This window comes from Nicotiana tomentosiformis, chromosome 9 (genome assembly GCF_000390325.3).
Source record: "Nicotiana tomentosiformis chromosome 9, ASM39032v3, whole genome shotgun sequence".
Taxonomy (NCBI): Eukaryota; Viridiplantae; Streptophyta; class Magnoliopsida; order Solanales; family Solanaceae; genus Nicotiana; species Nicotiana tomentosiformis.
In genome coordinates, this window is record NC_090820.1 from 36,922,907 (window position 1) to 36,994,995 (window position 72,089).

Genomic DNA, 72,089 nt, shown 5'->3' on the forward strand with positions numbered 1-72,089 from the left:
CATGTCCTCTCTTCCAAGTTACCTGCCACAAGAATGGCACATGCATGTGAAATTTATTATACACAATAGTTGCTCTCGCGATCTCTTGGAATTAGCTTACCCCTTGCTTTATGATATCATCTGCAGGAAAAACGACAGAAAAGGGCTGCAGAACTGAAAAATAAAAGATAGGAAAAATAACTGCAGAACATTATCAAAAAAATCAGTTAAAACTTCAGCACAATTTGGCTTAAGTTATATTTTAAAGTCATCTAACTTCAAAGAAAGGCAGAACACAACTTCAGCTCTAAGACTGCTGAGTTTTAGCAAATATAAAACCAAAAGTTCAGCTCCTAGAATGCTGAAGTTCAGCAAATACAAAATAAAACTCCAGGTCCTAGAATGCTGAAGTTCAGCAATTACAAAATAAAATTTCAGCTCCTAGAATGCTGAAGTTCAGCAATTACAAAACAAAACTTCAACTCCTAGAATTCTGAAGTTCAGCAATTACAAAACAAAAACCTCAGCCAAAACATGTTGTAATTTCATTGAACTGAAGTTTGCTATTGCACTATGAACTGAAGTTTGCGTGATTGCCTTTGCAAGTCAGGCCAAACTTCAGGCAAAAATATCTGAAGTTTTGCTTGGATAAGGCTACACTTCAGGCAAAACATTCTGAAGTTCAGACTTCAGCCATAAGTTTTTGCTACTTCATGCCCTTATGTCTGAAGTTACCCGAAAAGTGGGTACGCTTGCAATTTTTTTTTGCAAAGCGGGTATAAGTTAAAATGTGACCCAAAAACTGGGTATAGATGCAAATCTCCGGTTTTCCTGGAGGCCTGAATTTGGATTAGTCCGAATAAAGAATGCATAAAGAAAAAGAAAATATAAGGCTTTAGAATATTAAGAAATTTCGTTAAGGGACGTTAATTAGATTGGCCTTTAAGATTTCAAGGGGATTGGTATGCTCTCGAGCTTAAGAGAAAATAGCAAAGAAGTATATTGAGGCAGGAATAACATCTTTAGAAAGTTAAGAGCTTGCGTTTGAGATCATGCAATAGGGTAAGGAATCTTTGTTAGCAAAAAAATAAATGTGAACTTCTAAATTTTGACAGAATGTAAGGCCAACTTTTTTGTAGTTTTAATCCAGTGACTAGAAGATTACTTTTGTTAAGCATGTATGGCTCAGGTTCTCGTGTACTAAATTGAGATATGGGACTAATATAGTGCAAGGAAATTCTCTGCTGAACTTTCTTTTATCACCTCCTATTTGATTGAAGCATTTAACTTATATTGACAGTGTAAAAAACAAAAATTACATTATATAAAAGACGCCGATAAGCTTGTGTTTATTTGGAAGGATCATAATACATGATTAAAGTGTGTCGTTCACGATATGTTAACAACAAGCGATACTGAAATATAGCAAGGAATCCGACCTTTCTGCTACCACAATAGTCTTCCTGTGGAGTAGTTACTACCTGGGCCATAGAAATATTTTTTTCTCGATAGTTGCATAAACATATGGAGTACTACATTTTGGCCTTATTGATTAAAAATTCTATCAGTAGCTACTGCTGTTTTACTAGTCTGTCTGTGCCCCCTTAATGAATTCTCATTGACCACGTCTTATGGAAGATCAATCAATAGCACTAACCCCAGTTTGAAGAAGCTCATATACGTACGGCGAAAAATAATACAAGAGCGAAAGGTTTAACTAATTATAATTCAAAAGCTGAAAATTCACCTCCAGTGACTCTCCAATATAATTTAACATATTGTAACAAGTAATCTACCTTACGTTTCAGATTAATAATCTCATTTTTTTATAGTGAACGTAGAGTTGTAGTTTGGCATTCTACTGTAAAAGTAGATGCATCAGGCCTGGCTTTTATATGCAAAGCAAGTTTATGCAGATGGAATGATGAAAAATGAGCAATTGCATTATTAATACTATCCTTCGTAGCTTAATTAACGTCGAAATTGTAAGCTAAATAGAACTTCAACAAAAATCAGATATTTCTGTTATTCATGAGGCAAAAGGAAGCAAAACATTTATCATTGTCCACTCTGGTTCTCGTTCTTTTTTCAGGTACCAAAAAATTCCCGACATTGCTAGTATACAGACAACACTTCAATAGTGCCTTTACACAAGAAATAGGCCAACGCCCAACTGAATCATGTTTGCAGTTTATAACAGTCTATACAACACTTCAAAAATCTCGTCTTCCATAGGCTTTCTCATAACAAGTTCTCACGCAGACGCTCATAATTCTACAACTCGCAAGTGTTCGTGGTGAGAGCTACGATGGACCTGATGATTTTCTTCCTCAAAAGGACTAATTCTTTTTGTAAGTTTGTGATCACCAGTTAGCTTCTCTTCAATGGAACTAGTTTAAATTCACATCTCTGTTTCCCTAATAAAGAGAAAATTTGTATCTTCGCATAGATAATTAGATTCCAGGGGCAGTAACTTTTTTTTCCAAAAAATGTAGGTGTCGACACCCTTTCTACCATAGACAACCAGGTCCAAACACTTCTATTGGGGGGTTCTTTTGCTGCTGCTATGGAAGTAACAACTTCAATGCTAATCACAGATAAGGGGGGAGGAGAGCAACCCTTCAATCAATAAAGAAAACTGAGTGGAGCGGTTTTCACTTCATGGACATCAGCTAGAAAAAGAATCCAACTTTTTTCTAGAAAAGGAGTAAAAATGTGAAGGAAGGAGAGGAGAGAGAAGTTGAGTACAAGGTGAAGACAAGGAAACATTTGCGGTTTAGGAGGTTAAGATACTTCAAGATTACAAGGTCGAGCGATGGATCTCTTTTCAGATGATTTTAATATCATGTTTCATTGCATAAGGAACTTGGGCAAAGTGACAAAGGCTATCAGACCAAAAAGGCATGATATGGAAATATAATTGGCAACTCCATTAGATGAGTCTGCCGATAAGAATATTTTGTGAGTGGTGCTGTCCCCTCGAAAACCTCTAACAATCATTGCCTACAAGAAACAGAAAGATTTAGAGTAGTGCATAATAGTAAAACTCAGTGCAACCAGCAGACAATCAGATTTATCCCGTTCTCAGGAATGAAGCCCAAAAATAAAACCACAAGTTGCTACAATTAAATTACTAATATGATCCAGTAAACTAATGTTCTACATCCATCAGCATTGCCTCTACTCAGTTAAGTATGAACTCCATGTATTACCGGTTTTTATCCTACAATTAGATCTACACATATCCCTGCCCCCGTGTTAATTCCTATGCTTTAGACATCTAAGACAACTTGGCACCCCCTAAACATTTTGAACCCACTCGACCGCCTCGACAAAGAGCACGTTTTGCTTTAGACATCTGAGTAATCTTCTTTTTCAGGGCTTGTTAAGTATAATAATTGGGATCACATCCTTTCCATCCTCTTAATAATAGCGCAATAGATTCAATCATGTTCTACGTCTTTAAATACTTTAAGTGCTTATAATTCTATCCAACAAATAGTTGCTGGTTCTGACAGTCGGATCATCATAAAATATCCTTATTTCTAGTCATGATGTTGTGCCACATTTCATCTGAAGTTTGTTCCATTCCACCTACTGTTATTTGTGTAATTATTTTCATGATTATACTTTCATCTTTCGATAGTCAAGAATGAAACATATTAACTAAAATACTCTTGTAGAGTACAAAGAGAAAGAGACGAAAAATATCACCCACTTAAAGAAAATTAGCAATACCCAAAAAATGGAGGAGCAACTATTCTTGCAAATGGTAGATAAATGCTAAAATATGACATCATATTGAAAAGTTCATACCTGAGATATTTGCTCCGCGTGAACAAAAATATTTCTGAATATCCGACGAATATATGTGAAGAAAACTGCAAGAGATCGAATTCTGTGTTTTAGAGAGCAGAAAGATAGCTTTTAGGATAAAATCACAGATAAGAAAAGATGAGGGTTTCACAAATTTGAGAATTAACAGCACTTGGTTAGTGTGAAAATGATTTGCATTTAATTGGCATAGAAGCCAGGCAAACATTTGTGTATAGTTGAGAAAAAGCAACAATACTGGAATAGCATCATACGCACTCCATCATTTTTTTTAATCGGTAAAAGGTAACTTTACATATAATAACTTATGTACTCCCATAATTTGAACTATTCTGAGATCCTATTATTCTGTGTGTATAGTATATGGTATTAACATAGTAACTAACTAACTTCAACGAGAATGAACTAGAGAACTATGTTTGCTCGGACTCTAAAAAACGTTGCCACATCCATGTCGGATCCTCTAAAAATGCACTACTTTTGGAGGATTCGACATGCACCTAACAACAGTTTTGAAGAGTCCGAGCAACTAAAGAAAAGAACTGCAAAGAGAAGTGTTATTGGTGAATCACACAGTGCATAATTGCGATGGAGTCGGTTATCTTCAATTATACACTAACCATCTATCGTCTCCAAAATTGTCAACTGCTGCCAATTAATCCTACGAGATACAATACCAAGAGCAACGTTTCTGACCTGCCAAAATTATTACCAAAAAGAATCAGAATTTTCTTACTGTTTCCTGACAATAATCAGTGCATTTCTACCTAGCAATAACTCCATCCCAATTGAATGTAAAAATAAATGTATACATCTTACTCGCCTCATCAAACACAAGATTGATAAATCTCAAGGAGAGCAGAAGAGTAAGGATAACTTCAGCAACAGGGACACCAAAGCTTGCCAAAGGGGATATAAACCACCGCAATGCAAAAGCTATCTGCTCAGGTGTTGTTGTTGATAGGAAAACACTTGCACTTTGGAAGATCTTTAATCAAAAGAGAGTTAATTTGTTAGCAACATTTTCTTTTAGAATTAGAAGGTTACTGGGAGTTAAATTCAGACAAAACTGGAGTCACTGCACATTGATTGTTTTCTTCGGAATTTAGGACGGAACAAAAAATGAAGTCTGTAGGGAAAAATTTAGATTTTGACAAGCGAATATCTTTAATTATCAATCCCTGTACTGCTAGTCAAATCCAGAAAATTTATTAATAAAAAATTTGGTCCATAAGATTTTACGAATTGGATCACTTTAAGATTTCCAAAGACTTCAGCCAAGATGTTCAAAAACTCAACAGATTTTGAATTTTGTACAAGTCGACTTAAGAAGAGCGGCCAGGCCGGACTGTCATTTTCTTGTTAAAGGTGAATGCAGAAATGTTAATATTAAGTGGAAGATCTTCAAGTTTGAACTTAAACGTTAACAAACTGAAACAGGTTTACATTAACCAGATGAGAAAGCAGACATTTGTTTTCATTTGAAAAGTGTACCTTGATGCTACTAGTAGGACTACAGAATTAGTTTGCTATGTTGACTCCACAACAAGTGGCAAGTTGCTACTCACAGTGAAGGTTAAGCATGCTGATGTTGTGGCGGTTGATAAGCCCTTTCTAGTGAGTTGTAATGGCCCCAACTTCAAGATTACATATTTATAACCGTCCAATGACGCAGGAAAAGGTGGTAATCCCATTATTGAAGGTGGGGGAGCTCTTGAAGAGATAAGGGAAGGTGTACTGTCTGTACTTAGGCCCAACATTATAAATAAGATCCCGGACAGCAGTGTGACTCTCCCGAGTTGATCCTGTAACCATATTAGACAATCAACAAGGAAATTCTCTAACATTATCAAATTTGTAGTAGAACAAACAAGGCAGATTCTCCATTAGAATTTCAAGAAAACTTTTTGAAGCATAAAGCTCATTAAGATTCAAGGCCAAGCTTACCTTCCACACTTGTTCAGGTTGGACCAAAATAGATAGTATAGCTAAGTACAGAACCAGTGACAAACGCATGATTATATTTGATTTTGCCGGTAAAATAACCAGAGTAAAGAGCCATGCCTGCATAACCAAGAAACAGATATCCAAAGCAAAATTAGTCTTCGACAACCACAAAACGTGGATGAAAGGAATAGAATATATGAATTTTTCTTTCGTCACCGAAAAATAACCTCTTGGTGCCGTTGAAAGCAATCAATGCCAAATATAAAAAGTCTTTTAGGACTTAACAATAAATGCTTGAAGAACTCACGAAAAACAGGTACCACAAACTGTAGCAGTTCTGAATAAAAATATTCTACTATGCTATGGGCAAAACATGAAGCTTTAGCAGGGATATACTCCATCTACTTCCAGCAGCAAAATATTACCACTGTTTTTCTCCAACAAATGGGTTAAGTCTTTGACGACCAACCTAGCCCCACCATATTTCTTATTTTAATTTCCTTTGAAAAATGTATAGGATCTTCTCTATTACGCCTGCTCAATTCTGGAGTTGTGTTAAATAACTAACAATATAAATCTGAAATTAGGATTCCCATGATCAGGGTTCATCAGTTCTACAATTATCCCACTAAAGAACGGGCCAAAATTGAATAATCTAATATAAATAAAAAATCAATGCAGACAATTCACAAATTAAGCTCTGTGAAGCTACTTGGCATAGTGAACTGCATGTAAATCATTATTCACAAACTGCTTCCTATGAGCCAAAGTATACACTTTTTTTGGTGATTCTTTAGCATAGCTAAACACGAAAACTCAATAACTGGACCATAAAATACAATTCAGAAACAACCCACGAACACAGCAAAAACAAGAAAAGCCAATGACGAACCATATTATTCAGTTCAAGAACAACCCAAAAAAAAGAAGGAAAACTACACAAATGAAACAGAAAACTCCCAGTAACTAAATTCAACAAGTTCAACCCTTTTCACACACAAATCCCAAAAGACTTACTCCTAATGTCTCAATTTATGCGACACGCTTCCCTTCTTAGTCATCCAAAAAGAATGCCACCTTTCTATAGAAAGGATTTAACTTGAAAATTATAGTTTTACTCTCAATGAGATGATTTATAACAACACAAATATCTCAGGCTTACTTTAGAGTACAAATTTCAAAAGTCATCATTTCTTTCTTAAGCTTTGCCCAGTCAAACGGTGGCACATAAATTGGGATAGAGGGAGTAAAATTTATATCAATTTGATTCTGGGATCAACATAGTGCAAGAAAGTGAAAACTACATATATGAAACACAAAACTCCCAATACTTAAATTTAATAAAGTTGAACACTTTTCACACTAAAAACCTAAAAAGACATAAAAATTATACCAATTTGATTCTGGGGTCAACAGAGTGCAAGAAAGTGAAAGGGGAAGGTATGTACTGAGCAATGGGGCTTGAAGTTGCACCAGATATGGCTCTAAATAGTTTATCAGCTCCAAGAAAGTTTTTTGGGGACCATTTTTCTAAGAACTCAGCCCAGTTCACTGAACCCTTAACACTATCACTATTTGCTGCACAGCTGATAAAGGTTCTTGATTTTTTGGGTTGAAGATGGAGATAAAGGGGCTTTGTTGTTAGGTTTGGAGTGAAGTGGTGGTTGAATATTGGGAAGGATATGGGTCTGAAGGCATGGATTGAAGAAAGTGGGGGTGTTAGTGTTGGGTTGTTGTGGAGGAGCTTAGTATACATGGATGAGGAGGAGGAGATCACAGTTTACACTTTACAGGGGTGTGAAATGAAAGGATTTTTTTTATTTTTTTTATTTGAGTTCCAATTGGGATGTTTTAGGGGGTTTATTTTGGGGGTGTAAATTGCAATTTTGGTCCTCAAGCTTAGACATGGATTGTATTTCGATCCCTGGAGTTAATTTATTTTTTTCCTCATAAAAGTTCAAATATCATCACGAGGTATTTAATTTGTCTTACATTTGTCCTTTGTATTCTTTATATTTCATGAAAGTTAGCCTCATTAATTTCATCACATTTTAACGACTTATAAAATAAAGACTTTTTATAAGTCTGTAAAGTAAAGACAAGTATAGAGAGAAACTAATATATTATTCAAACTTCAAACTTATGTACATAATGAACTGAAATATCCTCTATTTATAGAAGAAAGCAAGTTGTTGTGTAAGCTGCTTCTGCAAGCTGCTGTGTAAGCTGCTACTGTACCAGATATAGATAATTTTCTATCGAGAGTAATATTTATCCATAACGGAGTACCGAAAGGATAAGCTCATTGTACCAGATATAGATAATCTTCTACCGGGGGTGATATTTATCCATAACGGGGTACCGAAAGGATAAGCTTCTTCAGGAGGCTTATTTTCAATAGAGTACTAAATAGATAAACATATTTACGGTGGAGTCTCATATAAATAAGCTTCTTCTGGAAGCTTATTTACAACGGAGTACTAAATGAACATCCATAATATAATATATTTATAACGCTCTCTCTTAGATGTTCATTAAAAGATAATGTGCCTCATTAAAACCTTACTAGGAAAAACTCCGTGGGAAAAAAATCCTAGTGAAGGAAAAAGAGTACACATATTTAGTAATACGCATAACTAGTTGTCTCATTAAAAACTTTATAAGGAAAACCCTGTGGGAAAAACCTTAGTAAGGGAAAAAAGAGTATAGCGCATATTTTACTCCCCCTGATAAAAAATCATGTTTTAAATATTTGAGTCTTCGCATTCCAATCTTGTATACTATCTTCTCAAAAGTTGAAGTTGCCAAATATTTAGTGAATAAATCTGTCGGATTGTCACTTGAACGAATTTGTTGCACATCAATGTCACCATTTTTCTGAAGATCATGTGTGTAGAATAATTTTGGTAAAATGTGTTTCGTATTATCTCCTTTTATAAATCCTCCCTTTAATTTGGCTATGCATGCAACATTGTCTTCGTATAAAATTGTGGATCTTTTATCACATTCCAAACCACACTTTCCTTGAATAAAATGAATCACTAATCTCAATCATACGCATTCCTTACCTGCTTCATGCATAGCTATTATCTCAGCATGATTTGAAGAAGTAGCAACAATAGATTATTTTGTGGAGCGCCATGATATGACAGTACCTCCACATGTAAACACGTACCCGGTTTGAGATCGAGCTTTATGTGGATCAGATAAATAACCTGCATCTGCATAACCAACAAGATCTGCACTATCTTTGTTAGAATAAAATAAACCCATATCAAGTGTTCCCTTTAAATATCATAATATATGCTTAATCTCGTTCTAATGTCTCAGTGTAGGAGAAGAGCTATATCTTGCTAGTAAATTAACAGAAAATGCTATGTCAGGCCTTGTAGCATTAGCAAGATACATAAGTGCACCAATTGTACTAAGATAAGGTATTTCGGGACCAAATAGTTCCTCATCCTCTTTTAGAGGTCGGAACAAATCCTTATTCACTTCAAGTGATCGAACAACCATTGGTGTACTCAATGGGTGTGCTTTGTCCATGTAAAAACGTGTGCTTTGTCCATGTAAAAACGTTTTAAGACCCTTTCTGTATAGGCAGATTGATGGATAAAGATTCTGTCAGCTAAATATTCAATTTGCAGACTAAGACAAAGTTTTATCTTTCCAAGATCTTTCATTTCAAACTCTTTCTTAAGATATTCAATTGCCTTTTGGAGCTCTTCTGAAGTTCCAACAAGATTTATGTCATCAACATAAACAACAAATATAACAAATTCTGATGCCATTTTTTTTAAATATAAAAATAGATGGACAAATAACATCATTTATGTAACCCTCTTTCAGCAAATATTCACTAAGGTGATTATACCACATACACCCAGATTGCTTTAAACCATATAAAGATCTTTGTAATCTGATTGAATACATTTCCCGAGATTTTGGATTTGCTTTAGGTATTTTAAGTCCTTAGGGGATTTTCATATAAATTTTATTATCAAGTGAACCGTACAGATAAGCTGTAACTACATCCATTAGATGTATTTCAAGCTTTTCATGTAGTGCTAAACTGATGAGATATCAAAATCTTATGGCATCCATAACAGGTGAATATGTTTCATCAAAATTGACTCCAGGTCATTGTGAGAATCCTTGTGCGACAAGGCGAGCTTTGTATCTTTCAATTTCATTTTTATCATTCTTTTTTCGCACAAAAACCCATGTATGACCAATTGGTTTTATACCGGCAGGTGTTTGGACTACTGGTCCAAATACCTCTCTTTTACCAAGTGCGTTCAATTCTGATTGAATTGCCTCTTGTTGTTTTGGCCAATCAGATCTTTATCGACATTCTTCGACAGATCGGAGTGTTAGATCCTCACTATCTTGCATAATGTTAAGTGCAACATTATATGCAAAAATATTATCCACCACTATTTCAGATCAATTTAAATTAATCCCTTCACGAGTAGAACTTATAAAAAGCTTCTCACTCACTTGAGTCTCGGGTTCATTGATTTCTTCAGGAATCTCAGAACTAATCAGATCTTGGGTCTCTTAGGGGATCCATTCGTAGTATCGTTATCATTTGTCGATTTTCTTTTTCTAGGATTTCGATCCTTAGAACCCAAAGGCCTACCACGCTTCAGGCGTGCTTTAGGTTCACTAGCTCTCAGGCTAGTAGATGGTCCTGCTGAAACATCAATTCGGATAGGCACATTCTCTGCAGGAATATGTGACTTAGTTATCCTTTTCAAATCAGTAAACGCGTCTGGCATTTGATTTGCTATATTTTGTAAATGGATGATCTTCTGGACCTCCTAATTACATATAGGGGTACGTGGATCAAAATGGGATAATGATGAAACTTTTCACACAATTTCTCTTTGGATTTCTTTTTTCTCTCCCTGAGTAAGTAAATCTCCCTTCAATGGTTCAAGATAGCGAATAATAGAGGGTGATTCAAACCCAACATATATTCCTAACCTTCTATGCGGGCCTATCTTACTGCACTGTGGTGGTGCTACTGGCATATATACAGCACATCCAAAAATTCGAAGATGGGTAATATTTGGTTCATGACCAAAAACTAATTGTGACAAAGAATATTTATTATAATGTGTCAGTCTGAGACGGATAAGTGATGATGCATGCAAGATAGCATGGCCCCAAACACTAGTGGGCAATTTTGTTTTCATAAGTAGTGGTCTTGCTATCAATTGCAGGCGTTTAATAAATGACTCTGCAAGGCCATTTTGAGTATGAACATAAGCTACAGGATGTTCAACTTTTATCCCAACTGATAGACAGTAATCATCAAAAGATTGAGATGAGAATTCTCCAGTATTATCAAGGCGAATAGCCTTTATAGTATAATCTGGGAATTATGCCCTTAATCGAATTATTTGGGCTAATAGCTTTGCAAACGCCAGGTTGCGAGATGATAGTATGCACACATGAGACAATCTTGAAGATGCATCTATTAGGATCATAAAATATCTAAACAACCCACTTGGTGGGTGAATAGGTCCACATATATCCCCATGTATACGTTCTAAAGAGGCGGGGGATTCAATGCCAACCTTCATTGGTGATGGTCTAGTGATTATTTTGCCTTGATAACAAACATCACAAGAAAATTCATTATTTGTAAGAATCTCCAGGTTCTTTAATGGATGGCCACTCGAATTTTCAGTAATTCGGTTCTTTAATGGATGACCACTCGAATTTTCAGTAATTCGTCTCATCATTATTGATCCAGGATAACCCAAACGACCATGTCAAAGCACAAAAATATTTGAATCAATAAACTTTTGGTTTACGATAGAGTGTGCTTCAACTGTACTAATCTTTGAATAGTATAAGCCAGAAGATATAGTTGGTAACTTTTCTACAATGCACTTCTGGCCAGAAATATTCTTTGTAATACAAAGATATTCCATATTCATTTCATCTATCGTCTCACCATGATACCCATTTCAGTGGATACCTATAAAACTCAACAAGTTTCTTCGGGACTTGGAGGAGAATAATGCATTGTCTATTATAAGTTTTGTTCCCTTAGACAGAAATATAGTGGCTCTTCCGGAGCCTTCAATCAAACTTATATTACCAGAAATTGTTGAAACATTTTCTTTTTCCTTATGCAAATAAGAAAATTATTTCTGATCTTTTAATATGGCATGAGTTGTTCCACTATCAATTACACAAATATCTTCATGATTGGTCTTTGATCCAAACATAATTTGAGGATTATCCATATTCTTCAAAATGACATAAACAAAATAAATATGATAGTAAACATCATTATCAAAGCATAATTTTTATTTATGAAGTTTAATTACATAACCATACTATCTACTACAATCAACAAAAATTAAAGTATTTATATTTCTATAGGTTAATCACTGATCACATGACATGTTTCTCCTTCGGGGAGTGCAAAGTAATCAGCTACATCCAAATGCATGAAGTCAAAATTATCTTCACAAATAAAATTTGCTTCAGCATTTTTCTCTGTCTTCTTTAGGGAGGCTTGATAAAGCTCAACCAGGTGTTTTGGCATACAACAAGTACGTGACCAGTGCCCTTTTCCTCCACATCTATAACAAGCATTTTCTGCATTTGTTGCTTGCACCGCTTCATGCTTTTGTTTCATCCTTTTTCACTGCTGATGGTGAAGAGGGTTCTTTGGTGCATTATTATTACCACGATTATAATTTCTTCCCCGACCACGGCCATGACCACGACTGGGGCCACGACCTCTTCCACGCTTAGCTTGGTGGAAGTTCGTCTCATTCACTTCATGATAGCATCAAGGACAAGGATAGAGTTTTGGAAGCTCCAAGGCCATTTACAAGATCTCAAGCTAAAGAGTTGCACTCTAAGGTTGCTGGACTTCAATGGCAAATAAAGAAGCTTTTAATTGTAGAGGAAGAGCTCAAGCCCAAAGTCGATGAATTATCCAAGTTTTATAATTATTTGGTGATCCAAATTGAAGTCCAAGAGGAGGAAGATTGGGCCACCAAATCAGCCCTTGAAGTCCACCAAAGGGGCTCAAAATGAGCTTAAAAGAGGTCCAAAAGGGGGTGTTTCAAAGGGAGCCCAATTGGAGTCCAAATCAATGGCCCAAACTAGTAGCTTTAAGGTCTAAATCTGCCCCAAAGGGATTTGTCCCCCCCCCCCCCACCTAATTGTAATGACTTTTCTTACTCCTTAGCAATCACCCTACCTAATTGTAATGACTTTGTATGCCTTAGCAACCACCCTACCTAATTTTAAGGACTTTTTCTGCCTTAGTACTCCTATAAATAAGGAGTTCTTCTCATTCATTGAGACACTTCATTATTGATTAAGTATATCATACTTTGAGAGTTCTTTGAACCTTTGTTACTTGTGCTTTGAGATTTATCTTTCAACCTTTACTAGTTCATAGTTCAAGGTAGTAAGATTACTTCTCTATTGTGATATCTTTGATTTCTTTGTGGTATTCTTAAAAGACGATTAATACTAGTTATTAATTGTTGTCTCAAGTTACTCGTAAAGCGATCAAGATCCGAATCTATTATTTTGATTTGGTTTTTAAGTAAAGGCATTTGATTTCTTCAATAAATCAAGACGTTGTTACTTTGATCTTGTCAAGGCTATAGAACTTGCGTTCTTGGAAGTTCTTGGAATTCTTTTCTTGAATTTTTCCATATCCTTTATTTTCTGCCCTTTAGTTCTAGTTGTTTAATTCCTTATTGTTATTGCTTTCACATTTACTTTTCAAATTCTTACTCTAGTTTGGATTCCCGACCTTGTCGTTATCAAGTGGTATCAGAGCGGTTCTATCAAGGTTTCGTTCTTGATAATTCTGGGGATTTCTTGAATACTAAGAGCAAAAAAAAAAGTTTAAAAAAAAAACGAAAATTAATTTTTTTAAAAAAATATTGCTTGCTCTCTAGGAACTTTCTTTTGTATCTAATTTGTTTCCAAAAACTATCAAAGGAAACAAGAAGAGGGGATCCCAGATTTCAAAGATAAGACAAAAATTTAATTTTTCTTACTCTTTCTAATCTAAATATATAATCATTTCCTTTTTGTTCGTGTCTTGTTTCAACCGAGCCTAATAGTTCTAGGATTTGGTTCTTCTTTCATTTGTTCCCCAAAAATCTATATTTTACTACTAAGAACTTTATACGAGTTGGGTTTAACTATAAATCTACAAAGTATTTCGTTCAAAGGTTATTTCGAGAGAGAAAAAAAGGCAAAGTGTGTGTGAGAACAATTGAGGAAAAATTCAATTTTCTAATACAGTTTAATTATTTAAGATGTCACATACAGGTAGTGATGATGAACGAAGGGTTCTTCAAGAAGCCGAAATCAAAGCAAGAAATGATTTTACCTTGCAAGCTATGCATCAACAATTCGAAAGGTGGAATTTGCAACTCCAAGAGATGAGGGACACCATTGCTGAGCAAAATGATATAATAGCTGAACTTAGAAGGGAAAATAATGTTAGGCCCCAAGCTAGGAGAAATGTACCCCTTGCTCCCATTGTAAATCAAGAAAACCCAATAGATGATTTTAATGATATCGATTTTGATAGGGTGGGAAGAGATAGGAGGGGACAAAGAGGTAGAGTAGAAGATGATAATATAAGTAGTATAAAGATGAAGATGCCATCTTTCAAGGGAACAAGGGATCCAGACTTGTACCTTGATTGGGAGAGAAAGGTTGAAGCCATATTTGACTGCCACAACTACTCTGAGGGTAAGAAGGTTAAACTTGCTATTGTTGAGTTTTCTGACTATGCTGCTATTTGGTGGAAAAAGCTTACTAGGGACAGATTGCAAGAAGGACAAGCACCAATTGCTACTTGGGCTGAGATGAAGAGGGTGATGAGAAAGAGATTCATACCATCACACTTTCAAAGAGAGCTACAACAACGCCTTCAAACATTGAAGCAAGGGTCCATATCTGTGGATGAGTATTTTAAGGCTATGGATATGGCTATGATCCAAGATAATTGTATGGAGGAAGAAGAGGCTACAATGGCTAGGTTTTTAAATGGTTTAAATAAGGAAATAGCTGATGTAGTAGAATTACAACAATACGTAACAATAGATGAGTTAGTTGATTTGTCTGTAAAGGTAGAAAATCAAAATAAAAGAAAGCAAGTTAGCTCATGGAAAGGTCGGTCAAACACCATCTCCAAGAAGCCATGGTCGAATCAAGAGATGAAGAGTTCTTCTAGACCTCAAGAAGACAAGGATAAAGGTAAATTTGAGAACAAAGATGGAGGTAAAACCTTTAACCCTAAACCTTTTACACCTTTTAGTTCTATTCAGTGTTATAAATGTAAAGGAAGGGGACATATGATGCATGAATGTCCAAGTAGAAGAAACATCATTCTTAGAGAAGATGGAGGATATGAGAGTGAAAAAAGTGAGGGAGAAGAAGAGGGAGATGTGAGTAATGATGATGATATAGAACTACCTAATGATGGCATGATTGGGGTAGTTAGGAGGATTATGACTATCAATTTGGGAAGCAATAATGAAGAACAAAGGGAGAATATATTCCATACTAGGTGTGGGATAAAGGGGAAAACTTGTTCTATGATCATTGATAGTGGTAGTTGTGCTAATGTGGTGAGTTCATACTTTGTGAAAAAATTGGGACTTGCATGCATGAAACACCCTACTCCCTATAGACTCCAATGGTTAAATGATAGTGGTTAACTAAAGGTAAACAAATAATGCATGATTTCATTCAATGTTGGTAGATATGAGGATGATATTCTTTGTGACATAGTCCCTATGCAAGCTTGTCATATCTTACTGGGTCGTCCTTGGCAGTATGATAGGAATATTTTTCATGATGGAAGGAAGAATAGATATTCTCTTGAGCTAAATGGCAGGAAATTTACTCTTGCACCTTTATCTCCTTCTCAAGTGTTTGAAGATCAAAAGAGATTAAGGGAAACAATGGGAAAACCAAGGGGAGGGATAAAAAGTGAGCTTGAGGAAAAAGAAAAGAAAGGAGGCCAAGAGTTGGAAAAAAAGAGAGATGGCCGAGAGAAAGAGAGAGAGGGCAACAATTTGAGAGAAGAGATAAAAAGGGGCTTGAATGAAAAAATAGAAAGTCTTGGTGAGAGGAAAGAGGCTAAGGAAATAAAAAAAAGAGTTTTTATATAAAAGCCAAAGAGTGTTTAAATGCAAGAAAAGAGGGGTTGCCCATAATACTACTTACTTACAAAGAAGTTTTGATTAATTCTGAGTTACTAACTTCTTCTTTGCCAAGTAGTATTTCTTCTCTTTTGCAGGATTTTGAAGATGTCTTTCCTGAAGATATTCCTAATGGATTGCCACCTTTACGTGGCATTGAGCATCAAATTGATTTCGTGCCTGGATCACAAATCCCAAATAGGCCTGCTTATAGGAGTAATCCAGAAGAGACAAAAGTGCTTCAAAGGCAAGTTGAGAAGCTGCTTGAGAAAGGCTTTGTGAGAGAGAGCATGAGCCCTTGCTCTGTTCCCGTCCTATTGGTACCCAAAAAGGATGGAACTTGGAGGATGTGCGTGGATTGTAGAGCAATCAACAAGATAACGGTAAAGTATCGCCATCCTATTCCTCGTCTTGATGACATGTTGGATCAATTACATGGATCCAAAATCTTTTCTAAAATTGATCTAAAAAGTGGTTACCATCAGATTCGAATGAATCCTGGAGATGAATGGAAAACTGCTTTTAAGACCAAATATGGGCTTTATGAGTGGTTAGTTATGCCTTTTGGCTTGACTAATGTACCTAGCACTTTCATGAGATTAATGAATCATATCTTTAAAGATTTTCATGAAAAATTTGTTGTGGTGTACTTCGATGATATCTTGATCTTTTCTAACACTTTAGAAGAGCATGTAGAACACCTAAAACAAGTTTTTGAAGTTCTTAGAAAGCAACTCTTATTTGCTAATCTTAAAAAGTGTACTTTTTGTGTGGATCGTGTGATTTTCTTGGGTTTTGTGGTTAGTTCTAAAGGAGTTGAGGTTGATGAAGAGAAAATTAAAGCAATAAAAGAATGGCCAAAACCTAAGAGTGTAACTGAAGTTAGGAGTTTTCATGGACTTGCTAGTTTTTATAGGAGGTTTGTGAGAGACTTTAGCACCATTGCTTCTCCTTTAACTGAAGTTATTAAAAAGGATAAGATTTTTACATGGGGAAAAGAACAAGATGATGCTTTTAACTTGTTGAAAGAAAAGTTATGTTCTGCTCCATTGTTACAATTGCCTGATTTTTCTAAATCTTTTGAAATGGAATGTGATGCTTCTGGCAAAGGAATAGGTGTTGTTTTGATGCAAGATTCTAAACCTATTGCCTACTTTAGTGAGAAGTTGAGTGGAGCCACATTGAACTATTCCACTTATGACAAAGAGCTATATGCTTTGGTAAGGGCTTTAGCCACATGGCAACATTACTTGTGGCCAAGAGAGTTTGTCATTAAAACTGACCATGAATCCTTGAAATACTTGAAGAGTCAAGGTAAGCTTAGTAGAAGGCATGCTAAGTGGGTTGAATTCATTGAAACTTTTCCTTATGTAATTTCTTACAAACAAGGGAAAGAGAATGTTGTTGCGGATGCACTTTCAAGAAGGTATGTCTTAGTTTCTACCCTGACTTCTAAATTGATGGGTTTTGATCAAATCAAGGGACTTTATGCTAATGATGTTGATTTTGGCAAGATTTTTGCAGATTGTAAGTTGGGTCCTTTTGAGAGGTTTAACCTCCAAGATGGGTTTCTCTTTAAGAAAAATAAGTTGTGTATCCCTAATTGCTCTTTACGTGAAGTATTTATAAGGGAAGCACATTGTGGAGGGCTTATGGGTCACTTTGGAGTCCCAAAGACGCTAGACATACTTGCTGAAAATTTCTTTTGGCCTGGAATGAGAAAAGATGTTGAAAGAATGTATGCACAGTGTTTGGAATGTAAACAAGCTAAATCTAAAGTGTTACCACATGGTCTTTACACGCCACTACCTGTTCCTACTTCACCTTGGATTGATATTTCTATGGATTTTGTGTTAGGTTTGCCTAGAACAAGGTATGGTAAGGATAGTATATATGTTGTGGTAGATAGGTTCTCCAAAATGGCTCGTTTTATTCCTTGTTTAAAGACTAATGATGCTTCACATGTTGCTGATCTTTTTGTAAAAGAAGTTGTCAAATTGCATGGTATACCTAGAACTATTGTTAGTGATAGGGATGCTAAGTTTTTGAGCCACTTTTGGCGTGTATTTTGGGGGAAGTTAGGCACTAAATTGTTGTTTTCTACTTCTTGTCACCCACAAACTGATGGACAAACTGAAGTAGTTAATAGAACCTTAGGAAACATGTTGAGGGCTACGTTGAAAGGTAAATTAACTTCTTGGGAGGCTCACTTACCTATGATTGAATTTGCTTACAATAGAATAATCCATTCTTCTACAGGTATGTCTCCTTTTGAGGTTGTTTATGGTTTTAATCCCTTCACTCCCCTTGATTTATTACCATTACCTACTAATGATATTGTTAATCTTGATGGTAGGACAAAGTCTGAGATGATGAAAAAAATTCATGAACAAACAAGGCTTGCAATTAAGAAGAAAAATGAGCAAACTGCCTTGAGAAAGAATAAGGGTCGAAAATAAGTAATTTTTAAACCTGGAGATTTAGTTTGGGTTCACTTTAGAAAGGAGATATTTCCCTCCAAAAGGAAGTCAAAGTTGTACCCTAGAGGAGATGACCCATTACAAGTCCTTGAAAGGATTGGAGACAATGCTTACAAGCTGGACCTACCTGGTGAGTTCCAAGTAAGTGCTACATTCAATGTTGCTGACTTGTCTTTGTTTGATGTAGGATCGAATTCGGGGACGAATTCTTTTCAAGAAGACGGGAATGATAGCATCAAGCACAAGGATAGAGTTTTGGAAGCTCCAAGGCCATTTACAAGATCTCAAGCTAAAGAGTTGCACTCTAAGATTGCTGGACTTCAATGGCAAATAAAGAAGCTTTTAATTGTAGAGGAAGAGCTCAAGCCCAAAGTAGATGAATTATCCAAGTTTTATAATTATTTGGTGATCCAAATTGAAGTCTAAGAGGAGGAAGATTGGGCCACCAAATCAGCCCTTGAAGTCCACCAAAGGGGCTCAAAATGAGCTTAAAAGAGGTCCAAAAGGGGGTGTTTCAAAGGGAGCCCAATTGGAGTCCAAATCAATGGCCCAAACTAGTAGCTTTAAGGTCCAAATCTGCCCCAAAGGGATTTGGCCGCCCCCACCTAATTGTAATGACTTTTCTTACTCCTTAGCAATCACCCTACCTAATTGTAATGACTTTTTATGCCTTAGCAATCACCCTACCTAATTTTAAGGACTTTTTGTGCCTTAGTACTCCTATAAATAAGGAGTTCTTCTCATTCATTGAGACACTTCATTATTGATTAAGTATATCATACTTTGAGAGTTCTTTTGAACCTTTGTTACTTGTGCTTTGAGATTTATCTTTCAACCTTTACTAGTTCATAGTTCAAGGTAGTAAGATTACTTCTCTATTGTGATATCTTTGATTTCTTTGTGGTATTCTTAGAAGGCGATTAATACTAGTTATTAATTGTTGTCTCAAGTTACTCGTAAAGCGGTCAAGATCCGAATCTATTGTTTTGATTTGCTTTTAAGTAAAGGCGTTTGATTTCTTCAATAAATCAAGACGTTGTTGCTTTGATCTTGTCAAGGCTATAGAACTTGCGTTCTTGGAAGTTCTTGGAATTCTTTCCTTGAATTTTCCCATATCCTTTATTTTCTGCCCTTTAGTTCTAGTTGTTCAATTCCTTATTGTTATTGCTTCCGCATTTACTTTTCAAATTCTTACTCTAGTTTGGATTTCCGACCTTGTCGTTATCACTTCAGGAAATGTATAAGAACCAGTAGGTCGACTTTCATGGTTTTTCATTAATAGTCCATTATGTTGCTCGGCTATAAGAAGATGTGAGATAAGTTCAGAATATTTTTTGAAACCCATCTCTCGATATTGCTGCTGCAGGAGCATATTCGAGGCATGAAAATTGGTGAAAGTTTTCTCTAACATATCATGATCAGTAATATTATCACCACATAATTTTAATTGGGAAACAATTCGGAACATAGTAGAATTATACTCACTGATAGGTTTAAAATCTTGTAGCCTTAGATGAGTCCAATCATAACGTGCCTGTGAAAGAACGACCATCTTCAGGTGGTCATATCTATCTTTCAAATTATTTCACAGTATGACTGGATCTTTAATAGTGAGATATTTCATTTTCAAGCCTTCATCAACGTGATGGCGCAGGAATATCATTGCTTTGGCACGGTTGATGGTAGGCTATAACTTTGTATTTTGGCCACTATTTTCACTCTAAATTGTTTCACTTTACTGATGTTTGAGCGTTAAAAGGTAGTAAATTGCTCTGACTGAGTACTTTATGCTTTACAAGAGCAATTTCGGGCTACAATGAGGTTAGGGACGATTTTTTGAGCTGATATGGAGCGTAGAAGGCCAAGTAAAAGCTTATGGAATAAATTGAGAATTCGTTCGAGGATTAAAGGAGGTTAGCGCACTTAAAAAGAAGAATGAAGAAGAGTGCAGAAAATTGCCCAGGTGCACGGCCACGCACTGACCGCGCACTGGGCCGTGCAAGTCAAGCAGAAACTGGCCAAAGATCATGGCCAGATGCGCGGTCACCTGTGCAGGTGCGCGGCCGTGCACGTCCTTCTGAGAAAAAATATTTTAGGGCTAAAATTGTAATTTCGGAGGCGACTTCCCTTGACCTATATGAAGCCCAGCTCGTCCAAAAAAGGGTATCTTGGTTTTTAGAAGAACTTTGAAGGCAAGAACAGGCAAGGAGCAAGACGGAAGATTTGGTAACGAGTTTTTATCTTTCTTATCCCCTTTTTTCTAGTATTGGTGATGAATTCTTATATTGTGGTTGTGAAAACAATTATGAGTAGCTAAACTCTGTATTCTAGGGTTTGATGGAACCTCTTGGAGGATGAATTTTTGTTGCGTTTAATATAAATTTGCCATTGAATTTTCTCTACTAGTTCAACTACGTGATTATTGTGGTTGATTGAAGGGCCCTCAATCGGTTATACCTATTTAGTGTGTATTACTTGGAAAAGGGTACATATTTAGGTAGTTGTTGAACAACATCACTCCTAACATATTTGAGGAATCAATATGGAGGGTTTAAAGGTGGGATTGGGAATAACAAAACCTTGGTGCGATCTTAGTGAGCGGTAAACTAGTGCTAGCTAGCGTAGTTCGGAAGAATAAGCGTAGTAAATTATTGTATTTGCTCGGAAGAGAATTACGACACCTAAAGTGTTCATGATCGGTAGAGAGTATCTAGGAGAATTTATAGGAGACGTAGCAGAGAGGATTCCGATAAGAGGGGAAATCATAACCCTAGGTCTTTCCAATCTTGTCTACAACATTTGCTTTGTTAGTAATAAAATTACAGCTTTTTAATTATCTTGTTGTTAGTTGTAAACACTCCACTCATTATTCAATATTTTTGGAAGTTGATTACTTGAATTCTAGTGAAACTAGCAGTTGTGATTAATACGTTAATTCCCTGTGGGATTCGACCCCAGACTTGTAAACCGAATTATATTTTCAACGACCGCTTAGTCCTTTTTATAAGGTATAGTTGGGCGTGATTAAATTTTGGCGCCGCTGCCGGAGAATTTAACGGTGTTATTAATTACAACTAGAAGAATAGCTAGAATTCGTAGTTTAGTCAGCTTTCTAGACTTGAAATTCATTATATTGAAATTCTAACGTTTGTAGTCTTGGGTATTACAGGTGCATGCCTAGAAACTTCTCAAGAGCTGGTGAATTGTTTGAAGCATTATCGGATCTTGAGAAAGTTTTCAAGGTATTAAATCATGCAAACAAGAAGAACAAACGACAACAGAACTCAACAGAACGAATTGAACTAGACATGGGTGATGTAATAGACAACCCAAACAACAGAAATAATGGGAATGACCCGAACAATCAGGGTGTGGAACCTCTTGTGCCAGAAGCAGCCTTGTATGATTGGGCACAACCCACCGCTGAAAATCTGGCAACCGCAATTGCAGTCCCTCAAATACAAGCGGAGTCATTTCAAATCACAAATAACATGCTACATCTATTGCAGAACAAGGGACTGTTCTCCGGGTCTTACATTGAAGATCCACAATAGCATCTGAAAAACTTTTTGTCAATTTGTGTCACGCAAAAGCAACCGAATGTGACACCGGAAGTAATTAGATTGTTTTTGTTTCCATTCTCAGTGACTGGAGAAACTCAAACTTGGCTTAATTCGCTCCCCATAAACTCCATCACCACTTGGGAGGAGTTACTCAAGCAGTTCTTGAACAAGTTCTACCCACCTAATAAGACTGCCAAACAAGTTGATGAGATATTGAGCTTCAGGTAGAAACCAGCTGAAACACTACAAGAAATGTGGGAGAGGTTCAAAAGGATGCTGGTCAAGTGTCCACATCATGGCATTCCATATCAGATGTTGGGACAAAGATTTTACATGGGATTGGCAGATAGCTTGAAGGCCAACATTGATGCTTCAGCAGGTGGAGCATTTTTGAGCAAATCATTTAGAGAGTGTAAAGTCCTGCTAGATAAAATGGCTCAAAACTCAGGATGGATGACAAAAGGCTCCACAATCACTCCTATAGTTCACTCAGTGGCTTTGAACCAAAACAATTCCATAGCCGAGAATATGGCCACTCTGATGACGCAAATGAGTATCCTCACCAAGAAGATTGACGAATCAGGCCAGAAACAGGTACACATAGTTGACACGACTAATGGAAGCTTATGTACACCATGTATTAACCAACCATATGAATGCTCGTGGAGTGGCGAAAGTGACAACCAGAACTATCAAGAGAATATGAACTACGTGGGCAACTATGGAGGACAAAGGCAATGTGGTCAGAATTGGGGGCAGCAGAATCAGCAGTATAGACCAGCACAGCAGCAGTACAATAATAGCAACAATCCTGAAGCTATGTGACAATAGGGACAAGTTGTGCCTTACCAAAGGTAACAGGGATACAATCAGCAAAATTAGCAGCCAGCTTATCAACAGCCTCAACAACAATAGATAGTGAGACAAGATGATGGGTTGTTTGAAATTAAAGGAATGCTGCAACAACTGATTGGGTCCTATGGAAAAATGCAAGAGAAAGTCGAAGCATATGACTCAGCGATAAAAGGCATTGAGATTCAATTAGGGCAGTTATCCATGGCTCTGAATAATCGTCCCCAAGGGACGTTACCTGCAGACACCCATGTCAATCCAAAAGAGTAAGGCCCGAAGCAACTTATGGCGATGAGTCTAAGAAATGGTAGAGATCTTGATCTAGAGCAAGAAATTGCTCGCGAAAGCCGACCAACTGAGATACTTGTGACAATACCAATTGAGGTAGAGGATTCAACAGGGTTGACAGAGGTGACGGTACAACATGCACCAGCGGAAACAAGCAAAGAAAAAAAAGTTATGAAGGAGACTGAGTTAGTGCAAGAGAAGGCTTTAGAAACAGTGCCCGAGCAGGATCAAACTCAAATCACAGGAAAGAAGCAACCTCCAGCACCCTTCCCACATAGATTGGCCAGATATCAGAAGGATAAGCAGTATAAGAAATTCATGGAGATGTTGAAGCAAATCCAGGTGAACATTCCATTGATTGACGCCTTGAAGGAGATGCCTGGTTATGCAAAAATGATGAAGGACTTGATGTCTCATAAGTTCGACTTTCAATACTTGGCCACTGTTACACTAACTCAGACATATAGTGCTATCGTGACGAGACCCATAGCTGAGAAGTTGTCTGACCCAGGAAGTTTCACAATCCCACGCACAATAGGCAACTATACTTTTGCTAAAGCATTATGTGATTTGGGGGCGAGCATAAACTTGATGCCCTTGGCTATCTATAAAAGGTTAGGTATTGGAAGAGCAAGACCCACACCCATGTTACTACAGCTAGATGACCTAACGGTGAAGAGGCCATCAGGTAACCCTTCCCACAGAGATTGGCCAGATATCAGAAGGATAAGCAGTATAAGAAATTCAAGGAGATGTTGAAGCAAATCCAGGTGAACATTCCATTGATTGACGCCTTGATGGAGATGCCTGGTTATGCAAAAATGATGAAGGACTTGATGTCTCGTAAGTTCGACTTTCAAGACTTAGCCACTGTTACACTAACTCAGACATGTAGTGTTGTCGTGACGAGACCCATAGCTGAGAAGTTGTCCGACCCAGGAAGTTTCACAATCCCACGCACAATAGGCAACTATGCTTTTGCTAAAGCATTGTGTGATTTGGGGGCGAGCATAAACTTGATGCCCTTGGCTATCTATAAAAGGTTAGGCATTGGAAGAGCAAGACCCACATCCATGTTACTACAGCTAGCTGACCTAACGGTTAAGAGGCCATCAGGTATACTTGATGATGTACTGGTGCAGGTTGGAAAGTTTGTGTTTCCAGCAGATTTTGTCATTTTGGACTGCCGGGTTGACGAGGAGATTCCCATAATTTTGGGAAGGACATTCCTGGCCACCGGGAGAGCTCTAATTGATTGTGAAACTGGAGAGCTAAAGATGAAACTGAATGATGAAGAGATAACGTTCAATGTGCAGAAGTCTATGCAGCGACCTAGTGAGTTTGCTAACTGCTCTCTGATAGAAGCTGTGGATGTGATTTTGGAGGAGGAAGATGAGGCTCTGAATGTAAAAGACCCTCTAGCAGCCTGCCTCATGAACTTAGAAGAAGTAGATGGTGAGGACTTAGCTGAGTGGGTTTTGGCCCTTGAAGTCCAAGGATACTGGAAAAGAGAGCTCGAATTAGAGACTTTACACTTAGAAGAAAGAAAGACCCCTCCAGCTAAGCCATCAATTGAAGAGCCACCATAGTTGGAGCTAAAACCATTACCGTCTCACCTCAGGTATGCTTTCTTGGGACCTAACTCAACTTTACCTGTTATTATCTCATCTAGTTTGTTAGATGTGCAGGCAGAACAACTTTTACAGGTGTTGATGGAGTGCAAGAATGCAATTGGTTGGACCATTGCAGATATTAAGGGTATCAGCCCGGCATTTTGTATGCATAATATTCTATTAGACGATGGGCACAAACCATCCAGAGAATATCAAAGAAGGCTAAACCCCAACATGAAAGAAGTGGTGAAGAAAGAAGTGATCAAGTGGTTAGATGTGAGAATCATCTTCCCCACCCCTCATAGTAACTGGGTCAGCCCAGTTCAGTGTATGCCAAAGAAGGGTGGAATGACTGTAGTACAAAATGAGAACAACGAGTTGATCTCAACAAGAACAGTCATAGAATGGCGAATCTGCATGGATTACAGAAGGTTGAACAAGGCCACCCGGAAAGACCATTTTCCACTGTCATTCATTGATCAGATGCTAGATAGATTGGTAGGGAGGTCTCACTTTTGCTTTTTGGATGGATACTCGGGGTATAATCAGATCTCTATTGCCCTGGAAGATAGAGAGAAAACATCGTTCACCTGTCCATATGGTATCTTTGCCTTTCGGAGAATGCCGTTTGGCCTATGTAATGCACCCGCCACATTCCAAAAGTGCATGATGTCCATCTTTACAGATATGGTAGAGGAAATAATGGAGGTTTTCATGGATGACTTCTCAGTGGTGGGGAACTCATTCGATGATTGCCTTATGAACTTGAAAAGAGTATTGAAGAGGTGTATGGTGACTAATCTAGTATTAACCTGGGAAAACTGCCATTTCATGGTACATGAAGGTATAATCTTGGGGCACCTAGTGTCGAGTAAGGGAATTTAAGTGGATCGCGCAAAGGTTGATATAATAGAAAAGTTGCCACCACCCACTTCCGTCAAGGCAATATAAAGTTTCCTTGGCCATGCCGGTTTCGACAGGCGGTTTATAAAAGATTTTTTCAAAATTGCTAACCTGTTGTGTAAATTGCTTGAAAAAGATCACCCTTTTGTGTTTTCAGATGACTGCATGGTAGCTTTTGAGGAATTGAAGAAGAGGTTGGTGTCTACATCTATCATAGTTGCACCCGACTCGGAGCAACTATTTGAGCTGATGTGTGATGCAAGCGACAATGCTGTAGGAGCAGTTCTTGGGCAGCGGAAAGATAAAGTCATGCATCCAATCTACTACGCAAGTAGAACCTTGAGTAGTGCCCAACTAAATTACACAGTGACCGAGAAGGAGATGCTAGCAGTGGTATTCGCATTTGACAAATCCAGGTCATACCTGATAGGCTTGAAGGTAATTGTCTATACTGACCATGCTGCTCTCAGGTACCTAATTGAAAAGAAGGAGTCAAAGCCGCGCCTGATTCGATGGGTGTTACTGCTATAAGATTTTGACGTAGAAATCCGTGACCGAAAGGGAACGGAGAACCAAGTGGCTGATCACTTGTCTAGGCTGGAAGGAGCAGAGAAGAAGTTTGAGGTGGAAGAGATTATGGAGACTTTCCCAGATGAACAACTATTGTCCACGAGCCTTGAGGTAGCGCCATGGTATGCGGCCATTGCAAACTACCTAGCGAGCGGTATTGTCCCCTATGACCTTTCCTCTGTCCAAAAGAAAAAGTTCTTTCGTGACTGTCGTATGTATTATTGGGATGAACCTTATCTGCTTAGGATTTGTGTTGATAACATGATCCGGAGATGTATCTCTGAGATAGACCAATCTTCTATTTTGCAGGCTTGTCACGCATCCCCATATGGTGGCCATTTCGGGGGAGTAAGGACAGCTGCAAAAGTGTTAGAGTCGGGCTTTTACTGGATGATAGTGTTCAAAGATGCACACTTCTGGGTGAATGGTTGTGATGAATGCCAACGAACCGGGAATATTTTCCGCCGACATGAGATGCACATAAACCCAATTCAGGAGGTAGAAGTGTTTGATGTATGGGAAATCGATTTCATGGGGCCTTTTGTCAGCTCATACAGCAACAAGTACATACTCGTAGCTGTGGACTATGTGTCAAAATGGGTGGAGGCTGCAGCGCTCCCTACAAATGATGCAAAGAGGGTCATTGGTTTTTTGAGAAAGAATATATTCACCCGATTTGACACTCCAAGGGCAATAATCAGTGATGGAGGCACTCACTTCTGCAACCGCGCCTTCGCAAAGTTGTTAGAAAAATATGGTGTGTGCCACAAGGTCGCCACCCCATATCACCCTCAAACGAGAGGGCAAGTGAAAGTTTCGAACAGAGAGATAAAGAGCGTTTTGACAAAGACCGTGAATGCTATAAGAACGGATTTGGCGAGAAAGTTAGATGATGTACTTTGGGCCTATCGTACCGCTTTCAAAACTCCGATTGGCATGTCGCCGTATAAATTGGTATTTGGGAAGGCGTGTCATTTACCAGTAGAGTTGGAGCATAAAGCTTTGTAAGCATTGAGGTAGTTGAATCTCGATATAGAGATGCAGGTACAAATAGAATCACAGAGTTGCACGAGCTTGATGAGTTTCGCTACCATGCTTTTGAGAGCACAAGACTATACAAGGAGAGAATGAAGATGACGCATGACAAAAATATTCTTGAGCGGAGTTTTAAACCTGGAGATATGGTATTGCTATACAATTCAAGATTGAAGTTGTTTCCGGGCAATTTGAAGTCAAGATGGTCAGGACCATTTCTTGTGGTAGAGATGCATTCAACTGGAGCCGTCGAGATTACATCGGAATATGATGTTCGCAAGTTCAAAGTTAATGGGCAAAGACTAAAATATTATCAGGGCATGGTTGAGAAATATAAAGTGATCTCGACCTTGTAAATAAAATATCCTTGATAATGGATATCCCGAGTCGTGCCGCGACGTTAAATCAGGCGCTTCTTAGGAGGCAACCCATGGGTTTGTTGTAATTCATCGTACTGCGACGTTAAATCAAGAGCTTCTTGGTAGGCAACCCGATTTTTTGTGTTTTTCTTTATTTTTTATGTTTGATTTTGAATTGGGGAAGTATTGACATGTTTATCAATGTTGCAGGGATGAAATTGTGCGGATTGGAACGACTCGGGGTGAAGAAATCATAACAAAGGCCAAAAGTGGCAAAAGAAAAAAAAATCTGGCCGCGCATTTTCGGACTCTTACTGTCACACATGCGCGGCCGCGCACCGGCCGCGCATCGATCGCGCACTGGGCACCCGGTTTGTATGTTATTTATTTATTTATTTTTATTTTTTTCTTTTCTTTCTTCTTTTTCTCTTTAGAATTTTCGACCCCTCCACCTTCTAATTAACCTAAATCCCGACCCCCCTTCGACTTAGCCTAAATTGGAACTCCCCCTTCCTAAACACCCCCAATAAATCAAACCCTACCCCCTTCTCTCATCTCTTTTCTTCTGCGTTCCTTTCTCTTCTCCCCAACCCAAATCCTCACAAGTTTTCCTCAGGTAAGTGACATGTGTTTTTCCCCTTCTTAATTTAGTTTACTTTCTTTTCTTTTTCTTGAATTGTAGTAGATTTTTGTTAGTTCTTTCTCTCTAGTTGTACTTGTTCGTGTGTTGGGGTAATAGTCGAATTTCACCATGACGGGTTAGGTGTGACATTGGTATATCTTTCTTTGAATTGGGGTTATAAAATTGTTGTTTGGGGTTTCGGGTGAACTGTGCACTATAGGTGTTTGTATAAATGTCACAATGAGTTTGAGAATGTAGTTTTGTGACCAAGTGTGCTGGTGAAGTCTGAGTAGCCGCTCTTGGTTCACACATCGTACCTTTAGCTAATATTGGTAGTTGTTTCAGGTATTATGATACCATCCAAGAAACTAAGAACCACAAGTGCCTCCTCTAGTGGTCACGCTGGCTCGTCCCGGCCGCGATCTTCTGCCAATGCTCGCCAGTTTGATGCTAACAAGTTCGTATCTAGTGAGGCCCAGGAACATTTCTGTAATAAGGCATCCAAGAAACCCATACCGGAGAGGGGAAATGATATGGGATCCCTCCAAAATAGCTTCCCCAATATGTATCGTGAATTGATCCGGCGAGGGCTGGGGATATTGTTTGAAGAACGTCACGAAGCCAATTTAATGGTTGTGCGGGAGTTTTATGTGAACTGCCCGAAACATGTTAACCATGTTTGCACGGTTTTAAAAGAAGAGTGTGGACGTATCCATAGTTGGTAAATACTCCACTCATTATTCAATATTTTTAGAAGTTGATTACTTGAATTCTAGTGAAACTAGCAGTTGTGATTAATACGTTAATTCCCTGTGGGATTCGACTCTGGACTTGTAAACCGGATTATATTTGCAACGACCGCTTAGTCCTTTTTATAAGGCATAGTTGGGCTTTGATCACTCCCAACTATGCCTTATAAAAAGGACTAAGCGATCGTTGCAAATATAATCCGGTTTACAAGTGCGGAGTCGAATCCCACATGGAATTAACATATTAATCACAACTGCTAGTTTCACTAGAATTCAAGTAATCAACTTCTAAAAATATTGAATAATGAGTGGAGTGTTTACCAACTAACAACAAGATAATTAAAAAGCTGTAATTTTATTACTAACAAAACAAATGTTGTAGACAAGATTGGAAAGGCCTAGGGTTATGATTTCTCCTCTTATCGGAATCCTCTCTGCTACGTCTCCTATAAATTCGCCTAGATACTCTCTATTGATCATGAACACTTTAGATATCGTAATTCTCTTCCGAGCAAATACAATAATTTACTACACGTATTCTTCCGAACTACGCTAGTTAGCACTAGTTTACCACTCACTAAGATCGCACCAAGGTTTTGTTATTCCTAATCCACTTTTAAACCCTCTGTATTAATTCCTCAAATACGTTAGGAGTGATGTTGTTCAACAACTACCTAAATATGTACCATTTTTCAAGTAATACACACTAAATAGGCATAACCGATTGAGGGCCCTTCAATCAACCACAATAATCACGTAGTTGAACAAGTAGAGAAAATCCAATACCAAATTTATATTAAACGCAACAAAAATTCATCCTCCAAGAGGTTCCATCACACCCTAGAATACGGAGTTAAGCTACTCATAATTATTTTCATAACCACAATATAAGAATTCATCACCAATACTAGAAAAAAAGAAAAGAAAAAAGATAAAAACTCGTTTCCGAATCTTCCGTCTTGCTCCTTGCCTGTTCTTGACTTCAAAGTTCTTCTAAAAATCAAGATACCCTCTTTTTGGACGAGCTGGGCTTCATATAGGTCAAGAAAAGTCGCCTCCGAAATTATAATTTTAGCCCTGAAATATTTTTTCTCGGAAGGACGTGCGCGGCCACAGTCTTGGTTTGATGCTTGATTTTTGTCCTTGATGGTGTCTACCAGACCCATCGCATCAAGATGAATTTCAGCATCAAGCACCCAAGACATGTAGTTTTTGCCCGATATATTTAGGGCTACAAATTCAAGTTTAGAAAGATTTGACATTATTTAGAAAAAGAAAGTTCGTACATCTGATACTTTCAAAGTATTTGATCGAGATGGCAGAGTCTCGTGCTGATAATGTGTTATAAAATAAAGACTGTAAAGTAAAAACAAGTATAGAGAGAAACTGCTATATTATTCAAACTTCAAAGAAGAAAGCAAGCTGATGTGTAAGCTGCTACTGTACCAGATATAGATAATCTTCTACCGGGGTAATATTAATCCATAACGGAGTACCGAAAGAATAAACTCATTGTACCAGATATAGATAATCTTCTACCGGGGGTGATGTTTATCCATAACGGGGTACCGAAAGGATAAGCTTCTTCAGGAGGTTTATTTCCAATAGAGTACTAAATAGATAAACATATTTACGGTGGAGTCTCATATAGATAAGCTTTTTCAGGAAGCTTATTTACAACGGAGTACTCAATGAACATCCATAATATAATATATTTATAACATTCAACTTAGATCTGGCATGTGTTACAACAAAACCACAATAAAATATTCATATTTAGTTCATAACTAACAAATTAGTTTTTGTAAACCTTCTATAATAATTTAAAATATACCCCTAGATAATTTAAAATATCCAAATATACTCTTACATGACCTTTACTGTATGATAAAATCGTATTAATTGTTTTTCACGATCGAAAAATATTAACAAAAGGGATATCTTTGAAACGAATAATAATAACGAGAGCTTTCATGGACCAAAAGGACGACGAGTATATATTAGAAAATCTTAAATCCTTGTGTATTTGGATAATTTACCCTTTTCTTTTTGACTTCATATCTTAATTGTAGCTTTTCATTTATCATTGGTAATTCGAACTCTCAATCTATAATCAACAGAATGACATTTATGCAGCTCATTAACTGAACAAGGTTCACTCATCAATCTAAATGAATCTCATTTCTGAACATATAGCTTTTAATTTAAAATATAGTATGATCTCATGATTAAATATCTAGGTTATTAAAGTGTTTGTTTTTATGTTCAAACCATCTACTAGTGTGTGGTAAATTTTGCTAGTTTTCGTTGTTGTTGGCCTAAATATTGTAATGTTTCTGTTATTTGACAATTCATGTTAATCGAATGAGTTCCTTCTCCTCCCCCCCCCCTCCCCCCCCCCCCCCCCAAAAAAAAATTCATGCCATTCTAGTTCCCTATATTGAATTTACTACTTGGTTTTGACATCCATCTTTTTAGCATTTTCAAGTTTTGCATATTCCTGACATTTCTCTTTCTTTTTTCTTTCTCTTTGGGTTGGGGGTGGCAAATGATGGTACACTTAATTGCTATATTTATCGCGAGACATGTAATATTAATCAAATAACTTAGTGTTACTTGCAAGAGTACAAAATCACATAATTTAACGGCACGAATTCATATTCAATAAAGCCTCAAAGTGAACATTAGAATTGGATGAAAAGCAAAAAAAATAAGAAAAAAATTTAAAAAAAATTCAATTCACTTTTACAAATCAATAAAAGACCAAGAAACAAATCAAACGACTCTTTCTTCAATCTGCTCAAGACAAAGACCGCATACACATCTTTACAAAGTCCATATGAAATATTACATACACATTAAAACTTAAAGGTGCGTAAATGAGAGGGAAAGAAAAAATAATATATTTATTTTATATAAATAAATTGTGAAACTTTTCAAACTCTTCCTCTGCTTAAAGGTCTCGAGTAGCAACATCTCCAATTCCAGCATGAATAGCACCAGTGCAGAACATTTGTGTCCCACTCAATATTATCAATATTACCTCCAAGGTCCTCTGCAAAAATTGTAATTAAGAAACTTATCACTTTATATAGCAAATAACTTTTCCTATTCACCTTCAAAAGTGAATCTAGAATTTAGAAGCAATAGATACAAAATAGATTTGCTTTATTTATATGTTTTAAGTCACTTTGTATATACACATAACACATATTATCCAAGCTAAAACTAGTAAGCATGGTCGAACTTGCTAACACAAAAATATTGGAACCGCTTCTGTTTTTTTTTTTTTTTAAAAACAGCTCAGAGTACGAGATATCCCGTTTCTGTTTATTATGACTCAAAAAGTGGAAACTTACCAAGTTTGAGTCAGTCCACCCCATATCAATCTCCTTACAGGCCAACCTGCAACCCAAAAAGAAAAAAGAAAAATAGAATCACCACCCGCAAAAGTTGCAGTACTATGAAATTTCTATATCATATGTAATTATAAAAAAATTATAAATGTGACATGCCTCACGCAAAACATATAATTAAACATTAGTGGTAAGTGGTAATAATTTACCCCATGGCAAGTAATGTGAGTAACCAAGTAGTGAGAGAAGAGAAAGCAGCTGCATGTAAATTGGGAGCATTCCATTGTATCACATTCTGAATTCCAGTAAGTGAGGTGATGAAGCCAACCATTCCAGCAATAAGTGAAAATATGATGAGAAAACCAGTTGCCATGTTCCCAAAAGGAAAAAATATAGGAAAGATCCTAGCTGGGATTGGCAGAGTTGATGCTGCAAATATTTTTTGTCACACGTTAAAATCATCGACGCCATATTTATATTCAAGAAAAAAATATTTATTCTGTCTTGACAGGACGGTGCTCTTAGATGGACGAATTACCTGTTTCTTTGGATCTTACTATGGCATGATTGACAGCCCAAGAAGCAATTACAATAACAATGAAGTAAAGCAAGAGATTAAGGATCAAAAGCATAAATGCTGCTGATTTTCCTGCTCCTGAAGCCATGACCTGACAAGTTAAGCTTTGACAGAAGCAAAGAAGGGAAATTTTATTGAATCACTCACTTTTGTGATTTCAAATACAGAATGCATATGTATATAAAGCCATGATTGTTCCATTCTTTATCTAGACAACATTGACAGGTTGTTGCTTTTTTCCTCCTTTTTCTTTAAAAAATTGTCTTAAAGCCAAAGAAATGACAAGAATATCTTGGACTAATTTTCAGTTGCATCCTTGTATAGAGGAAAGGAATCACTTTGGCTTCACAGATGTAAAAGGTACTTTATTATATATTCTAAAGAAAATACAAACTTGTAAATGCAGTTATGCATCTTTTTCTCAACTGGACTCTTCATTACCTGTAAAATGATCATGAAGTGGATAAGACCATATGATGAAAACATGCAAACAAATCAAAGTTCAACATAAACATGCATCTAACAAACACAAAGTTCTGGAAAATGGCATTCTGGACACAGATATCCGAGCGATGTAACATAAATATGTCTATCTTGAAAAGCAACCTAAGATAAAGGAGGAGGTTTTGTGACAGACCGATGACCAACATTGCAATAGTCCATTATGATGAATTCTCAGAAGAGCCATAACAGATACAGAGGATATTAGATAATTCATATAACTGATAAAATTAGTTTGTAACTGAAGTGTACATGATTGATTAATTAGAACAAGGCTCCTAATTCTTCCCTCCAGTTTTAGATGGAGTAAGGAAAAAGAATGTCCATTGTTCTTGACTACTATAAATATGTTCAATCTTTTGATTCTTGTGTTCAAAGATCAATTCTGCAAGATCACACCAATTGGAAAGCCAGAGTAATCGATTCATCTGGAGAAAAGAAAGGTAAAGATATTCAAAGTAGTCCAACAACTACACCTCAACTCCAAAGCAATCTCATTGTCTTAAGGAACCTCTTTTGTAGGAGTAACTGACAAATTGTGGTTCCTTTACAAGATTTTCCCTAAAAGGGAATCTAAACAAGGTACAAGTTTCTTCACTTAGCAGCTCAGAACTCTAAGAAGATTATTATGAATCAATTTTCCCTTAAATACTTTAAACATTCAATGCGAGCTTTTGAGCAGCAAGAGCTTCAGCCTCAAGGGTTGGCTCCCACAGTATAGTAGTTTCGGCAAGTAATCCGGTCACAACATAGGGGTCCATGTTTGAAGCTGGGCGGCGGTCTTCCAAATAACCTGCATCCACCAATCCCATAAACAAAAAAGAGTAACAAACAGCATCAGAGAGACCATCAATACCAGCCTAAGTAAGCGTATAGCTAAATAGTTTACAGTTGATTAAAAGGCACTAAGAAACATTGATACATGGCTCGGGCATAGCTGTTCAGAATAGAGTAAATCATCTTTTTTTTTTTTTTTTGAGATCCAGTATTTTACCTTTCTTTGTATGATAGATGTATGTTGATAAAAGTGGTCCACAAAAATAATCTAATTTTCCATTCTTCGCACAGAAAACAAAAGGAATATATTAATGTTACTCCTCTAATAAAGCAGAAACTTACCTTTGCCTTGCTTCTCAGTGTCACGCCCCACACGGATTGAGGCACCACGGTTAGCAACTCCCTGCAAATTTAGAAAATCATACAGGAATGAGGACAATTGGTACAGCCTATTTATGTCTAAGTGAAGGAAAGATCAGCAGCAGGCATACCCATGAAAATTTGTCAATGCTTGCAGTTTCATGCTTTCCAGTCAACCTTCTCTCATTTCCTTCTCCATAAGCACTTATATGCTCCTTGTGGCGAAGGGAGAGATTCAGAATCGCTTTCTTTATTACTTCAAATCCTCCCTCTTCTCTCATGCTCAGTGTACTGCAAATAATAAACCATGAAAATGTAGTAAGTGAAAACCACACACTGATTTTCAGAAGAAGGAAATAGAAATTACTAAATTGGAAAACTGAAAAGCAGGGTGGGGTGGGTGGGTGGGAGGGGGATGTGTAATTTGTTAAACAGAAACCAGGAACTTGTGGAAAGAAAAATCATGAAGCAAAATGATGAGTGTCGTAAAAGTCACTTGCAACTAATTTGTAGCTGTAACGACTACTACATGTTGAGCAAGTGACTTACGTCATTCCCATTTCAGTATTTTAAAGGATTCATATCCCAGATTTTATTTTCAAGATTGCCAGTTTCTCTCTTGAAAAAAGGAACTACCTGTAGTTAGTGTGGCATCCGGCACCATTCCAGTCACCCTGTAAATACCAGACCAGTAAAGAAAAATATGGAGTTTTATAACTAAACTTAATTTGAAGAAATAAAAAAAAAATTATCAAAAAAATTTAGATCACCTCAATTGGTTTTGGATCAAGTGAGAGAACAACTCCTGCTTGTTCAGTAATTCTCTGTTAGATCAACAAACAAAAAACAGAATTGGTAAATCTGATTTCTCAGTTATGGTAGGAGATAAACCATTTCAACAGTCAAAGGAAGAAAATTACCTCAAGGATGTATCTAGCACACCAGATGTGATCTCCCGCTTCAATTCCCACACTAGGACCTACTTGAAATTCCCACTGCCACAAAAAATTTAGTTAATCCTCCAATTAGAGGACTATAAGTGACAGTGATGTTATTGTATTAGACAAGAGATGTGACGAATATGGTACCTGTCCTGGCATAACCTCTCCGTTAGTACCACTAATGTTAATTCCAGCGTACAGGCAAGCCTTGTAGTGAGCATCTGATATATCACGGCCAAATGACTTATCCGCTCCAGCACCACAGTAGTAAGGACCCTAAAGATTCCATGAAGATAAAATGGTTATCGGACAGATAAATTGAACTAATTTTACAGCAACATCTGGGCTGCACTTTTGCTGGATAACTATTGAGCTGTTGATCATTCTTTTGTGCAAAACAACCATTACCTGAGGTCCGGGGTAGCCTCCAACAGGCCAACCTAAGGGCCACTTTACATTTTGCTGGAGTAAGGTGTACTCTTGCTCTATTCCAAACCTAGTCAACAATAATTGCTAGACAACATTAGCAATGTCACGATAAAATTCAAAAACTGGAAAGCAACATGACACCATATAACAGCATATACTCTTTTGATCCCATTTTCAGTGAGAGAAAAAATGATTTGCATTAACATCAAGAAATGATTGTTTCATTTTCACCATCCATCATTTAAAAGAGTTTTCTTTTCGACACAGTTAAAAGAGTTAAGAAGCAGATTTTGAATATTGCTTAGCATTTATGCACAAGGAAACACAATGTCTCAGTAAATTCATTTTCTAGGATGTTTGTGAATGAGGTTTTACTCAATTAGTGAACTATAAGCAATATTAATTTTGTTGGTTTGTTCAAAGGGAATAGTTGGTATTCTCTTGGTTCTAGGGACGCCCCCAAAATAATGCAGAAGAAAAAATATTAAACGGTACATAAAACCAGTGAAGTGAGGCAGATGAATTTAAAGTTACCATGGAACTTCAGATACAACTTTTGAGTCGCTAAAAATCTGAGCAGCTTTATGGCGTTTGTTTGTTGGAATTGGTTCTCCAGCTGGTGTGTAGGCATCACAGATAACCTGTTTCAATTTACATAACAAATAGCACCAAACTTCAAAACAATGAGATCAAACATTCAGTAAAACATCATGAATCAGTTTTGTTAACTAACAAACTCACCAAGATGTTGTTGCCACCGCGGAAAGGATCTTTAAATATTGCCTGAGGGCTGATGTAAAATGATATGAGGTTAACTTTTGAAAGAAAAAAAAACAAAAGGAAGAGTGTAAGAAAGGAAAAATGTTCAAAAAGAATAAAAAATTCATTTGCTGATCTTACTATAGAATGACTTCACTGTCTTCTCCAGGTGCTTGTCCAGTACTTGATCCATCGTAGTTCCACTTTGGAAGTTCAGAAGCATGCTTGACTGGCTTTGAAATAGTCTGAAAATTCAAAAGCATGCAATTAAGAGACGATTCGTGACAAAATCCAAATTCAGTTTCTCAAATTTTCTTTGGTGAAGTAGTGAAGCAGCAGTATGTACCCTTGATTTACTGCGCATGTCAATTCCAGACCCTCCAATCCTGTTTTGAATGGAATGAAATAAGGTCAGTCTGTCCACAAAGAACTAGCTGTAGACAACGAAGGTGAAAAGATAACAGTCACAACCTATAAATTCCTACTTTTGAGTTTTATGTTGTTTTCTGAGTTTTTAGAGTAATAAACATCCAAGTGAAATGTTGAATAAACAGTATGAGAATGTGTATAGCAAAGAATAATATACCAAATATATTCAGCAATGATCTTGTCAGTGTACGGAGTTACATCCAAGTTTAGCAGCTGTTCCACTCTGTTCACAGTGCCACTATCAGATTGGAGAGCAAAGACTCTAAATTTGGCAGAGCTTTTAACAGCAAGTCTTTTATTCTGCTTCAACACCACAGAACTCCACATCTTTGAAGTCAAGGGATTAGCATCTGTTGAGCTCTTTGTCATTCTCATCTGCCATTGTGCAGATGGAGCCAAGATCTGAGCCATCTTCACCTAACCAACTGAAATGTTCAAATAACAACACAAGGAACTTTAGCACCAAATTAGGAGTTTAAAATCCTATCAAACTAAGTATATCCTCATCAGATAAACTAAATAACAGGATTTTACTTTTTAAGTCGTCTTATTATCATGCCATTCATGGATAAACTATAAATTTCAATGAAGTTATGACTAATGAACGATGCAGCTCAGCCAGTATGCTAATATCTTCTGAGAATCAAGAATTAATAAGTAATCATAATCATATCACGCTGCACTTTTAATCTCAGTAAAGGATGCAGTCTAGTTTTGGAACAAGAAAAACCTGTCCTTTGTAGTTTTCTGTTATGGGCGATAATTTCAGGGAAAAAATATTGTATTTTCCATAATTCAAATACTTTTGCCACCTTTAGAGTTATTCTCCATTGTATAATTAGAGACCGATCTTGGGCGGTTTCTGCCCCTAGCTTTTGGCTCTAACTATGTATGCATATGCAGAAAATTTAAAATGTATAAAGGGCAGCTCGGTGCACTAAGCTCCCGCTATGTGCAGGGTCCGGGAAGGGCCGGACCACAAAGGTCTGTTGTACGCAGCCTTACCCTACATTTCTGCAAGGCGCTATTTCCACGGCTCGAACCCATGAACTCCTAGTCACATAGCAGCAACTTTACCAGTTACGTCAACGCTCACTTCAAAAATTTTAAATGTATACATATAAGAAAAGCACACCCATTCTAACTCACTGAGTCTAGATCTTAGATTAGCTTTTGTTACAATCTGATATAGTTTGCATACATTCATAGGGCAGACAAAAGAAACAACAAACAAAGACTACAAACAGATACTTGGCTGTGCTTTAGTTCTAAAGTTGGATAACATGATGATTCTAACATCAGTAGCTCAATAGCAGTTTATGCACATACTGCAAAGATCACAACACCACAAGGACCAAAAAAAGATACTTAGTAACTTGAGTTCAACTTGGGTCCTAAAACTGAAATCTTGAAAAAGAACAGTAATAAAACAGCAAGAAAAACTTATTGATGATCCACACATTGTGTTATCAGCAATAATACCCCAAGAAACTAATAACCCCACTAATCAATTCTAAAAAAACAAAGTTTCTTTTAGTCATCAATGCTTAAGAAGTACAGACATTGATAGTAGAGAATATAAGTTACATACCTAAGTTGGTAATGCTGGGAAAATAGTGTTGAAGAGAGAGAATATGAAGATGGTGAGTAACAAGAATTTTTTTTGAGGAAGTCTTAATTATAAAGGTAACAAGATTGAGTGGATATGGAAAGTTTATTGGCTTTTCCATAGTAGATAGGGGTGTGTGTGTTGAGTGGAGGAAAATTAGTTTTTGGTTTGTATATGGTCACCCCCTACCAGATTCAATCAGTTTTTTTATTTCTCCTATCATTTAAGATAAGGCTTTTTTCTGTAACCTGTTTCTTCAACGTTTGAATAGAGACAAGACTTACAATAAACTAATACATTATTTTATAGTATTTTAATCTGTCATTAATTATTTAACACTTCTTGCTTGTATCATTATTGGACTTTGTTTAACTTTTGTCAGATATTGATGATCTTAGTTCAAAAGTTTTGGGAAAAGGTAAGAAGTTGTTTCCTTTATTGGTTTTTTAATTAAGTTCCACTTTCAAGAATTTTTAAATCTGTTAAGTACATATTTATCTTTTCTTTTGGTTATTAAATACTTTTTGCTGGTCCTTTTCTTTTAATATCTTTGATTAGGGTAGACTTGTGAATAGTAACAGCTGAAAAAATAAGAGAGCATTTGGTAAGATTAGGAATTACATATAAGTAGGCGTTTGGACATAAGAATTGTAAAATTGGAAAAAATAGTAAAAAAAAATTTCAAGTGAAAATGTTATTTGAAATTTAGTAGACGTTTGGAAATAAGAATTGTAAAATTAAAAAAAATGGTGAAAAAAATTTTCAAATTGAAAAAATAGTATTTGAAATTTAGAGTTGTGTTTGGACATAAATTTCAGTTTGAATTGTTTTTGAAGTTTTGTGAGTGATTTGAATAAAAATTTGAAAATTAACTTTTTGCAGTTTTTCAAATTTTCGAAAATTTCAAAAATGCATCTTCAAGTGAAAATTGAAAATTTTATGAACAAACGCTGATTCCGAAAAATGTGAAATTTGGAAAAATCTTCCATCAAATTTTATGTCCAAACTGACCCTTAGAGTTGTGTTTGGACATAAATTTCAGTTTGGGTTGTTTTTAAAATTTTGTGAGTGATTTGAGTGAAAGTTTTGAAAAATAATTTTTTGGAGTTTTTCAAATTTTCGAAAATTGCCAAAATGCTCTTCAAGTAAAAATTGAATTTTTTATGAACAAACGTTGATTTCGAAAAAAAGTAATTATTTTTTGAAAAAAGTTTCCATCAAATTTTATGTCCAAACGGGCCCTCAAGTGATGTTATATGAAATTGCGAAAATTAGATTACAAGTCTAATTCTTCTTTTGACATTTTCAAATATTGGCAAAGTTTTTGTTATTTTATTTACCTCTTTTGGTTTTCACTTGCGTATCAAATGTGTTTTAGACCTATTTCGGCTCTAACCATTTAGTTAGCGTACGAAGATAAATTTGATTGAAACTTTTTAAAGATGAGATGAAAAATGATTTTTGAAAGTTGAAATTGTGTTTGGACATGCATTTTATTTGAAAAGAATTTGAAATTTTGTGAGTAGAAAATAGTAGAAAACTATTCTAGAGTTGCTTTTGGATTTGAAGATTTTGTTTTCAAAATTTGACAAAAAAAATGGTTAAAATCTATAAATAAACAGATATTTGAAAAAAAAAAACTCTCAAATTTTATGATGAAATGGGAACTTAGAATTTGGGAAACACCCCCAACCCCAACTTCCCCCACAACAAAGGTTACAATAGGAAATAAAATGAATAAAGGTCAAATTCTTGAAAGGTGACTTAGTTATGTGTCTATTTTTTTACTCAATATAACAAAGTGGAAAAAGCCTAATAAACCTCAAATAGTTAAATTTATTACTCATGGAGAAAAAACTCCAATTATTGAAAGCAGTGACACCAAACTCCGAAATAAAAAATGTAAATTGGGGTTTTTTCCGTTTCAAATGCCTGTAGAGGAGATCCTTTACCAATAATAAAAGGCATCATATATAATGTTTAACTTAAGGTTAACGTTCACACAAACAGAATAGCTATTATTACTATAGTAGGATAAAAGTGAAAAATGAAGGTTACAAAGTAGTTAGGTGATATTTTATCATCCGCCCAAACTTTGGTTAACATAATTACTCGATACTTATGTACGTAAAGAGCAATAGATATTTGAGAAAATCGGGTAGAGGGAGAGTATTAACTACTGATTTGGACGAACCTAATAATTTTTGTTTAGACCCTGTCTTTATATTAAAAAAATTATTAAATATATATAAATATTTAAGAATGCACCCAATAACTAAGATACGTTATGAGTTAAATAATAAATTCAAACTCATAAACTTTAAATTATGATGTCGCTTCGGACGAAAATAGTCAAATTGGGTACAAATTGGCTCAAATACCATTAATTGATTGCATATTCTTTTGATAGATATGCAATAACAAAACATGCTTAGAATTGTGAAATAAATGGTTTGCATTAGTTGTTAGAGATGTTGACTTCTCTTTTTCTGTTGGTGCCCTTTTCCTTTAGGGACCATTGCAAAATGCAAAGTGCATAATAGATAAGAGGACAGTAAATTGTGGTTCATAGTAAACACCATAAAGATAGCTATGAGGGCCATCTCAGGGATACTGGAATCCAAATGCTGCAGTGGACATAAATTGCAAATGTGAACTGGATAAATTGTTACTAAAAACGGCACAATTTAAGACCAAGAAACCACAATATGAATCATGATCAGTTATTTTAACCGTCAGTTGAACTTTTCTTGGCTCTCTTCTTCTTCTTTTTTCAATTTTTCTTTCGAGGGCTGAGGGCAGATGGAATAATCTCCAATAATCAGTTACAATTTGAATATAATAAAATGACATCACGACTGAATAAAATAAAATGACCCCACAAAATCTCTTGTGAACAAAATAAAATCGTTACTATTAAGGGATTGTTTATCCTAAAAAAACGGATAACAATTGAATTTATATGTGATTTTAAGGATACGCGGATTAATTCAATACAAATGATAAAAAGTGTTAAATTAAACAGATATAGGATATAATAAATTGTCATACCAATTAAGTGAAGTGATCTCGGACTCAGTAACAGCTTATTGTAATGCCTGCCTTCGATCCCCGGCTCACAACAATGAAGAATTGATGAACAAAAGTAAGGACTTTGAATAACAAAGAAAATAAGAGTATATTGTCTTGATATGCGTGTTACAATGTGTCTAATGAATAGTAAGACTCCTCTTTATATAGTAAAAAAGTTTTACCCTAAGTACAATTTCATAAAAGGTAAAAATCTTTTGTTTTGCTAATCACATATTTTCTGCCGATACGTGCCGAGATTCACGCCGTATCATCCGGCTAGGCGTAGATATCACGGCCCTTTGCTAGTCGTGCTCTATCATCTGGTAATGCTCTCCAAAGGTTTGGGGTTCGAATCGGACCTCGGGATGTGGCCCCGATTCTTCCGAGGGCAAGTATTTTGCCCGAACTCCGACTCGAGGGGCTCCTTGCCCTGATTCCGATTTCTTACGATCATGTCTCTGCTCCGTTTACTCCATCGAGAACTGAGGTGTCCAACGGGCTCGATTTCACCCGTATACAGATAGTCCCCTTGTTTCTCGGAGAGTAAGTTTACTGAAACGACGAGAAACGACATATGCACTTCGATCCCTTCTTCAATACACCGTGACATAAGCGACAAAGAATCTGAAACGTCGCGTCAGTCATGTCATCACGATTTCAAACACGCGTTAATCATCGGTGGGTCATCCCTGAATGCGAAACGGCGCGAAACCTCTATAAATATTTTCCTCCTTTGTTCATTTTTTACCTTTTGGCCAAACTTGTAGCTTCGAGTTTTCGGGATATCACTACCCTTCTTCACACTCTAATATTTTTATCTCCATTTTTCAAGACTTCTCAGTAAGTTACAAGTTTTTACCTAATTTTTACTAGATCAACGCACCTGACTTTTCATCTTTCAACTTTTCTTCATATTTTTCAAGTTTTTTCCAGTTAATAATGGCTAAAACTTCCAAATTTGTTCCCCAACAAGCCGTTTCTTCTTCTTCGCAACCGACCACTGAAATCGAGGAGATCAATCCCGATGTGGTCATCCTCGAGAGATCTGCTTCCGGCGCGGCTACCGATGAACTAGCTGTCGAGCCTCCCTTGAAAATGTTCATTCCCGGGGGTTGTTCGGTTGCCGATGACTTTAAGGTTAAGAAGCCTTTGTCGGTGTAGGGCCGGTGTGAAGGAGTATTAATATATATACATGCTCCATTACTGAAGACGTCTTCCCCGCGGTCCGAGAGGACTGCAACTGGGCGGGTAAGGACGTAGTAGTCCTCGGGCCTGCAGACGCCATCACTACCCACATGGAGGGGTATCTAAGTGTTTACACTTTTCATGAACAAGACCACATCCCGTCGGTTCACTATTGATCACTAACTCCGCCTATACATCCCCCGAATCTTCCGAGGGGGACTAATAAAGCTCACACGCCGGTCCAGCAAAGCCCCATTCTCGAGCATCGATGAGGACCGGGACCGGGGTTGGCAGGGGCGTTTCGTGCAGGTGAAGACCGAAGACTTGGTTCCCACTGAACGCATGCCATTCCCCAAGAAATGGAATACATCTCCTAAGTATATTTCCCTTTGAACGCCATTTTACCTTCATCTCTTATTTTCTTTACTGGTGCTTGTGGTAGTGCAGCCGTTGCTCGAGTTCCAAACGCTATCCCTCGGCTCAAGGAGTGGATTGAGGGTATTTGTTCACAAATGCCTTATTCCGAGCGCTCATGGCGCAAACTTTTGAGGGGCCACTAGGAGGCCCGTTCTCACGGTAAGACCCTTCCTCGAATAGGTAATATCTAGCTCTCACATTCACATCATATTTACCCTCTTTTCTTCACTCTTTCTTTTACAGGTTTGCCTGAGACCATTGAGCTTAGGCCTTTAGTAAGGGACGAGGATCCGTCCGTTGACCCCTATGCTTTGGGGAAGCCCGGGGCTGCAGCAGGAGAAAAGAAGAAAAGGAAGGCTCCGGGCTCCCCGAGCTTAGAGAAGAAGAAGCCAAAGAAAAGGTTGGCCCGTAATCCAAAGAAAAATTCTAGCTCTCGAGCACCGACTCCCACGAGGAGCGAGCGGTTGTTGAAGAGGAGATCCATGAGGTTGATCCCCCTTAGGACCGGGGGATCGATGATGAGACTGGGGCCGAGACTTCCCGGGATGCCAGCCACAACCAAAAGGAGGCACCCGTTGTACTAGATATTTCAGGGTCGCCTTCTTATACCGAGTCTATGCTCGAGGAGTCCTGAACCGAAAAGGAGAGGTCTAACGAAGGGACTCATGGACGATCCCCTTCGTTCCCCTTTTTTTTACGGTGTGGACTCGTCCGTTTTGGAGGATTTTCCCGGGCTAGGTGACCTGGAAGTGCCGAGAAAGGAGTCATCTTTAGAAGTCGGAGGGTTGAATTCGAGCCCGATGTTAGTTAACCAATTCCCTGCCCCAAGTGTAGATCCCGGCCGCAAGAAGTCGATAGTCATCACTATCCCAGAGGATACCCAGGTTTTTTCCGCTCCAGTGGGAGTGGCGAGCCACCTTCGATGCGTGGTGACAGAAGAAGACTAAGCAAAAATGAATGAGGTAGAAATATAGTGCCTATTCAACAAGGCACACCAGGCACTGAATCGGGTAAGGTATTATTACGATCTTTCGACCTTTGACTTAGTCCATGATATTTCTCATGTCTTCTTTCTTTTACCCTTCGCAGGCCTCGGTACTCCATCACGAAAGCTTTTTTCGGTATCGGCCCAAGGTTAACCAACTCGAGGTTGAGATCAAGGAGCTTGCCGAAAAAAGATACATGTATAAGCTTCTCAGCGAGCAGCACGCAGGCATCGTCAAGAATCTCCAGGTCGAGCTGGATAAGGTTCAGAAGGAGCATGCTGACTTGGTCGAAAAGGTAAAGGTTTTTGAAGTTAGAAACGAAGACTTAGCCATAGCGACTAACGACAAAACTGGCCGTTTCAACAAAAGATTGACCGGATCGACCAACTTCGAGTTGAAATGAACAAGTTCCAAGTCATGGTCGATGTTTGGAAGGGCAAAATAGACCGGCTAGCTTCAGAGAAAGAGACCGCCCAAGCAGAGCTGACATCGGTAGAAGTTCAACTCTGAGTGGTAAAAGAGAAGTCCAATAAGCAAGCGCAGTTGAATGAGGAACTCCGAGCTCAACTGAACTCGGCCCTGGCAGAGCGGGATACCCTCGGCAGTGAATGTGAAGCTGTAAAGGCTCAGATGTGCACAACCTCTGCTGATGCTAAAGAGATGGTGGCCCAGTATAGGGCCGATGTTGAGGCATCTGAGGCCCGTCAAAAAAACCATGATTGAGTACATAAGGCATTTGTCTCAAAGGGAGACCCTCGAAGAGATTCATGCGCGAGGCTTCGACCTATCTGTCGAGATCGAGGGTGCAAAAAGGCTCGAGGTCGAGGCCAAGAAGCTGGTTGAACCCGAGGATGAAGAAGGCTCTGAGGGCTCTGATAAACTCGAAGATGAAGAAGGCCCTGACGGCTCTGGTAACGAGGCGGGTTCTGGTGAAGATCGGGCATAGGTGCCTTAAGAATTTTTGTCTTTGTTTTTGCACCTTGTACATTTTGTTGAGGCCATTTTCATTAGCCTTTGTAAATACATTCTGGAATGTACAAAGCTTTTTTCCTTTTGGCAAGTTTCAAGTCTATTACCTTTAGCATCATTTATACAATTGCAAAGATTTTAAATGCCTAAGCACGGAATAAAACATAGTAATAAGTTGCTTTTCGGAGTTCCGAACAAGACTTGTCCTCGATGCAAGTTTTGTTTGAAACATATGGGGGCTCGGACTGAACGGAAGCTTTCCCCAAGATATTTGTTTAAATATTTTTTAGACTATAATTTTGCCGAGGGTAACCTTTGAACAGGTTTGGAATTTTGTTGAAGGCCTTATGTTTTGATTATGGGCTTCGAACGTCTCCGAACCATTTTTAGGGTGGTCGTAGCCCTTTAGGTTTGGGCACTACCTAATAGGTTTTGTGCCTCCTAGTTTCGATAACTAGAGCCGTCTGAACTTATCCAGGACGACAATCCTTGAGTAGGGGTAGCCCTTTGGGCCCGGATAGGGGTGGCCCTTGGGTTCGATAGTTTTCTGGTAGGAGTAGCCCTTAGGCTCTATACTTTTAACAAGCAAAAAATGTTTGTTAGCAAAGTGGAAATTTTCTTTCATTTTTGTGTGTAACATACAAAATTGTAGAAAAACTCGTATTGCGGCCGGTGTGACCTACTCAAGAACGGTTCATTTGACCTGTTGGCCCTTACAACGAATCCTAACCACCAAGCCTAGACTGCTCGAGCATAGAGTTTCTTTCCTTGCTAAAATTCATGACCCGAGGGTGATGGCGCCCAGTATTCGAGCTCGATATTTGAGTGGACTCGGATATTATTGATGCGACCGTTGACTCTGATTTAAAATCGGTCTTTGACTCTAAGTTAGCATGATTATTTGTTTCCTCGTTAAAAACCTTGCCGGAAAACCCATTTTTGACAAAATTGGTTCAAGGGAAAAAAAGTGTAATGCGTGCTTTCATGCCAGATCAGTTACATTCTCCTTCAGCTGTTGCCTGCAAGTGTTAGCAAAAATAAAAGAAACGAATGATGGTGTACCATAGTAGTAGTATCATTTTAAATGGGTCACGTTCTAGTTGTTTGGTAGTAGTGTGTCATTTCCTGCTTCGAGTTTGTAAGAACCTTTACCGGTAATCGCAATGACACGATACGGACCTTCCCAGTTTGGTCCTAGCATACCTTCATTCGGATTATGGGTGTTCTGTGTTACTCTTTTAATACAAAATCCCCGACGTCGAAATGTCGGAGGTTGGCTCTTCGGTTGTAATATCTTTCTATCTGCTGCTTTTGGGAGGCCAACCAGACTAGAGTGGCCTCGCGTCTCTCATCCAGTAGTTCTAAGCTCGTGATCATGGTCTCTCCATTAGATTCTTCGGTTTAATACCGGAACCTGAGGCTCGACTCTCCCATCTCGACCGGTATTAGTGCTTCTATGTCGTAGACCAACGAAAATAAGGTGGCCTTAGTACTGGATTTTGAGATTGCGCGATATGCCCACAAGACTTCAGGAAGGATTTCCTTCCATTTCCCTTTGGCATCGACCAGCCTTTTCTTAAGGTTTTGAAGGATTGTTTTGTTTGTCGACTCCGCCTTCCTGTTCCCACTAGGGTTATAGGGTGTTGGAAAGATCTTCTTGATTCTATGGTCCTCGAAAAATTTGCTTACTTTGCTATTGATGAATTGTTTCCCGTTATCACATACTATCTCGGCTGGTATACCGAACCGTAATATGATGTAGTCCCAAATGAAGTCGATGACTTCTTTTTCCTGGACCTTCTTGAACGCTTAAGCTTCAACCCACTTAGAGAAATAGTCGGTCATAAAAAGTATAAATTAAGCCTTACCAGGTGCCCATGGTAGGGGATCGACGATGTCCATTTCCCACTTCAAGAACGGCTAGGGCAAAAGGACCGAGTGTAGTAACTCCCCGGGCTGATGGATCATTGGTGCGTGCCTCTAACAACCGTCACATTTTTGCATGAACTCCTTCGCATCTTTCTCCATGTCGATCTAGTAATTACCGACTCTGATTATCTTACGAACCAACGATTTTTCCCCCGAATGGTTTCCGCATGTGCCTTCATGAACTTCCCTCAAACATATTCGGTGTCTCCCGACCCCAAGCATATGGCGAGCGGGCCATCGAACATTCTCCTGAACAGAGTATTATATTTTGACAGGCTAAACCTGATCGCCTTCGTATGCAGAGTTCTCGATTCTTTGGGATCCAAAGGTAGCTTCCCGGTCTTCATGTAATCTATATACTTGTTTCTCAAGTCCCATGTTAAACTTGTCGAGTTTATCTCGGCATGGCCTTCTTCCACTACTGATTTCATGAGTTGTACAAACCTTCCCGAGCTGAATTCATCGTCATCAACCGATGACCCCAAGTTAGCCAGAGCATCGGCTTCACTATTTTAATCTCGGAGCATATGTTGTAAAGTCTATTCTTTGAATCGATGTAGCATTACCTGTAGTTTATCCAAGTATCTTCACATTCATTCCTATTTCACTTCGAATGTCCCATTGACTTGATTTACCATAAGGAGGGAATCATATTTAGCTTCGATCACTTCGGCCCTCACGTTTTTAGCCAATTCGAGACCTGTAATCATGGCCTCATACCCGGCCTCATTGTTAGTCAATTTCACATTTCTAATAGATTGCCTAACTACATTACCCGTGGGTGGCTTCAACACAATGCCAAGTTCGGACCCCTTTGCGTTCGAGGCACCATCCGTAAAGAGGGTCCAGATCCCCGGGGAGGTCTCCGAGTTTAGCAACAATTCCTTTTCGACTTCGGGTATTAAGGCCGGTGTGAAGTTGGCCAAGAAGTCTGCCAAAATTTGAGATTTGATAGCGGTCCGGGGTCGATATTCGATATCGTACCCGTTAATTTCAACGACCCATTTGGCCAATTGTCCCGAGAGCTCGGGTTTGTGCATTATGTTCCTCAATGGGTAAGTAGTTACGACACATATGGGATGGTATTGAAAATATGGCCTTAGCTTCCTGGAGGCGTTTAGCAAAGCGAGCGCCAATTTCTCCAGGTGAGGATACCTCATTTCGGCCTCGCCAAGAGTCCTGCTAACATAATATATAGGAAATTGCGTACCTTTTTCTTCCCAGACTAAGACTCCACGTGCCGCTATATCATATACCGGTAAGTACAGGTACAATGCTCGTCTGCCTTTGGAGTATGAAGCAAATATGGACTCGAAAGGTACCGTTTGAGTTCTTCCAAAGCTTGCTGGCACTCCAGGGTCCACGAGAAGTTATTCTTCTTCTTCTTCAATAACGAGAAGAACCGATGGCTCTTATCGGAGGACGTTGAAATGAACCGACCCAGGACGGCTATGTGCCCGGTTAGCCTTTGAACGACCTTGACATTGTCCACCACAGTGATGTCCTCTATAGATTTGATCTTGTCGGGATTGATCTCGATCCCCCAGTTATACACCATGAATCCAAGGAACTTCCCAGATCTGACCACGAATGCGTATTTCTCCAGCTTCAACTTAATATTGTATTTCTTCAGTATGCTGAAGGTTTCCTGCAAATGTACCAAATGGTCCTCTGCTCGCAGGGACTTAACTAATATATCGTCAATGTAAACCTCCATTGATTTTCCTATTTTCTCTTTGAACATCCGATTTACTAGGCGTTGGTAAGTGGCACTGACATTTTTTAGTCCCGAATGGCATTACGTTATAACAATAGGTGTCGTATTTAGTGATGAAGGAAGTCTTTTCTTGGTCGCCTGGGTCCATCCTGATCTGGTTGCACCCGGAATAGGCATCGAGAAAGTTGAGTATCTCGTGGCCGGTCATCGCATCGATCATGAGATCGAGGTTAGGCAAAGGAAAAGAGTCCTTAGGGCATGCCTTGATCAAGTCTTTGTAGTCTACACACATTCTTAATTTATTTCCCTTTTTAGGCACTACTACTACGTTTGTTAACCAATCCGGGTACTTAACTTCCCGAATGGAACATATTTTAAGGAGTTTGGATACCTCATCTTTGATTAATGCATACTTGACTTCGGACTGAGGTCTCCTTTTCTATTTAACCGGGTGGAACTTCGGATCCAGGCTCAGCTTGTGAGTAGTTATTTCTAGTGGGATCCTTGTCATATTAAGATGGGACCAACCAAAACAATTTATGTTAGCTATAAGGAATTCAATGAGTTTTTTCCTAAGCTCGGGAGTTAGCCCCGTGCCCAGGTATACCTTCCGATCGGGCAAGTGCTCGACCAGTACGACTTACTCCAGCTCCTTAACTATTGACTTGGTGGAATAGGAATCGTCAGGGGCTATGAACGACCTAGGGACTCCGTAATCATCATCCTCGCTTGTCTCCTGCTTCTCAGGTTCGGTCGGGGTCGGTGTTGGTGATTGCTATTTGGTTTCTTTCCTTTTAACCGAATTCGGGTCTTCTAGTATCGAGAGTGCGAATATCGGGATCACCTCATCGACCGCGAACATTTCTTTTGCGGTCGGTTGTTCTCCGTAAACAGTCTTGATCCCTCCTGGTGTGGGGAATTTCAATGCCCGATGTAGTGTCGAGGGTTCTACCCTCATGTTGTAAATCCATGGCCTTCCAAATAGAGCATTATATCTCATATCTCCTTCGATCACGTAGAACTTTGTTTCCTGAACGGTTTCGGAGGTGTTCACCGGCATGGTTATCTCCTCTTTAGTAGTTTCACATGCCATGTTAAATCCGCTTAAACTCACATTGCATGCACTATTTGGTCTTGTAGACCTAGCTATTCCACAACCCTCGATTTGATGATATTGGCCGAGCTACCTGGATCGATTAACACATGCTTAACTCGAGATTTATTTTTGACTACAGATATTACAAGTGCATCATTACGTGGTTGCACGATAACTTCAGTATCCTCGTTGTTGAAAGATATGGTTCCCTCTAATACATAATCTCGAGTTAGTTTTTCCCTTGTAATGGACACCTTAGTGCACTTTAACATCGGCACTTGGGGACGTCAACTCCACCAATGATCATGTTAGTGACGTGCTGAGGTTCCTCTTGCTCGATCTGCTTGAGGTTCCTTTGGCTCGATAACTCAAAAATTCTTGGAGGTGTCCGTTATTGAATTACCGGGCTACTTCTTGTCTCAGTTGTCGCCAATCTTCGGTTCTATGGCCGTGAGTACCATGATACTTACAGATTAGGTCGGGGTCCCTTTGGGCATGATTATATTGAAATGGTCGAGGCCACTTAGTATCTTTGATGCGTCCGATGGATGATACAATGCCGGCAACATCGATGCTAAAGTTGTACTCCGATAACCTTGGTGCCTCCATAAACCAGATGGGTCTGTCAAAACTATTTTTGCTCACGAGTCCCCGATTATTATGACCTCGATCACTTCTTCTTTCACTCCTCGTAGGGTTGCGCTCGGACCCATTACCCCTTCGATCTCCATTATATGGTTGATATCGATCTCTGTTCGATCTTGGTTCATGATCGATGGCTCTTTTGGATCTGTCACTAGTTCTGACGGGATAAACGTACCCGGAAGGGGCCCTGAGCTGATCATCTTCGACCCGAATTTTTTACTGGTACCGGTTATGGACGTCGGCCCAAGTTACCGCTGGGTATTCTATCAAATTTTGTTTCAACTGTTGTGAAGCCAATAAGCTTCAGGGGTTGATCCCTTGGTTGAATTCCTGAACGTCTCAATCGTCCGCGACCGGAGGCAGATCCATCTGTTTTATTTGACACCTCGACACGAATTCCCTAAGCATCTCGTATCTCTTTGCTTTACTTTGAAAAGGTCTGACTTCCTCGTCTCAACCTTAATGGCCCCGGTGTGCGCTTTCACAAAGGCATCTGCAAGTATAGCAAATGAGTCAATAGAATTAGGGGATAAGTTGTGATACCATATCATAACTCCTTTTGACAATGTCTCTTCGAACATTTTCAGCAGAACGGATTCGATTTCGTCATCTTCTATGTCGTTCCCCTTGATGGCACACGTGCAGGAGATCACATGTTCATTTGGATCAATTGTTCCATTGTACTTTGGAATTTCGGGCATATGAAACTTCTTCGGGATCAGCTTCGGAGTTGCGCTCGGAGGGAAAGGCTTTAGGACAAATTTCTCAAAATCCAGGCCCTTCAGTATCGGTGGTGCTCCTGGGATTTGATCGACCCTAGAGTTATAGGTCTCTAATTTTTTGTCGTTGGATTCGATTTTCTTTTCTCCCGATTTTACCCGTTTTGTCAGTTCCTCAACCATCTTTGTTATCTCGGGGTTGGTTCCGGGTTCTACTTCACCCGGCCTTTATGTGGTCGGTCCATTTCTGCGAGCGTTTTCTCGGGATGGTTGGGGGCGCGACTTTGGTTCTGCAACTGGGCTATCGCTTCCTGTTGAGCGTGTAACATTTCGAATATCACCCGCAAGTTGATCCCATCACCTTCGTCGTCGTGTGTACTTCGAGCTATTGATCGTGCTCCCCCGCAAATGCTGTTTTCGGGGTCAGTAGGAAAGTTTGCTTTGATAGCCACGTGTGAATTAACATCGATCGGATCCGTAACTGGACTCCATTGGGGTCAACAGGGGGCACCTCGTTACTGGGCACCGCGTTGTTGTTGTCGTCGTCGTGGCTGGACTCAAAATCAACGTTCAGATGGGAAGATCGGGAGTTTGACATTTTTAATTTGACGTGAAATTAAAAGCTCAAAGAACAAGTGTAAAATAGAGTGTGTTATGAAAATTTATATCAAATTGCCACTATTATCCTTAGCCCCACGGTGGGCGCCAAACTGTTTACCCTAAAAAACGGATAACAATTGAATTTATATGTGATTTTAAGGATATGCGAATTAATTCAATACAAATGACAAAAAGCGATAGATTAAACAGATAGAGGATGTAATAAATTGTCAAACCAATTAAGGGAAGTGATCCCGAACTCAGTAACAGCTTAATGTAATGCCTGCCTTCGATCCCGGGCTCACAACAATGAAGAAGTGATGAACAAAAGTAAGGACTTTGAATAATAGAGAAAATTAGAATATATTGCCTTGATATGTGTGTTATAATGTATCTAATGAATAGTCAAACTCCTCTTTATATAGTAGGGGAGTTTACTTTAAGTGCAATTCCATAAAAGGTAAAAATCTTCCGTTTTGCTAATCACAGATTTTATATCGATACATGCTGAGATTCACGCCGTGACATCTGGATGGGCGTGGATATCATGGACCTTTGCTAGTCATGCTCGATTATCTGGTAATGCTCTACGAAGTTTTGGGGTTCGAATCGGACCTGGGGTGTGTGGCCCTGATTCTTCCGAGGGCATGTGTTTGTGCCCGGACTCCGACTCGAGGGGCTCCTTGCCCCGATTCCGATTTCTTACGATCATGTCTTTGCTCCGTTTACTTCATCGAGAACCGAGGTGTTCAACGGGCTCGGTTTCACCCGTATACAAGAATAATCCAGTGACGAAGAAACCACAATATGGAAGACTTTCTATTCTAATAGGTTCTACTTCACTTGCTTGTACGATTTCCTCTTTGCTTAAATAGAAGGGCCAAGCCAAGTGAGCAAGGACCTAAATGCCACATATTTCATATGCAAGAGTTAGGATAGAGCTTTCTTTAATATAAGGAGGTCAGTTTGATTGAAAAGTTTCTAATTCAATCGTAGACTTGTAGTGCATTATTGTCATCTTTGCATCTGCAAAAGCCTACTATCTCTCGAATGTTGAGTGCATTGACTTGAAGAGATCCGAATGAACCTTGCAACAAGCAGAATAATAGTAAACCATACGACCATCTCGGGCATGAAAAAGAAGGCCAACGTACGATCGACTTAACTGGAAGATCATAATATTTTGAGGTCCAATTTCAATTATTTTAATGATCAGCTAAACTTTTTGTGATTTTTTCCTTTAAGGGGTGCAAGCGGCATGGAATATAAGAAAGGATAAGAGAAAAGTTTATATGAAATTAACTTTACTCGACCATTTACACAGAATGATCCAATAAAGATTTTATGTGTTTTATTTGCTGATTTCTTGCATTGTTTTTCCGATTTCTTGTTAAAAAATTATATAACTAAAAGAACTTTTGTAATGAATCATAAAATTGATGTCAACCTCACATTGATATGATTCAAAAAAAACTTATACACGTGAATTATTGCTCACATCTCTTCAGTTATCTATTTAAAAAAATAAATTATAAAATTATTAGGAATTGCCCTTTTCTTGTTCTGGTAGCTTTGAACTTTTGAACGCTGGAATCTGGATTCAGCATCATGACAATGTTACAAATGGCAATGCAACAAACCCACTTTTTTGCTGGCAATAAGTGATTTTCTTCTTCTTCTTCTTTTTTTAAACTCGACTCCGAAAATCTTTTATTTATATTTTATATTTTTATAAAGTATATAATATACACCACAAGTTTAGTTTGTAACATTTCTTATCTTATCTTTCGGTAAAAAGTGTTTCTTGGACATATTTGAACTTATAATCATGTCTATTGCTTTTGCTATTTATAATTGTCCCATATTTGTTTCTTGGAAGTAGGACATGATAGTCATCTCGTTCTTTTTAATCTTGGAAATAATACTATTACATTATTACGAAGTATAAAAATTATATACTACTATTTTCTATCCTTAGATCATGAATTATGTGCATAATTAAATGTTGGTCTGAGATGAAACTAGATGAAAAATCATGATAAGTGAAAATTTATATAACTGATCCCAACTTATTTGGAATAAAAGCTAATAATAGACTAATAGTTGTTGATTCATAGTTCATGAATTAATGAAAATGCTCGTGGTACACTAGTTAGAGTTATCTTTATATCTCCTTCACAATGAATTTTGATTTTTGTTTCAGTCACCAATCACCACAAATTTGTATTTTTAAGTCAAAATTTTGAAGCCCTTGACTTGTTCATCTTCTACATCTTATAAACACGAATAACAAAGGAAAAAATGTAATAAACTATTTCTTATTGTAAATTCTACTTAAAGTTTCATTTGTTATTAAAATATAAACGTTGATTCTTTTATTATATGTGTTAACACCTAAAAATATGAATATTCAAACTTCAAATGAGAGTGAGACAATTTTAAAAGCAAGATGAAATTCTTGTTTGAGAAAAAACTATATATATGAAGCTAATAAGCCGTAATTGTTAGGGTTTGTCATGTTTTTCTACAACATGATTAGAATACTTTTTTTGGTAAAGAAAAATCTTAATTAAAAAAATCTCTTTCACATTTGACTAATCTTTTTCTCGGAGGAGAAGTTTCGTACTTCTATAAATTTAAGATCCTTCCATTTCACGTAATAATACAACAATAGCATCCACAATATAATCCTTACAAGAGTTATGTTTAGGGGGGAGATCATTCTCTCGGTAGTTTTATATTTTCTTTTATATTAGTTTTTTCATATGTAGGTCAGTTGACCAAACCATATTATTATATTATGCCTCTTTTAGTATACTTCTTTTTATTGTCTGAGTTATCGTCATGTACGGGAGGTGAAAATTGCACGGGGCGCCCTATTTGGTCGCCCCCATTTAACCTATACCCATTTTTTTTAAAAGTTTTAACTTGTACCCACTTTTTAAACAACTGCAGGCCTCTTTCTCCTCCTCCTTCGTTTTCTGAATGATGAAGCTTGAGATATTATTATGCGTTCTAGCCTGATGATTCATATATATCTGCTTGTCTCATTATGTTCAGTTTGGTCTTATTCACAATAATTTAACCTCTTAGATATTTTAGCTTTACAGGCACATTGATTTTTGGTTCTAATTTATCTGTAGTAACTTGTTTTCATGTCGAAAATATTTTTCATTCTTTAATCTTTGAAATGAACAGCATCAATCGCTGCTAATCATGATCTATTAAATTCATTGTTGTTTAGTACTATTTCGTTTATGTACAATATGTTCTTTTGTTTAATTCTTTTTTTGAAAGATTATCTTCCTCATTTCCATGTGCAGACTTAATTAGAACTCCAGCTCTAAGAATGATGAAGTTTAGCAAATATAAACAAAAATTTCAGCTCCTAGAATGCTGAAGTTCAGCAAATACAAAACAAACTTCAGCCCTAGAATGCTGAAGTTCAGCAATTACAAAACAAACTTTAGCTCCTAGAATGTTGAAGTTCAGCAATAACAAAACAAACTCCAGCTCCTATAATGCTGAAGTTCAGCAATTACAAAACAAAAACTTCAACCAAAATATGTTGTAGTTTTATTGAGCTGAAGTTTGTCATTGCACTATAAACTGAAGTTTGTGTGATTGCCTTTGCAAGTCAGGCCAAATTTCAGGCAAAAAAATCTAAAGTTTTGCTACACTTCAGGCAAAACATTCTGAAGTTCAAACTTCAGACATAAATTTTTGCTACTTCAGGCCCGTATGTCTGAAGTTATCCGAAAAGTGGGTACGCTTGTAATTTTTTTTGCAAAGCGGATGTAAATTAAAATTTGACCCAAAAACTGGGTATAGATGCAATTCCTCGTACGGGAGTTACCATTGCTAACGGGCTACTATCTCTAACCCAAGTCTATAGGGAAAATTTCATAAATAGCTACATTTCCGTCATAATCGAAAAATAGCCACTACTCTAAAGTTTTAAATTTTACAAGTGAAATTCTAAGAAAATATCAAGATTTTTTTACTTGTATAATTTGAAACTCCATAACATTGATTATTTTTAAAAGATAAGGCTGAAAAGTGGCAGATGAGCGCTATTTCTATACGTCTATATGATTGGCCCACTTGTATTGGTTACAATATGAATACTTTCCCCCATAGGATAGAAGAAATTTTAATCCAATTATCCGTTCACCCAATCGTTTAAACTGAAAATAGCTTGTGGAGATATAATATATGCATAATTTATGTATTATATGTATATAATTGTTTATAATCAATTTTATATATATATATATATATATATATATATATGGGGTTAGAAAAAATAAACAATGAGTAGGGCCGGCTATTTGTGTAAAGACACCATGTGTCTCCCCATACAAAATTACCTTATTAGGGAAACTACCCGCTATGTTCATTTATAAGTAGTTCATTACAAAAATTGGTCAATTCATAAAATATTACTAACATTAGCCAAATATTACTAATATTAGCCAATTAGCTATCTGTAATAAAAAAAAATCAAATTTTTGCTTTCTTTTGAGTGTGTGTTATTAGAATAAATTGGCTATATCTTAAGGAGCTTGAATCTCAGTTTTGGGGTGATTTGGTGTAGTTTCTAGGTGGTTTGAATTGAAAATTCGAAGTAAAAACTAAATATGAAAAAAATAAAATGTGTATCACATTGTGTATCAATTGTGTATCACATTGATATCATATTTGTATCAATTGTGTATCACATGTATACATGTGCGTGAGATACATGTGTCGTAGAAGATTTTTTTTGAACTCGATTTAATTACGAATTTTGATACAAAACCAGTCCAAATCACCTCCAATCTTCCTCAAATTTTGTATATTGACTTATCTATATGTTTTCAATAAATTTCAACTATACCCATTGAAAAGGATCTCTTTTTGCTTAGATTTTTGAAATATTATATTATATATATATATATATATATATATATATATATATATATATATATATATATATATATATATATATATATGTATGTATGTATGTATATGTATGTATATATTTTATCACCTTATTTGCTATATCATCCATGAAATTTCCTTTCCGTATTGCATCTAATGTTGCTAATCCCGTTTAAAAATATGGAAGGAGAATTTTGCATGTGATTCTTTGAGAGAACGAATCTTATTTATTTGGTTTTTCAATTTTTATATGTGTTTGTCTAGTTTTGGTAAGTCTATGACTAATGGCTAGAGGTTGGTAAGTTGAAACTTATTTGGGACATTTGTGTAAGTTTTCATATATCTTAAGGAGCTTGAACCAATTTCGGCCTAGTTCAATTATTTCCCGATTTAAACGAGCAAACTTCATTTATGGTCATCTACTAGAAACTAATAGCAACCGCTAGCCACAAATTACAGTATACATTTTATAGCCCAAAATCAATTATAACGTCTAGCAACGAATTATAGATCTGACCCACAAGTACAAACACAGGTTCATTGGAGAAATGATTTTCGGCCTAAAATGGTTTAGCCGGAAAACTTCACCGGTCGCAGCAGTGGCCGAAAAATTCACGGTCGCCGGAATTCAAATAGCAAGCAAACCATCTTTTTGATCTAGATTCTCATAATATCAAAAGGCCCAAAAACAATAAATAAAACGAGAAGAATGAATCGTCGGATTTAATGGAGGGTCAACGGTGTTTGAGTTTCCGTCCAGATCTAAATCCAACGAGATCGAGCACAGTGGTTTAGATTAACTGGTTTTTGATTTTGATTCCATGATTTGTGGTGAGGTTGAAGCTGGAGCCTGGGCACCATTAATATTAATTTGCAATATTTATTTTTCTTAGGCGACCCCTTTTTGTTTGTAGTAATTAGAGAGTAGGAAAGAAATAGGGAAGATAATATGAAAAAGGAAATCATTACCAGCAGTAGAGGTTGGGGCTTCATTGCCTCCAGATTCTGCCATGGGGAAGGCTCTGATCAGGTAATAGATGTCGTTTTGCAAGAGACGAGAGAAACCGAAGAACTTGGGTTCGGAAAATGTGGATAGTACTAAATTAGAGAAAACTACCCTATAGCATGTCATTATACAATTTATATACAATAAACTGTCATTATATAAAATATATACAAAAATAAGCTGTCATTATACAAAAAATATACTAAATAGACCGTCACTATATAAAATATATACAAAATAGACTGTCACTATACAAAAATATAATACTAAATAGATTGTCACTATACAATTTATATACAATAGACTGTCACTATACAAAATATATACTAAATAGATTGTCACTATATAAAAATATTTACAAAATAGACTGTCACTATACAAAATAGATTGTCACTATACAACAAATATACAAAAATAGACTGTCATTATACAAAAAATATACAAAATAGACATTTCGAGCTATTAGATGTAATATGTTTGGGCTGGAGGGCTATTTTGTGTCAATGGGCAAAACATTAGGCTATTAAAATTTTGAGAGGCTATACAGGTAGTTTTCTCTTTAGTTATATTCGTTTCTCACACAGTAACCAAGTGCAAAAAATCACCATCTTCCTCACCATTCCTCTACCACCACGTAGTAGTCCCACCACATCAATTCCACTGTTAATACTACCTTAGCCTCCGGTCATTAAAACACTATTAGAATCCCACTGAAATCATCAAATTTGAAAGATGACCTTAAAATCCACCATTCTTGAGCTTGAAACTCTTAGATCTAAAAATCAGAATCCGAAAATTGTTGTAATCCATAGTGAGTGTTCAAAAATCTTGTTGATAATACTTGTGTGAACTATATACTAAAATTTGATCTCTTTTGGGTTGATTTGAAGAGTTACTACTTGAAATTTTGAGTTTATGCATTTGACGAAGACAAACTTTATACTTGTTGTATATTTATGTATTTTTTCTGTATATCTTTGTATATCTAAACATTCGTATATCTCCTGCATATCATGTATATTTATGATATCCATGAAAATTTGTGTGTAATAAACAGTGATTACACGAAATACACTTGTGATATACACACACGGTATACAGATGTCATAATGATGTTTCTAGCTCTATTTAGCCCTTAATTTTGACTTCAAACCAGTTCAAATCACCTCCCATCTTTCTCAAATTTTATATAGAGCTTCATTCAGGTGATTCCAACCACACACACTCAAAAAATAACTACTAAATGTGATTGTTAGGATAGTCACATGTAAATAGCATTGTTACTTGTAAATATTTTCCAATTGTAATACATTTCTGATATCCCAATCCATAAACCTCAGCATTTGGATCAAACCCGATCATTGGCCCAAACGCCCATCTCATTGAAGGGAGTGAGCTCTTCAAGGTTGTGGGCTGCTAGTATTACCACATTCAGAGCTTACACAAATGGGTATTTCCCTAAGGAATTTTTACATTCCTATACACTATTTGAAACTTTATTACGAACCCTACTCAAGTTTCAATTTAATTATATTTTATATATAAATTTACCAATTATATACACTTTAGAATTAAATGAGTATCCCTTTATATTAGGAATCAATTATTTCTCATCCTTATTCTCTCTCTCTCTCTCTCTCTCTCTCTCTCTCTCTCTCTCTCTCTCTATCTCTCTACGTTTCTCTCTCTATCTCTCAATCCCTAATTCCAGTAATGTAGAGCAAAGGAAAAGAGAGCAGCAATTCTAACATTGACAGCCATTAAAAAGCTTTGAAACTTTGAATTCGAATTTGGATTTTCAAAAACCATTATTTGTTTAGATTGGGTGTTGTTGCAAACAATTGAGAATATTGTTTGGAGTTTATATCTCAATTTTCAGGGTATTTTGGTGAAGATTAGACTTGATTTTGGCTGAATTTCAGATTGAAACTCGTCGAAGAAGAAGAAGACATGACATACATTATACTTACGAAATTGTAGTAAAGTTGTAGTAAAATTGTAAAAAAAAATAGTATGTTGTTTATATATATTTTTTATTTAAATATTATGTGAAAGTTGAACAATATTGTATAAAAATTATATTTAGGTTATACGATATTGTAGTTATATATAATTGGGTAGAAATAATGTATGAAAGTTGTAGATAAGTTGTATAATCTACAATTAGTTGTATAAAATTTATTTTTACTATGTATAAATCAGATACAAAATATACAAAAGACATATTGTATAAAATTTGTATAAAAATTGTATTTAAGTGGTATGATATTGTAGTTGTATATAACTGGGTAAAAATAATGTATGAAAGTTGTAGATAAGTTGTATAATATATAATTAGTTGTATGAAATTTATTTTTACTATGTATAAATCAGATACAAAATATACAAAAGACATATTGTATAAAATTTATATAAAAATTGTATTCAAGTTATATGATATTGTAGTTGTATATAACTGGGTAGAAATAATATATTAAAGTTGTAGATAATTTGTATACTGAATATATTTTTACTTGACCCACCTTCCTTTAATGATTGACACATACTTGACTGAATACATTTCAGACACGCATATCTATTTTTTCCACTTAGACCAATCTTTACAACACAAGAAATAAAATAAAATATATTTTCCGCTGGAAGTGCAAAGGAGCAAGTCCACCTTCTCCAGTTTGTCAATGACATTTGCCGAACTTAGGAGGATGAGATGCTATGTGTTTCCTTTGCTTCAAATCTCGTGAATTTTTCACTCTTAATCCAATCCATTCTCTTGTTTGGCTTAATTCAAAAATCAAAACTTTTACTCCCTCCGATCCACAATAAGTGATCAGTTTGTTTTAGGCACACCCATTAAGAAAATACTAAATTCTATACAAAAATACCTAATATGACTAAATTATCCTTAATTAAATATTAATGTGAGGAGTAAAAAAACTTTTTAGGGATATGCACATAAGGGTAAAAGTGTAAAAATAAATTGAATTTTTTCTTGATTACATAAATGGACACGTATTTTGGACCAAAATGAAAAAGCAAATTGGTCACCTATTGTGGACCGGAGGGAGTATCCAACAAGGAAACCATTTTGAAGCTCTCTTAGCTTACTCTAACCTCTTATTACTAAAATCAAGAAATTTCAAGCTGAATGAAAGAACCCATTTATCTCGTCTTTACTTGGTTGTTACTAAGTTTACTGATACACTAATTAATCAATGCTTGTCATGTGGTGTATTTCAGCTACTTGGTTCATCACCTACTGTAATGCCTCTACACCTCCAATACAGTTAGAGGAACCAAATTCTAGTCAGGTATGGTTTAGTCAGTTGAACTTTATCACATATTTGGCGACCACGGTCCAAACCAAAAACGCTTTCAAAAACAAAGCATAAAAAACCTCATTTTCCTCTCAACACTTCCAAATTCACTTTTCCTACTCTCCTAAAAGCTTGCGCCTTTCTTCCAAATTTACAAACTGGGAAAACAATCCATTGCAAAATGATAAGGTGGAGAAAAATAGCTTCCATGATTACCATATATTAAGGCGGAAGAAAAATAAGGAAAGAGAAGAGGAGAAAAAAGGAAAAAGGGTGTAACTAAATCTCTTAATCGAAGGCATACATAATGGATTTGGGAGCCTTTTAAGATGGATTGTATATATTTTGTAACTAAAATGTGCTTAGGTCGGGTAAATACCAAAACATGAATATTTTTCGTAATAAGGTTTCAAATAGTGTATATGAATGAAAAAAATTTCCTAACCCTAAAGTGGGTAATTACTATTAGGGAAACTTACACAAATATCCTAAATAAGTCTCAACATACCAACCTCTAGCCATTAGTCATAGACTTACCAAAACTAGTCAAGCACATATAAAAATTAAAAAACCAAATAAATAAGGTTCTTTCTCTCAAAGAATCACATGCAAAAATCTCCTTCCATATTTTTAAACGTGATTAGCAACATTAGATGTAGACAGAAATGAAATTTCATGGATGAGGTAGCAAATAAAGTGATGAAATATATATATAAAAAATACAATATTTCAAAAATCTAAGCAAAAAAGGAACTTTTTCAATGAGTATAGTTGAAATTCTTTGAAAACATATAGATAAGTCAGTATACAAAATTTGAGGAAGATTGGAGATGATTTGGACTGGTTTTGTATCAAAATTCGTAATTAAATCGAGTTCAAAAAATGCTTCTGCGACACATGTATCAAACATGTATCACCCATGTATCTCTCACACAGGTATATATATGATACACAATTGATACAAATATGATACATATGTGATACACAAATGATACATAGTGTGATATACATCATTTTTTTCATGTTCGGCTTTTTTACTTCGAATTTTCAATTCAAATCACCTCAAAATTTTACCAAATCATACCAAAACCGAGATTCAAGCTCCTTAAGACGTACCAAATCTATTCTAATAACACCCACTCATAAGAAAGCAAAAAAATTGACCCTTTTTTTTGCTACAAATAGCTAATTGGCTAATATTAGTAATATTTGGCTAATATTAGTAATATTTTATGAATTGACCAATTTTTTGATAATGAGCTACTTATAAATGGACATAAGCAGTTTCCCATTATCATATTTAGAGCTTTCTTTGATTTTAATAAATACCCTTTCATTTAAAAATTATCAAAAGTGAAGAAAGAATTGATCTTTCATACTAATGAATATGTGGCTTTCTTTGTTTAGCTGCTTAATTGATAATTGTTGGTTCGTTTAATGCAAGTTTATGTTTCTACTCATGTGGGGTTGATAGTTCCATTACCATCTCATTGTTATACTCTTTTAGTACAAACTTACCATAAGAAAGAATGGTTCTTTGTGAATAAATATGTACATATTCTCTGTTTTGATTGTGTCATTAATTTTTCTAATTGCAGTATCAATTTTCACTCATGTTGGTTTGATAGTACTACTATCAGTATTATTCCATATCCTTGTTATTCCCTTTATTTTAAAAGTTGTCAGAAGAAATTATGTTAATTGGCACGATCCAAAATTCCACCATAAGGATCGTGATGACACCTAGTCTCCAAAACTAGGTAAATCGATCACTTACGACAGTTAAACCAATTAACATGATATTTTAAAAGCAGAGTTTAGTATAAATACTGAAATAAAGGTGATACAAGCCTACGAGGCTATAATCGCAATAATTCTCCCAAGACTAGGTAGTATGACTCTAGCTGAATATATAAAAATATATCAAAATAAAATAAAATACTGTTCGGATAGCGAACTAACAGTAATAGTACTATCGAAAGGAAAAGGACCCCAAGGGACTGCGGCGATCGAGCAGTTCTACCTTGAGTCCTCGCGATCAAAGATGCTAATACTGCCTGAGTCCACAACCTCCAACACATGGATTTGCATAAAAATATGCGAAAGCATAAAATGAGTACACCATAATCGGTACCCAGTAAGTATCAAGACTAACATCGGTGGAGTAGTGATGAGGTACAAGTCAAGACACCTAGTAGACATAATAACATGTGCAGGATATCGGTATAGAGCTAATAATGGAAGCAAGAAGCTGTAAATGGCAACAAGAAAATGTGATAAAAATAGTAAAGTAATCGGAATACCGTTAAAGTACCAATGAAATCAAATAAGGAAAAATAAAAAATAAAAAAAATAATCAAGCCGATCTAACACAATTTTACAACAGAAACACCCCAAGGTACCACACCTCATAACCACAAGCCACGAGTCTCAAATCACAAATCATATATACATGGCACATTTGTCCACATTATCAATCGCAACCGCACGTACAACTCACACGTTGCATGGGTAACTCATGTGCCAATATCTCAATCCACTCGCCATGGTCGCATGCTCACTATCACAATCCGTCCAACATGGTCACAGGCTCAATATCACAATCTGCCCAGCATGGTCACATGCTCAATATCATAATGAAAGCAGATATATAAGAATACATATGCATGATCAATGAATTTTCAAGTTTCATACTCCTGAACTGGTATAAAAGACATGTTACAGTATATGTTTGTGCGAGTATACTATTACAATCCGAGTTAACATGTAGTATCAAAGACACCGAATAGTTCATTGAAAACAACACAACAAGTCACGTAATATGCATAACCCACACAAGGTAAATCACACCATCACCCGAATATCATCAATAATATGTCTCTAAGCTATCACGTGTCATCCCTGATATAGTCATCCTTATCTCTCCGTGTTGATAATATCATAATAGCCACATGCATCGCTCTGCCTAGACAATAAATACAATAGCCACCCGTATCACTCCGCCCTGACAATATCACAATATCCACACGTATCACTCTTCCTAGACAATATATCAATAGCTACCCATATCACTCTGTACGATCAACAACAGTGAGATGCCACCCTTATGCTCCGCATAGCAACAATCAATCCACACAATAAATCCACATGTGCCAAAATTACAACAATACGGCATATCAACTCGTACCACACGTGCCCATAGCCACAATATTTCCAAAATAACAATAACAATGTAATCACAAACATAGCCCATGGCTCAACCACCATGTGTACACGAATCTCAATAGCAACAGAATGAAACGAGGAATAACTCAACAATGAAAGATACTCCATAAAACAACTTTAACTAAAATAGGCAAATAACTCTCAATAACTTAAACTTTAATTACTTGGTTAAGAATAAACCTAACAATGAAAGGCGTGTCATGTGATAACAACCTCAATTAAATACATATAAGAGTAGCTTGGGGACGAAAGATAGAGCATGTACTAACAACTTCAAATAAAGCATATAAGAATAAACTTGACAATGGAATATACAACATGAAATGACAAATTCAAGTAAAGCATATAAGAATAAACTTGGCAATGGAATATAGAACATGAAATGACAAATTCAATTAAATGTATATAAGAAGCCTAAGAGTCTAATCCGGTAAATTTCCACATATAAGGCCGTGTACATACTCGTCACCTCATGTACACGTTTTTCACATAATTCAACTAGTATAATTAAACCAAATCCTATGGGGTAGTTTTCCCCCTCCCCCTCCCCCCTCTCTCCCCCCCCCACAAGGTTAGGCAAGACACTTACCTCAAAGGAGCTAAACCAATACTCTAAGGAAGCTCTTCTCAAGTGAAATAACCTCCGGATAGCTCGAATCTAGTCAAAATAGCTTAACATCATAAATAAAAGCCATAGGAAACAATTTCGGATGATAAAGCTTCGACCGTTAATGAACACCAAAAAGTCAACCCTATGTCCGCACCTCGAAACCAGACAAAACTCATATAATCCGAACACACATTCCGATACGAGTCCAACCATACCAAAATCATCCAATTCCGACCTCAAATCAACCTTCAAATCATCAATTTATGGTTTAGGAAAGGTTTTTACAAAAATTCTCAATTTCTCCAATTCAAATCAGTAATCAAATGATAAAAAAAGAATGAAATCATGAAATATAATCAAATCCGAGTCAAATAAACTCAACCCAATCCAAAACGTAAAAATTCTCTCCAAAATCGCCCACAACCAAGCTCTGCAACTCAAAATGTGATAAAAATGGGCAAAGTCTCGAACTATATAGATCATGCCAGCGAAATTCGCTTTTGCGGTCATTTTGTCGCATCTGCGACAGCCGCTTCTGTGGCAAATGTCTCGCATCTGCGAGTTCCCAGCAACAGCTGACCCACCATATTTGCGGTCCAAAACGCGCTTCTGCGCTTACACTTCCGCGCTCCTTCACCGCAGGTGCGCTTCCGCTTCTACGACCGGATGATCGCATCTGCGGTACCTGCCTTCTCCAATCAATGTCTGCACCTGCACTCGCCTGGCCACTTCTGCGGACCCTCATCCGCAAATGCGAAGGCATCGTTACTCAGATTCTTCAGCAATTCAACATGGTTCAAAAATAATTCGCAACTCATCCGAAACACACTCGGGGCCCTCGGGACCCCGTTCAATCACACCGACCAAACCCAAAACATAACATGGACTCGAGACCTCAAATCATACCAAACAACAACAAAACGATGATTTGCACCTCAATTCAAGCCTAATAAATTAATGGACATTTTCGAATTTAAAACTTGCGCCGAACAAGCCTAAACAACTCTGAATGACCTCAAGTTTTGCATGCAAGTCCCAAATAATATAACGGACCTATATCAACTCCCGGAATCACAATTCGAGCCCGATATCAATAAAGTTAACTCCCGGTCAAACCTCTCAACCTCCAAACCTTCAACTTTCTAACTTTCGCCGAAAAGCACCAAATCAACCTACGGACCTTCGAATCAACATCAGGGCATGCGCCTAAGTTCAAAATCACAATAGAAGCTATTGGAATCATCAAAATACCATTTCGGAGTCGTCTACACAAAAGTTAAACTCCGGTCAACTCTTACAACTTAAACTTCTAAAACAAGAATCATTCTGCCAAATCAATTCCGAATTATCCGTAAACCGAAACCGACCATACACACAAGTCAAAATGCATAATACGAAGCTACTCGAGACCTTAAACCACCGAACGGAACGCCAAATCTCAAAACGACCGGTCGAGTCGATACATTAATGGTCTACTGTGAATGAATATGTATATCTTCTTTGTTTGATTGTTTCATTCATCAGTGTTGGTTCATCCAGTTCAGCTGTTCAATATCTACTCATGCGGGTTGATTGTATTATGTTTATATTATTCCATCTTCTTAATCTACTTGATCACAAATGAAGTTGGTTTATGTTCTGTCTTAGTTTTAGTCTAGAGTAAGCATGGTCATTAAGCTTCAGCTGATGGTGAGGAGAAGCCTTACCAGATACTGTGATTTCATGCCAGCAAGTGGCGAAGCCAGGATTTTTACTAAGAGAATTTAAAATATAAAAAGATAAACCAGCTAAACCATGATTTCAATAAGAGATTTCAAAAATACTATAAAAAGACCCACAAAGACACCAACGAATATATATATATATATCAAAATTAAGTTTTTACAAATCTACATAGAGTATTTTTCACTGCTTGGACCAATGGTCAGCTAGTGGACCCTCTACAACACTATACAGATAATCATGAGCCAATACCCAATGTCACAATATTTGATTAGGATTAAGTAAGGATTCTGCAATCTTTAAAAGTGGATTATGAATAGCCGAAAGCTTAGTGAGGATACAAAAGAAGAAAATATTATTGTAGTGCAAAAGGAAGTAAAGTCTTCTGCTGTTATGGCGTTGTGGAATTTTTTGGGAGGGACCATTTGGAGAAAAGGTTTATATATTGGGGTTCTATACAAGTATACATATAGTCTGTAATTACCACGTGAAGTGTGATTCATGCATATGATTAAGCACACTAGCTCATATATATATATATATATATATATATATATAGGCTGCAGTCATCATTATTAGGTCCCCAATAATACTAACTTACGTGGGGCGGCTCAACAAGATTGGTGGCCTAAAGCTAATTTTTAATTTGGGACCTTTCATAAGGAAAGAAAAAAATTCATCTATATTTTTAAGGCAGAATACCTAAAAAAATTCTAAATTTGGCACGAATTATTAGTTACAGCCCTAAACTATTCGTGGGCATAATTACCCTTCTCAACTTGGCCTTTTGAGAGCCATTACCCCCTAGACATTGATGTGACAAAGAGTGTGGGTGCACTCTCTTTTACGCGCGTGGGAATAAAGAAAAATTGAAAAATCAGTTTCTAAATAGGTTATTTTTTAACTTTTAATTGTCATATAGTCATATATAATGATTTATTTGTTACAACTATGTATTTCTTCTTGCTTCATCTTAACATATAATGTGGACTTTACTCTAACTTTTATTATTTTTAATCTCTTCTAAGATATAATATCTATTTGTTTCAACTGCATATTTTATTTTTTATTTTTGGCCGAATTTGTAAAATATTTGGTAGGAATTTCGTCATTTTAGCCAAATAAAAATCTTTTAGAAAAAATAATGGAGTATCAGATGTGTATATTTTCTGTTTTTTTTCCTTTATATATAATGTCTATTTATTTTAATTTTGTATTTTTATTTTCGAGTCAAACCAATAAAAAAAATTGGCCATAGCTCCATTATTTTTTACCAAATAAAAAAAGTATAGCCAAAATAATGAGCTTGCAATTGTACACTCTTTTTATTTCTTCTTTTGATGCAATGACTATTTATTTCAACCGTGTATTTTTACTTTTTCAGGTAAAATCTGGGGGGAAAAAAAATTTAGAGCACCATAATTTAGAGCTATATAAAAAATTATAGCCAAAATAATTAATTTCAAACTATGTATTTTTTTATAACTTTTTAGGTACCTTGACTATTTATTTCAATTGTATAAATCTTTATTTTCAGGTCAAATTCAAAAATAGAATAACTAAAACTTTATTATTTTTAGCCAAATAAAAAAATAGCCTAAATAATGTAGTTCTATCCAAGTTTAATTATAAATTTTATTTGAAAAAAATTATATAAAAAAGTAGCATACTTAAAAAGGTAAAAATATGTTTTATTTTTCAAAAGAAATGCCACATAAATAGAAAAATCCACGTGGCAAGCAGGTGCATGCCACTTTTCTGGGATGAGATCGTCTAATGGGGTAACAGCTATTGAATAACCAAGTATAGGGGGGGTAATTAAGACCATAGATAGTTCAAAGATGTAACCAATAATGCGTGCTAAGTTTAGGGGGATTTTAAGGTATTTTGCCTATTTTTAATTGAAATCTATTTTTCTAGCTTTTTAAAATGTAAAAGTTGCTAATAGTTTCTTTTATAAATAATTTAATCTCTCCTAAGATATTGTTGATCTTAGATAATAGAACCAGATTCAAGAAATTTATAACTTAATATCGAAATAATTTTTGATGTACTAATATACTTGTTGAAATGCTTGAAATGTGAGGGGAAAAAAGGAAAAAAAAGAATGCGCAATATAGTTTTATTCAACGGTATTCTTCAACTCTTGTTTTTTATAGAAAAAATAAAACTCTTTCTTTCTACAAAGAACAATATAACTTATAGAGAACTTAAGCTTTTTGGTAGAAACCAAGAAACAGAATATAAGAATGTAGTACACGTTTTCTGATGAGAAAGATAAAAAATAAGACTTTGACTATTGAAGATACCAAAAAACAGATTCTAAAAGTTTATTACACGTTTTTGTGAGAAATGTAAAACGAGAATAATAATATAGGTATCTCACTAATGATGTCAATCGTAAAATTTAAATAATGAAAAGTTTTATATTTGTGACAAGGGTTTAGGGGGAGTGATTTTTTTTCTCCAATTTTTGCTCAAACGGTTACGTCAATACTAAATTAAAAGTTATCTTTACTTTTTATAAAATATTTTTTTTTATTTTAACATACCCAATATATTTAGACCCTTCCTCTAAAGATTGTTGTGAGATGTATATGATCCAACTTACCTTAATTAGATATATCGGGTTCGAATCTTGTGGTTAAAAAAAATCATGTTAAAATGTGTTCTCTCTTTTATTAGGCCTTACGCGGTACGAATCTAGATTAGTCGAGGTTGCAATACAAATAGGAGTAGAAAATAAAAAGTAAAATTTGAGGCCCTCAAAATTTAGAGGCCTAAAGCCTTTGCTTTAGTGGCTTGACCCTTGTGCCGCCCCTGAACTTAGGTATCATCAATACTATCAAAGGTTATGGTAGAATGATAATTAGTTTTTCATTCTTAACCAAAGTTTTTGGATTTAAATCTTGTGAATGAAGTTCCATTTGATAGTAAGAACTTTAAATTAGCTGTACCTCAAAGCAAATATCAAGCGCCAAATGAAAAATAAGAAAAGTATCATCATTGTTAATGCACAATATAGAATAAAGGTTTAATAGTACATATAGATATATGAGATTAGCATGGGCAACTTGACTAATGATCATTGCTGATTTTTTTATGAAACGAAAAGCATATAAATTTCCTTTTAAATTAAAAAGCGATCCCAGTACAACAGAAATAGGGATACCTGCCCAAAAATATTAGAAAGGTAATTGAACAAAAATACAAGATATATAATCCTTAGAATGTATTGAGAACTTTATGTAATTAATAACCTTATAGCATAAGAAATAATTTAATTCAGTCATATAGTTTGTCACAAGTCTAAATTTGCCAATATGTATGATTGTATATATAACAGGGGCCAAACAAAATAAAATCTTGATAATACTTTCGAAAATACGATCATTCTAATTGCCAACGATATATCAAGAAGATTAAGATAGCAGGAGTTTTACAGGGTTAATTTCACTGATGGTCATTGAGCTATCTTTCAATTTCACAAAAATTATTTAACTATTTTTTGTCACTTAAAAGTAACTAAACTTTATCATTATCACTTAAAAGTCATTTTGCCTCAAACCCCTGCCATAAATATGACATGACATTAAATTTTATGATAAAAATCCAAAAATAAATGCCACATAAGCTAATATGGGTCATACCCATTTTAGGTCTATTTATCCTTTAATGTGATTTGACCCATAATCCAAATGAGTTTCGATAAATAAAAAATATTACGTTCCACATTAGTTTAAAATGATTATACTATACTACAAAGTTTTGCCTTTTCTGTGACATAATGCACATTCATAATTATTCTATATAAAAATAATCTATGCTAGAAAATTTTTATTTTGTTTGTATGCCCCATCCGAGTCATTTTATAACTCTGCTGAAGCTAAAATACTATTGTATCCAAACTAATGTGCTAGAAAATTCTTATTTTGTTTGTATGCCCCATCCAAGTCGTTTTATAACTCTACCGAAGCTAAAATACTATTGTATCCAAATTAATGTGCTAGAAAATTCTTATTTTGTTTGTATGCCTCATCCGAGTCATTCATAATTATTCTATACTAAAATAATCTATGCTAGAAAATTTTATTTTGTTTGTATGCCCCCATACAAACAAAATAAGAATTTTCTAGCATAGATTATTTTAGTATAGAATAATTATGAATATGCATTATGTAACAGAAAAGACAAAACTTTGTAATATAAGATAATCATTTTAAACTAATGTAAAACTTAATATTTTTTTTTATCGAAACCTATTTGAATTATGGGTCAAACCACATTAAAGAATAAATGGATCTAAAATGGGTATGAGCCATATTAGCTTATGTGGCATTTATTTTAGATTTTTATCTTAAAATTTAATGCTATGTCATATTTATGGTAGGGGTTTGAGTCAAAATGACTTTTAAGTGACAATGATAAAATTTAGTTATTTTTAAGTGACAAAAAAATAGTTAAATGACTTTAGTGAAATTGAAAGATAGTTCAATGACCATCGGTGAAATTAACCCGAGTTTTAAAGTAGATGTATGTCACGGGCCCATTTCCTTACATTGGGTAGCGGCACCTACTCGCCCGTGCGGTGCCTGCAGTTCCCCTCGCTGCAGGCCAGCCTTCTTCCTGTCCCAGGATTTCCCAAGCACGATCCTGTGCCTGTCGGTGGGACTCGCCCGTAGGCTCGCCCCAACTTGTGCCGCCCGTAAGATGCCTAGGCCCTTGGCCCTAGACATGTCGTGGCGCTCCATCTTAGGATCACAATCCATGCGCGCCCTGGGGACTTGGCTTAGGACATGCCTTGTCCTTAGCCCAAGACTGAGCATCGCTCCCGCGTGCACAACCCAATCCTCAAGCTTACACTCGTCTAGTGCATCCGCGACTAGCTCGTGCCTCGCCCGAGTAAGGCAACCTTTAGTCCTTGGCCATTTTCATGCGCCTCTTTCATGCCATGCCCATACATAGCCCTCTTGCAGCACGCTTCCATTCCGAAGTAGTGCAGTGTCGCCCACACCTGCACCTTTAGGCCAACGGACTCTTGCTTGCATGGCTGAACTAAAGCCATGCTCACAAGTCGACACATGATGCCCCTATGACTGGTGCGTCAAGTATCCAATCGGCGTGGAGGTCTCTTTCCAACACTCGGCAGCCCGCGGGGCTGGCCGTTCCACAATAGCAGCCTCCACTGCCCTTTTGATGCCCAACGCA

At 36.7% G+C, this 72,089-nt stretch overlaps 5 protein-coding genes across 6 annotated transcripts; 2 read left to right on the plus strand and 3 right to left on the minus strand.

Moving 5' to 3' along the window:
- Positions 1–1,980: 1,980 nt before the first annotated feature.
- On the minus strand, positions 1,981–7,580 carry LOC104090640 (protein ABCI12, chloroplastic). Of its 2 annotated transcripts, XM_018768939.3 has the most exons (8): positions 7,154–7,286; positions 6,186–6,294; positions 5,761–5,877; positions 5,382–5,618; positions 4,637–4,801; positions 4,434–4,509; positions 3,796–3,860; positions 1,981–2,982 (listed from the first exon to the last, which is right to left on the minus strand). In XM_018768939.3, the coding sequence occupies exons 3-8, from the start codon at positions 5,827–5,829 to the stop codon at positions 2,830–2,832; spliced, it is 765 nt and encodes a 254-aa protein (XP_018624455.1). In that variant the 5' UTR covers positions 5,830–5,877; positions 6,186–6,294; positions 7,154–7,286; the 3' UTR covers positions 1,981–2,829. The 2 variants fall into 2 exon arrangements, with proteins under 2 accessions (XP_018624455.1, XP_009594082.1); XM_009595787.4 differs by lacking the exon at positions 6,186–6,294 and having other exon boundaries at positions 7,154–7,580.
- A 15,574-nt stretch (positions 7,581–23,154) lies between these two features.
- LOC104119981 (uncharacterized) lies at positions 23,155–23,916 on the plus strand. The gene has a single exon (XM_009631621.1). It carries the CDS (start codon positions 23,155–23,157, stop codon positions 23,914–23,916), a length of 762 nt encoding a protein of 253 aa, XP_009629916.1.
- A 38-nt stretch (positions 23,917–23,954) lies between these two features.
- LOC138898606 (uncharacterized) lies at positions 23,955–24,746 on the plus strand. The gene has a single exon (XM_070184684.1). It carries the CDS (start codon positions 23,955–23,957, stop codon positions 24,744–24,746), a length of 792 nt encoding a protein of 263 aa, XP_070040785.1.
- Positions 24,747–31,730: 6,984 nt separating this feature from the next.
- On the minus strand, positions 31,731–33,795 carry LOC104119979 (membrane protein PM19L). The gene is made up of 4 exons (XM_009631619.4): positions 32,903–33,795; positions 32,574–32,793; positions 32,368–32,413; positions 31,731–32,063 (listed from the first exon to the last, which is right to left on the minus strand). Exons 1-4 carry the CDS (start codon positions 33,027–33,029, stop codon positions 31,962–31,964), a joined length of 495 nt encoding a protein of 164 aa, XP_009629914.1. The 5' UTR covers positions 33,030–33,795; the 3' UTR covers positions 31,731–31,961.
- Positions 33,796–33,844: 49 nt separating this feature from the next.
- LOC104119980 (glutamine synthetase, chloroplastic) lies at positions 33,845–38,868 on the minus strand. Its single transcript, XM_009631620.4, has 14 exons — positions 38,729–38,868; positions 37,295–37,562; positions 37,055–37,094; positions 36,850–36,953; positions 36,691–36,739; positions 36,484–36,590; positions 35,929–36,016; positions 35,668–35,796; positions 35,500–35,574; positions 35,350–35,403; positions 35,216–35,253; positions 34,711–34,870; positions 34,562–34,622; positions 33,845–34,235 (listed from the first exon to the last, which is right to left on the minus strand). The coding sequence occupies exons 2-14, from the start codon at positions 37,546–37,548 to the stop codon at positions 34,096–34,098; spliced, it is 1,299 nt and encodes a 432-aa protein (XP_009629915.1). The 5' UTR covers positions 37,549–37,562; positions 38,729–38,868; the 3' UTR covers positions 33,845–34,095.
- Positions 38,869–72,089: the final 33,221 nt, after the last annotated feature.

Bases quoted from the DNA above. Each gene is read 5' to 3' on its own strand.
- LOC104090640 (XM_009595787.4), bottom strand. From the start codon at position 7,516: ATGTATACTAAGCTCCTCCACAACAACCCAACACTAACACCCCCACTT. The intron at 5,878-7,153 runs GTATAATTTTTA...TTGGTTATGCAG, and splicing joins TTGACCCCAGAATCAAATTG to GCATGGCTCTTTACTCTGGT. The intron at 5,619-5,760 runs GTAAGCTTGGCC...ATATGGTTACAG, and splicing joins AACCTGAACAAGTGTGGAAG to GATCAACTCGGGAGAGTCAC.
- LOC104119981 (XM_009631621.1), top strand. From the start codon at position 23,155: ATGGCGATGAGTCTAAGAAATGGTAGAGATCTTGATCTAGAGCAAGAA.
- LOC138898606 (XM_070184684.1), top strand. From the start codon at position 23,955: ATGGAGATGCCTGGTTATGCAAAAATGATGAAGGACTTGATGTCTCGT.
- LOC104119979 (XM_009631619.4), bottom strand. From the start codon at position 33,029: ATGGCTTCAGGAGCAGGAAAATCAGCAGCATTTATGCTTTTGATCCTT. The intron at 32,414-32,573 runs GTAAATTATTAC...TTTGGGTTGCAG, and splicing joins CTCACATTACTTGCCATGGG to GTTGGCCTGTAAGGAGATTG. The intron at 32,064-32,367 runs GTAAGTTTCCAC...CAATTTTTGCAG, and splicing joins GGTGGACTGACTCAAACTTG to AGGACCTTGGAGGTAATATT.
- LOC104119980 (XM_009631620.4), bottom strand. From the start codon at position 37,548: ATGGCTCAGATCTTGGCTCCATCTGCACAATGGCAGATGAGAATGACA. The intron at 35,404-35,499 runs GTAATTTTCTTC...TTGATCTAACAG, and splicing joins GTGCTAGATACATCCTTGAG to AGAATTACTGAACAAGCAGG. The intron at 34,236-34,561 runs GTAAGTTTCTGC...TGGTGGATGCAG, and splicing joins CACTGAGAAGCAAGGCAAAG to GTTATTTGGAAGACCGCCGC.